Source organism: Hyla sarda, chromosome 8, assembly GCF_029499605.1.
Source record: "Hyla sarda isolate aHylSar1 chromosome 8, aHylSar1.hap1, whole genome shotgun sequence".
Classification (NCBI taxonomy): Eukaryota; Metazoa; Chordata; class Amphibia; order Anura; family Hylidae; genus Hyla; species Hyla sarda.
In genome coordinates this window covers 205,492,383-205,564,471 of record NC_079196.1, presented here as the reverse complement: position 1 = coordinate 205,564,471, position 72,089 = coordinate 205,492,383, and the positions used below count along the sequence as shown (strand labels likewise).

The window sequence follows — 72,089 nt, the reverse complement described above, 5'->3', positions numbered from 1 at the left end:
ATGGCATACCATTTTGGAAAGTAGACCCCTCGGGGAACATAACAAGGGGTGAAGTGAACCTTAATACCCCACAGGTGATTCACGACTTTTGTATATGTAAAAATAAATAAACATTTTTTACCTAAAATGCTTGGTTTCCCAAAAATGTTACATTTTTAAAAAGGGTAATAGCAGAAAATACCCCCCAAAATTTGAAGCCCAACTTATCCCGATTCAGAAAACACCCCATATGGGGGTGAAAAGTGCTCTGCTGGCGCACTACAGGTCTCAGAAGTGAAGGAGTCACATTTGGCTTTTTGAAAGCAAATTTTGCTCTGGGGGCATGCCGCATTTAGGAAGCCCCTATGGTGCCAGAACAGCAACAAAAAAAAAACACATGGCATACCATTTTGGAAACTAGACCCCTCGGGGAACGTAACAAGAGGTAATGTGAACCTTAATACCCCACAGGTGATTCACAACTTTTGCATATGTAAAAAAAATAAAAAAAATTTTACCTAAAATGCTTGGTTTCCCAAAATTTTTAAATTTTTAAAAAGGGTAATAGCAGAAAATACCCCCCAAAATTTGTAACACAATTTCTCCCGAGTACGGCGATACCCCATATGTGACCCTAAAATAAATTTATTTTATTTATTTAGACTTTATTTAGACAGGTTGCAGGGGGAAAACAAAACATAACTCATGAACAAACCAAAGTCGTAGACCGTCTGGTCACTGACTACACATATCAGCATGCCCTGACTACTAACTGGTGAGCTACCCTCAGCCAGCATAAAACATGTGCCCCTGCAACCTGTTACTCACAGTTCACACCACTTCTTCACTTCTTGGACCGCTCACAGTTCGCTGTGTGTTTCCTTAACAGGGTCCGTGTGTCTCCCCATACAGCGATGTGCTGTTACCCAGGGAGAGCCCCAACTATTCTCTTTCTTTTCCTTTTAAACACACTTTCCCTTCCTGATACCTCATTAATCAGGCCACAGGTGGAGCATTTTCTAGAGTTAGCAAGGGAAATACACCCTTTCCTTGCCACACTGCCATAATACACACACACACACACATCATACATACTATATGCATACATACAAACATCATACATATATAATACATGCATACATCATACATATATAGTACATGCATACATATATAGTGCATGCATACATCATACATATATAATACATACATCATACAAACATATGAACATCATACATTATACATACACAAAGCCATAATATATACATTTACACATCATACATAAATACATCATACATCCATAATACATACATAATACACACACCATACATACATAATACACACCATACATATTACACACATCATACATACATACATCCCACCCCCCCTCCCGTCCACGGTCGCCTTACCCCAGTCATTTCTCACCAGCTTTGCACCATCGCCCACTTCTTCCTCGCGCCGAGGAATGGACACCCGTGTCGCCAGGAGTTGCGGCCAGGATCATCCCAGGAGGTGGAAGCAGACGTGCGCAGCTGCGGGGCAGCCCCTGCGCCTTCCGTTAGCGCAGCAGTGTGCGCGGCTGGGGAAGGGGGGAGGAGTGGCCCGGAGGAAGGTATAAAGAGCGGCTAGAGGGGATAGAGGGGCCGGAGGACTGGGGGGATAGAGCGGCCATAGGAGAGGGGGATAGAGTGGACGGAGGACGGTGGGATAGAGCGGCCGTAGCTGCAAGTTAAAAATAAATACATTTTTAGACATTGCGCAAAGACAGACGGCCGGCCAACCGGTGTGCCCTGAAAGGCATCCATGGCGACCTATGCCCGCGTGCCCACAGAGGGGGCTCGGCGTGCCACCTGTGGCACGCGTGCCATAGGTTCGCCATCACTGTCTTAGATCATTTATGTTTAATACTTGTATCTGTACTTTTAAGTTAATGCTTCTACTCAGTTACTTAACTGTGTATCTCCCTGATTCAACTTCTGTTAAGTCATGCTCTTCTCCCTAGTGTCTGATTGTTCCTCTATTAGAGTTAGTTTTCAGTTCATGGTTATTAGTGTTGGGTGCGAATATTCGCATTTCAAATTTTTATCGTGAATATTGAAAATATATTTGCTAAATATTTGAAATTACGAATATTAACTTTTTTCCGCATATGCACATATTCGCATGTGCACATATTTGCATATTCCTTCTTTTCACTTGTGGGCCAATTAGAATGATGCAAATACACTTGTCAGAGATTATTAACAACATTCCTAGCAACCAATAGTAAAGTTGTCCACCCCCTCACAGTCTTCCTCGAATGTACGAATATGCGAATATAACAAATGCATGAAATTTGCGAATATAGGACAAATTTTAGTCTATATATTCGCAAAATATTGCGTATTCGAATATGGCCAATGCCGCTCATCACTAATGGTTATCATAGGAATATGTATAGTTGCAGTGACACTTAGTGCTATCTAGCATAAGTGTACAGGGAAAGATTTATTGACAGAAGGATAAATAGCTAGGAGTTTTATAGTTCATTCTGTTTGGATTTTAAGCTTCAATTCCTGATCCATTATCATTATTCATTTGTTCCATCATCCATTCAACATCATCTGGTCATCTTGTCTATTGGTGTTCTGCTATTCTTGTTTTCTGTACTTCCCAGTATTGATTCTGTATGGGTTTTATAAAAATTTTTCAATTGTCTGCATGTCATACAGTTTAGTTGTCACGATTAGGCTGGCTGGAGGTGGATCCTCTGTGCCAGAGAGGGATTGGCGTGGACCGTGTCGGTGGACCGGTTCTAAGTTGCTACTGGTATTCACCAGAGCCCGCCGCAAAGCGGGATGGTCTTGCAGCGGCGGTAGCAACCAGGTCGTATCCACCGGCAACGGCTCAACCTCTCTGACTGCTGAGATAAGCGCGGTACAAGGGAGTAGACAAGAGCAAGGTCGGACATAGCAGAAGGTCAGGGCAGGCAGCAAGGATCGTAGTCAGGGGCAACGGCAGGAGGTCTGGAACACAGGCTAAGAACACACAAGGAAACGCTTTCACTGGCACAATGGCAACAAGATCCGGCGAGGGAGTGCAGGGGAAGTGAGGTATAAGTAGGGAGTGCACAGGTGATGACACTGATTAGGCCTGCTGCGCCAATCAGTGGCGCAGTGGCCCTTTAAATTGCAGAGACCCGGCGCGCGCGCCCTAAGGAGCGGGGCCGCGCGCGCCGGGACAACACAGACGGGGAACGGGTCAGGTACAGGAGCCGGGACGTGCATCGCGAGTGGGCGCATCCCGCGTCGCAAATCGCATCCCGGCTGGGAGTAATATCGCAGCGCACCCGGTCAGCAGGTCTGACCGGGGCGCTGCGAATGAGGGAACGCTGCGAGCGCTCCGGGGATGAGCGGGGACCCGGATCGCTCGGCATAACAGTACCCCCCCTCTTGGGTCTCCCCCTCTTTTTGGAGCCTGAAAACCTGAGGATAAGACTTTTGTCTAGGATGTTGTCCTCAGGTTCCCAAGATCTCTCCTCTGGGCCACAATTCTCCCAGTCAACCAAGAAGAATCTTTTACCTCTGACTGTCTTGGATGCTAGAATCTCCTTCACCGAGAAGACGTCAGACGAACCGGAAACAGGAGTGGGAGAAACAACTTTGGGAGAGAAGCGGTTAAGGATGAGTGGTTTTAGGAGAGAGACATGGAAGGCATTGGGAATACGGAGAGAAGGAGGAAGAAGGAGTTTGTAAGAGACAGGGTTGATCTGGCACAAGATTTTGAAAGGACCAAGATAGCGTGGTCCCAGTTTATAACTGGGGACACGAAAGCGGACATACTTAGCGGAGAGCCATACCTTGTCTCCGGGAGCAAAAATTTTTTCATCCGGGATGAAGCCTGTAAAAGAGAATTTTGGGTTTCTTTCCATATGGTGGAAAGATCTCGAGTCACTTCATCAACAGCGGGCAAACCAGAGGGCATGGGAGTGGGGAGGGGAGGAAGGGGGTGACGGCTGTACACCACGAAAAATGGGGATTTAGCAGAAGATTCGGAGACTCTGAAGTTGTATGAGAATTCGGCCCATGGTAGAAGATCTGCCCAGTCATCCTGGCGGGAGGAAACAAAATGTTGTAAATAGTCACCCAGGACCTGATTAATTCTTTCTACTTGCCCATTGGATTGGGGATGATAAGAAGAAGAGAAGTTTAATTTGATCTTGAGCTGCTTACAGAGGGCCCTCCAGAATTTAGACACAAATTGGACTCCTCTATCCGAGACGATATGCGTGGGCAAACCATGAAGGCGAAAAATGTGTATAAAAATTTGCTTTGCCAACTGAGGCGCTGAAGGAAGGCCAGGAAGAGGGATAAAATGTGCTATCTTGGAAAATCGATCAACGACCACCCAAACAACTGTGTTGCCACGGGATAAGGGCAGGTCCGTAATAAAGTCCATACCAATCTGTGACCAAGGTTGTTCAGGAACAGGCAGAGGATGAAGGAGACCAGCAGGCTTCTGGTGAGGAGTCTTATCCCGTGCACAGACAGTACAAGCCCGCACGAAATCTACAACATCAGTCTCCAGAGTAGGCCACCAATAAAATCGAGAGATGAGTTGAAAGGATCTTTTGATGCCCGCATGGCCTGCGAGGTGGGAGGAGTGTTCCCACTTGAGAATCCCGAGGCGCTGGCGTGGAGAAACGAAGGTCTTCGCTGGAGGAGTTTGTCTGATGGAAGCTGGAGAAGTGGAGATCAGACAGTCCGGAGGAATGATGTGTTGCGGAGAGGCTTCCGCTTCAGAGGCATCTGAAGAACGAGAGAGGGCATCGGCCCTAATGTTCTTGTCAGCAGGGCGAAAATGGATTTCAAAGTTAAAACGGGCAAAGAACAACGACCACCTAGCCTGGCGAGGGTTCAGTCGTTGGGCAGACTGGAGATAAGAGAGATTCTTGTGATCAGTGTATATAATAACTGGATATTTGGATCCCTCCAGCAGGTGCCTCCATTCCTCAAGCGCCAATTTTATGGCCAGTAGTTCTCGATCACCAATGGAGTAGTTTTTCTCCTCCGGAGAGAAGGTCCTAGAAAAAAACCCACAAGTAACAGCATGCCCGGAAGAATTTTTTTGTAGAAGAACCGCTCCAGCTCCCACTCAGGAGGCGTCTACCTCCAATAAGAAGGGTTTAGATGGGTCAGGTCTGGAGAGTACGGGAGCAGAAGAAAAGGCAGACTTGAGATGTTTAAATGCGTCTTCCGCTTGAGGAGACCAGGACTTAGGATTGGCATTTTTCTTGGTTAGAGCCACGATAGGAGCCACAATAGTGGAAAAGTGTGGAATAAATTGTCTGTAATAATTGCCGAACCCCAAAAAATGTTGGATAGCACGGAGTCCGGAGGGGCGTGGCCAATCTAATACGGCAGATAGTTTATCTGGGTCCATTTGTAGTCCCTGGCCAGAGACTAAGTATCCTAGGAAAGGAAGAGACTGACATTCAAAGAGACATTTTTCCATTTTGGCATAAAGTTGATTGTCCCGAAGTCTCTGAAGAACCATGCGGACATGCTGGCGGTGTTCTTCTAAGTTGGCAGAAAAAATCTGAATATCGTCCAGGTAAACCACAACACAGGTATATAGAAGATCACGAAAAATTTCATTAACAAAGTCTTGGAAGACGGCAGGGGCGTAGCACAGGCCAAAGGGCATGACCAGATACTCAAAGTGTCCATCTCTGGTGTTAAATGCAGTCTTCCATTCGTCCCCCTCCCTGATGCGGATGAGATTATAAGCACCTCTTAAGTCCAGCTTGGTAAAGATGTGGGCGCCTCGTAGGCGGTCAAAGAGTTCCGAGATAAGAGGTAAGGGGTAGCGGTTTTTTACCGTGATTTTATTAAGTCCGCGGTAATCAATGCAAGGGCGTAGGGAGCCATCTTTTCTGGAGACAAAAAAAATCCAGCTCCGGCAGGAGAGGAGGACTTGCGGATAAACCCCTTTTTTAAATTCTCCTGGATGTACTCCGACATGGCTTGGGTTTCCGGAGCAGACAGAGGATAGATTCTGCCCCGGGGTGGAGTAGTGCCCGGGAGGAGGTCAATAGGACAGTCATAAGGCCTGTGAGGAGGCAAAGTCTCAGCTTGTTTTTTGCAAAAAACATCAGCATAGTCCAGATAGGCCTTAGGAAGACCAGATACCGGGGGAACAACAGGGTCACGACTGTGAGTACTGGGAGCCGGTTTAAGACAGTCCTTGTGGCAAGAAGTACCCCAGTTCTTGATTTCCCCTGTGGTCCAATCAAGGGTTGGGGAATGGCATTGAAGCCACGGTAATCCAAGAAGAATTTCTGAAGTGCAGTTAGAGAGGACCAAAAATTCAATTTTTTCGTGATGGGTCCGATGCACATTAGGAGAGGTTCCGTGCGGTAACGCACGGTACAGTCCAATCTTTCATTGTTAACAGAGTTGATGTAGAGGGGTCTGGCGAGACTGGTCACCGGGATGTTGAACCTGTTGATGAGAGAGGCCAAAATAAAATTTCCTGCAGATCCGGAATCCAAGAAGGCCATAGCAGAGAAGGAGAAGGTAGAAGAAGACATCCGCACAGGCACAGTAAGGCGTGGAGAAGCAGAGTTCACATCAAGAGCTGTCTCACCTTTGTGCGGAGTCAGCGTGCATCCTCCCTGGCGAGGAGGACGGATAGGACAATCCTTCAAGAAATGTTCGGTACCGGCACAGTACAGGCAAAGGTTCTCCATGCGGCGTCGTGTCCTCTCTTGAGGTTTCAAGCTAGACCGGTCAACTTGCATAGCCTCCACGGCGGGAGGCATAGGAACGGATTGCAGAGGACCAGAGGAGAGAGGAGCTGGGGCGAGAAACCGCCTCGTGCGAACAAAGTCCATATCCTGGCGGAGCTCCTGACGCCTTTCGGAAAAACGCATGTCAATGCGGGTGGCAAGATGAATAAGTTCCTGCAGGTTAGCAGGAATTTCTCGTGCGGCCAGCACATCTTTAAGGTTACTGGATAGGCCTTTTTTAAAGGTCGCGCAGAGGGCCTCGTTATTCCAGGATAATTCGGAGGCAAGAGTACGGAATTGGATGGCGTACTCGCCAACAGAAGAATTACCCTGGATCAGGTTCAGCAGGGCAGTCTCGGGAGAAGAGGCTTGGGCAGGTTCCTCAAAGACACTTCGAATCTCCGTGAAGAAGGAGTGTACAGAGGCAGTGACAGGGTCATTGCGGTCCCAGAGCGGTGTGGCCCATGAAAGGGCTTTCCCAGACAGAAGGCTGACTACGAAAGCCACCTTAGACCTTTCAGTTGGAAACTGGTCCGACATCATCTCCAAATGCAGGGAACATTGCGAAAGAAAAACACGGCAAAACTTAGAGTCCCCATCAAATTTATCCGGCAAGGATAATCGGAGGCTGGAAGCGGCCACTCGCTGCGGAGGAGGTGCAGGAGCTGGCGGAGGAGATGATTGCTGAAGCTGTGGTAGTAGCTGCTGTAGCATCACGGTCAGTTGAGACAGCTGGTGGCCTTGTTGCGCTATCTGTTGCGACTGCTGGGCGACCACCGTGGTGAGGTCGGTGACAACTGGCAGCGGGACCTCAGCGGGATCCATGGCCGGATCTACTGTCACGATTCAGCTGGCTGGAGGTGGATCCTCTGTGCCAGAGAGGGATTGGCGTGGACCGTGTCAGTGGACCGGTTCTAAGTTGCTACTGGTATTCACCAGAGCCCGCCGCAAAGCGGGATGGTCTTGCAGCGGCGGTAGCAACCAGGTCGTATCCACCGGCAACGGCTCAACCTCTCTGACTGCTGAGATAAGCGCGGTACAAGGGAGTAGACAAGAGCAAGGTCGGACGTAGCAGAAGGTCAGGGCAGGCAGCAAGGATCGTAGTCAGGGGCAACGGCAGGAGGTCTGGAACACAGGCTAGGAACACACAAGGAAACGCTTTCACTGGCACAATGGCAACAAGATCCGGCGAGGGAGTGCAGGGGAAGTGAGGTATAAGTAGGGAGTGCACAGGTGATGACACTGATTAGGCCTGCTGCGCCAATCAGTGGCGCAGTGGCCCTTTAAATTGCAGAGACCCGGCGCGCGCGCGCCCTAAGGAGCGGGGCCGCGCGCGCCGGGACAACACAGACGGGGAACGGGTCAGGTACGGGAGCCGGGACGTGCATCGCGAGCGGGCGCATCCCGCGTCACGAATCGCATCCCGGCTGGGAGTAATATCGCAGCGCACCCGGTCAGCAGGTCTGACCGGGGCGCTGCGAATGAGGGAATGCTGCGAGCGCTCCGGGGAGGAGCGGGGACCCGGAGCGCTCGGCGTAACATTAGTCCTGTTTTAAGTCCTGGGGGTATCTGAGTCCTGGAAGTAACAGATTTGATTTCTCTCTGTTATCTCTCTTCCTGACCCCTTACAATTCAGTTACATCTAGTTAATTTGTCATATCGCTCTGCCCCATTGTAAACCCTGGAGATATATGAAAAAAGTGTACTTCTGATTCCTGTTTGCTGTTTCTCTTCTCGAACCCTTACAATCTGGGTTTCAGACTTTACATTCTACAAAAACTGATCTTGATGGGTAAACCTCATGGTAGCTATTCGGGATTGACATTTTAAAACAGGATGTTTTAACAGGATGCAAAAACATGATGTAAACCTAGCTTAGTCAAGTCACCAAGGCATTTGGGCCCATAATACGTTGCAGATTTCAGCTTTGAGCAATAGAGTAAAAGCAAGAATACATAGACAATTTTTACTTAAGACATTTAACAACCATTATCTTTATTATCAACATAGAAGTTACAAATGTAACTGACATATAACAACCAGAGAGAACATAGAGACCACAGGAACTTCACATAAACAATCGTATTTATCATAGAACCATCTGCTGTCCTTTTAACATAGTTCTTTATTTAAGAATAAGCTGCAACTGGATATTACATATACCTTTCAGCAGTATTGCATGGTAATAGGGTTCTCTGAAAGCTCACTTTATAACAATATGGACCAATTAAAAGGGTATTCCAGAAATAAAAAAACAAAGCTAAGGTCTTCAAAAAATAGCATTACACTTGTCTTCAGGTTGTGTGTGCTTTTACAACTTGTTTCTATTCACTTCAATGGAACTGAGCTGCAATACCACACACAACCTGGGGACACTGTTTTTAAAAAAAACATTTTTTTTTATTATCCCGGATATTCACTTAAAACTACAGTGGGGCAAAAAAGTATTCAGTCAGCCACCAATTGTGCAAGTTCTCCCACTTAAAAAGATGAGAGGCCTGTAATTTTAATCATAGGTTATAACCTCAACTATGAGAGACATAATGAGAAAGAAGAAATCCATAAAATCACATTGTCTGATTTCTAAAGAATTTATTTGCAAATTATGGTGGAAAATAAGTATTTGGTCACCTACAAAAAAGCAAGATTTCTGTCTCTCACAGACCTGTAACTTCTTCTATAAGAGTCTCCTCTGTCCTCCACTCGTTACCTGTATTAATGGCTCCTGTTTGTTATCAGTATAAAAGACACCTGTCCACAACCTCAAACAGTCACACTCCAAACTCCACTATGGCCAAGACCAAAGAGACCTGCACCAGGCAGAGAAACAAAATTGTAGACCTTCACCAGGCAGGGAAGACTAAATCTGCAATCTGCAAGCAGTTTGGTGTGAAGAAATCAACCGTGGGAGCAATTATTAGAAAAGGAAACAAGACCACTGATAATCTCCCTCAATCTGGGGATCCACACAAGATCTCACCCTGTGGTGTCAAAATGATCACAAGATCGGTGAGCAAAAATCCCAGAACCACACACAGGGACCTAGTGAATGACCTGCAGAGAGCTGGGACCAAAGTAACAAAGGCTACCATCAGTAACACACTACGCCGCCAGGGACTCAAATCATGCAGTGGGAGACTTGTCCCCCTGCTAAGCAGTACGTGTATGGGCATGTCTGAAGTTTGCTAGAGAGCATTTGGATTATCCAGAAGAGTATTGGAAAAATGTCATATGGTCTGATGAAACCAAAGTAGAACTTTTTGGTAAAAAGTAAAACCCGTCGTGTTTGGAGGAGAAAGAATGCTGAGTTGCATCTAAAGAACACCATAACTACTGTGAAGCAAGGGAGTGGAAACATCATGCTTTGGGGCTGTTTTTCTGCTAAGGGACCAGGATGACTGATCCGTGTAAAGGAAAGAATGAATGGGGCCATGTATCATGATATTTTGAGTCAAAACCTCCTGCCATCAGCAAAGGTATTGAAGATTAAACGTGGCTGGGTCTTTCAGCATGACAATGATCCCAAACACACTGCCCGGGCAACGAAGAAGTGGCTTTATAAGAAGAATTTCAAGGTCCTGGAGTGGCCTAGCCTAGTCAAAATGTTTGACCTCTGTCATTTCCAACAAAGGGTATATAACAAGGTATTGAGATGAACTTTTTTTTAATTGACCAAATACTTATTTTCCACCATAATTTGGAAATTAATTCTTTGAAAATCCGACAATGTGATTTTATGGATATTTTCGCATGTCTCTCATAGTTGAGGTATACCTATGATGGAAATTACAGACCTCTCTTATCTTTTTAAGTGGGAGAACTTTCACAATTGATGGCTGACTAAATACTTTTTTGTCCCGCTGTATGTTAAAGGGGTACGCCGGTGCTTACACATCTTATCCCCTATCCAAAGGATAGGGGATAAGATGCCTGATCGCGGGAATCCCAGAGCTGGGGACGCCCGTGATCATGCACGCGGCATGATAGCTATCACGCCCCCTCCTGTAGGCTTGCATTGAGGGACGGGACGTGACGTCACACGCCGCCGGCCCTGCGGTCGACCGTAATCAGACCCAGAGCGAACACGCTTTGGGGACTGATTACAAACGGGGTGCCGCGTGCATGATCACGGGCGTCCCCAGCTCCGGGACTCCCGCGATCAGGCATCTTATCCCCTATCCTTTGGATAGGGGATAAGATGTGTAAGCACCGGAGTACCCCTTTAAGGAAACATCTGAAAATAATCTGAGCTTACCATTCAATATGGTCACCCAGTCACCCAGATTCATGTATACGGATGTTCTACACATCTACATGATTTTTGCCCCTTGTAGATTGTACATTTTGGGAACAAATGCTGGTAGTTTTTATGGAAAATGATTCCTAAGCAACAATTTCTAAGGATACGGTTGATGCTTCAGTATATAGTTAGTTATGGTGAATTATAACAAAAAACAAACTGAAAATAGTTGTCTTTGTCCTTCCAATAAACTCTAATTCCCAAAAAAAGATCATATTTTACAAGCCACACACATATATTCTGGAGGATTTCAATGGTCACAGGATGTGTAGTGTCTTTATGGAAATCATTGTACTAGTTACTTGTGACTGACCTCAGAGAGGGGACAGAGGAGGGCAGAGATCACTACAATAAAAAGATGGGATAGCAATGAAGGGTTTTGGTTGCCCACTATCATTCTTACATCAAACTCACAATTGTGTGTAGGACACTTTTGGACAATACAAATGAAAAACTTTACAGGTGTCAGATTAGGGTTCCTTTTGCCTATCAGAGGAATTTATGCAAGGACCAACCCTTGAACTCAAAGAACCCTTCTCTACAACAGTTTTGACACTTATGATCCCTGGCAGCCAATCTCATTGGTCTTTACTATTTTAGTGAATATGTCTATTGTATTTTTACAGGTATCTCATTTATCCCATATTTGAATAACTAAAAGGCAAGCATTTTACCATGACCTAACTCTGCCACTAATATGGAGAGATAGACCAATGCACAACAACTCCCCCCCCCCCCCCCAATCCCTATTAATTTCAAGAATAAATTGGCCCTGGCACTGGCTTAACTTCAGAGGTCACTATTAATACATGGCCACCTCTCCAATGATAAATAGACAAAAATCGTACCTATTGTTAAATCATTTTTTTTAAATCCTGCATGGTTTTGTTAGATTAACCCTTAAGGTGACTTTAGGGCTTTTATTGTTGTTATTGAGCTCCTTAGAACACCATCCATGGTACACAGCTATTTCCCATTTCTTCATTTCAGGTGATGGGACCAGAGCTTGGTTGTTTGCCAACAGTACTCACACCTTGACATCCTTTTCCTTACTTGTCTGACCAATCACAGGACAGCACTTTTTGCTGCTATACTGTGATGGGGGGAGGGGTGATTTACAGTACACTACTACAGATGGCATGTGGATGGAGAAGGGGGTTATTGATTCATATACTTTGCAAGATGCTATAAAGAAGGAAACAGCAGCATAGCAAGGAAGGACTTACACTAAGCAGTAAACTTCTGCAACTCATGATGATAACACGACAAAGCAAGGTGGGGAGGAGATTACACTTAGGAGGCAGCTGAGTGTACATACAATAGTAAGAACACAAAAACTGCCCAGCATTGATTTACCTTTCATTTACACTGTGGGTTCTTTGGAAACTGAAGACAGGCCCACAGATTGCTAATATGCCGCCTAGTCTCTCTCTTTCCTTCCCAGATTACTTGTTCCATTTTGGCGTCTCTGTTACTAGAGATTGACAGAACCTTATAATTATGAATGGACAACATATTTCAGGGAAGTGAGACACTTAGTGATAAATACTTTACAGCTTTTTTCTGGAGTCATATTTAGTAAATAAAAAATCCCCCCCCCCCCCCCAAAAAAAAAAAAAATTAAAAAAAAGAAGAATTACGTAGAAGATCTTGTGAATGGGAGTTGTTTGAATCCACAGAGACCATTTAAGAAATCATGGCTACTTTGTCCCCTGAAGTAGCCCCGCACTTATCTAATGGCCGTGTTTGATGTTATAGCTGGGTGAGGAAACAGACCTTTATTTATAATCCCTTCAGAAAAACAATAGGATTATGTAGGTTTTTTCTTTTTTAATTTATATCTATGTTTTTTTTTAAATTAATTTATATCAATAGTTAAGTGCCCAAGCATATGTAGTAATCTCCCATATTTTGCCACTGTAGAATCCTCACCACAGTGACTGTGATGACAGATTGTAGTTGTTTTCTCATACAACCCCTTAAAGTCTTTATAAAAGTTGTAAACTTCTCTTGCTTTTGGGAGCTAGTGTATTCAGTATTATAACTTCTCCATCTACTCTTGTCGTGCTCAAGGAATATGCATCTTCCAAGGTATAAAGCTTTACATAATAGGTTGCAGATAAAATAAAAAAACAAAAAACAAACAGCAACACAGGCATAATATAAAACAGTTGATTTGGTTACATATGGTTGGTGGTCATTTAATGGGAGCATATTAGACCCACATGATGTAGTCATGTCTATACATGTGTAGCTACTGCATTTCTAATGGTATGTATGCAATCAGAAAGTCCTGTTCGCATCTTCCCACCGCTCAACACATATATGATAGGGTTCAGGCAGCTGTTTGCATAAGCAATATTGATAATAAGCGGCATGAATGTTAGGACGTTAAACAAGACTATGAATTTCATATTGTAAACAGCGATAAACATCACAATCTCAGCTATGACTGCTGGAGTCGATGTAATGAAATACACCATAATGATGATAGTTACAATTCGATAGAGCCTGCGGGGATTAACAGTCTTGGATTTTCTAACATGCACAGCTATAGTTATATTGCAAACTATTACAATCCCTAGGGGAATAAAATATCCAAAGATAACCAGAGGTATCAAAAACCACTTTAAAGACAACATAAAATGTCTCCAAAAATCAAGAGTCTCCTCACCACCACAACATGTGTCAGAGGAGCATTGTTGGATGTAGGGGCTCAACTTGGTGTAGATGTCAGAGAATAAGATATCTTTTGTAGCATTCTCACTACTCACATTATACCTTTTGTTGACTACTACAGTATCAGAGGTCGTGCTACCTAAGTAGCTGCATAATGTGACTTCTCCAGTTTTTACTTCACCAGCATAGTAGAACACAGGAAGGCTAAAGAGAACTGTGATCAACCAGATCATGATACAAATCCAAAAAGAAACACGTTGGGAAATGAATTTGAGGTGAAACATTGGTTTTGCTACAGACAATACTCTGGCAATATTTAATGCAATTAGAATGTAAATACTGGCGTACATATTGACACTTGAAGAAAAGAGAAAGAGTTTACACATATGCGGTCCGAATGTCCAGGTGCCTTTATGAGCTGAGATAATATATGGAGGTAAGGTCAGAAGAGACAAGAAATCAGCAATGGCCAAATTTAGAAACCAGTATTTAGACTTGTGTTTCTTCATCATAAATCCAAGAAAACAGATGACAACTGCATTTTCCACCAATCCCACCAGGCAGGTCACAATGGACATCACAAAACTGGAGTACCAAATGACAGATGAGTAAGACTCATGGTATTTGAGAAGAAGACGTATATCCACAATGGAATAACAGAGATCATGGGACAAAGCCATTTTTCCAGTGTTAGATCCTGAAAATGAGCACAGACACTCAGTAAGAGTCTGTCACTGATTACGTTAACATTTATGAGATATGTATGTATTGACCCTTTTACTTAGAAATGCATAAATATTCTCACAGTTTTATGCTACAAACAAAGCTTTTAGAAAGTTGTTTGGATTTTAGAAAGCCTAAATTGAAAGAAGTAAGGGAATATTTTATACATTTTTTTTTTTAAAAAGGCAGGCAAGCCCAGCAGACACTAAAATTAAAGCAAACTAGACTTTATGTAAAACATTTTAGCAAAAGTAAAAGGAAGAAAAAAACAGATATGGCTTACAAGATTGGTAAGTGCCATGAAGTGCTATAGTAAAAGCATAAGTATTTATTTATTAAAAAAGCATAGGGTTCCCCCTAGTTATATAACCAGACAGATACAACACCAAGCAGTAGCAGCCTGGCACTACCAGGATGGAAAGGGCCATTTATTTTGGCCCTCTCCAGCATAGTAATACCAGCTTGCTAGCACTCTAGTCCCAGACCACTATTTCTGACAGTCTAGATCTGCCCAAACCTGGCTCTTCCCAGTATCCTTGGTGCTGATGGGTACTAAGGAAATAAATGAGAGTAAGCTTTAGCCATTTTACAAGCTAACAGTAATTCCTGGCTTAGTAATGGATGCTGTTTATCAGATGATAACCACTAGTTAGCCACACAGAAATTATTATTTTTTATTGAAATAAAAAAAAACCTTGAGGGCCCCTGTTAACTCTTCTATTAAGTTACAAAAATCTCTTTCTTCCAATGAAAATAAAAATATTACATAAAAATAAAAATGGGACAAAGTAAAAACAATACTTACCTCTCCTCTTCAGCGTTGTATATGTTACTGCAATGACAGAAGCAGAAGATGTGCCCCAATTTAGCACGCTGTAAGCCAAAAACTTTCTGCTTCTGCTGGGGAAACCCCATGGCAGTAAGTATTAGTAGCAATACTAGTGTAGAAACAAAAACAAAAAAAGTTCCAGCTTGCTGAATATATTAAAATCATAGATCCTTTACAGGGCCGCCATTAGGGGGGTACAACCCATACACTTGTAAGGGGCCCGGGGCCTCAGGAAGGCCCAGCCGGCCCTGGACCTATTTTTTATTTTTTGAGCTTGTCAGTGAGTGAATGTCACCCACTGACAGCTGGGGGCCCGCACACACATGCTGTCACTTTCCGGAAGCCTGCAGGGCGCCGCTGCTGCACATACCGGCGATTTTCCTGTCATTCATTCATTCATCCAGGGAACCGCTGATGGAGAGGAGCGGAGCAGAGGGGGATGTGCCGCTTCCTGTGTTGGTGTGTACAGCCTGCAGGCAGAGTCCTGACTTATCTTCTTATCAGTATGATTTTCTATATTATCTTCTCCTCTTCCAACAGAATTTATCTCTCCTATCCCATCATCATTCCTCATAGAAGTGAGGGGGGAGGATTATATACATGTGAGGGGGGGGGGGTTAGGGGGTTATATACATGTGAGGGGGGGGGGTTATATACATGTGAGGGGGGGGGTTAGGGGGTTATATACATGTGAGGGGGGATTATATACATGTGAGGGGGGATTATATACACGTGAGGGGGGATTATATACACGTTAGGGGGGATTATATACACGTGAGGGGGGATTATATACACGTGAGGGGGGATTATTTACATGTGATGGGGGGATTATATACATGTATGGGGGAATTATATACATGTGAGGGGGATTATATACATGTGAGGGGGGATTATATACATGTGAGGGGGGATTATTTACATGTGAGGGGGGATTATATACATGTGATGGGGGATTATTTACATGTGAGGGGGGATTATTTACATGTGAGGGGGGTTATATACACGTGAGGGGGTATTATATACATGTGAGGGGGGATTATATACACGTGAGGGGGGGGATTATATACACGTGAGGGGGGGATTATATACACGTGAGGGGGTATTATATACACGTGAGGGGGGATTATATACACATGAGGGGGGATTATATACATGTGAGGGGGGATTATATACACGTGAGGGGGGATTATATACATGTGAGGGGGGATTATATACACGTGAGGGGGGGATTATATACATGTGAGGGGGGATTATACACATGTGAGGAGGAGATTATATACATATGAGGGGGATTACGTACATGTGAGGGGGGATTATATACATGTGAGGGGGGATTATATACATGTGATGGGGGATTATATACATGTGAGAGGGTATTATATACATGTGAGGGGGGATTATATACATGTGAGGGGGGGATTATATACATGTGAGAGGGGATTATATACATGTGAGGGGGGATTATATACATGTGAGTGGGGATTATATACATGTGAGGGGATTATATACATGTGAGGGGGGATTATATACATGTGAGGGGGGATTATATACACGTGAGGGGGGGTTATATACACGTGAGGGGGGGGGGATTATATACACGTGAGGGGGGATTACCGTATATACACGTGAGGGGGGATTATATACATGTGAGGGGGATTATATACATGTGAGGGGGGTATTATATACATGTGAGGGGGGATTACCGTATATACATGTGAGGGGGGGATTATACACATGTGAGGAGGAGATTATATACATGTGAGGGGGGATTACATACATGTGAAGGGGGATTACATACATGTGAGAGGGGGATTATATACATGTGAGGGGGGATTATATACATGTGAGGGGGGTATTATATACATGTGAGGGGGGATTACCGCATATACATGTGAGGGGGGGATTATACACATGTGAGGAGGAGATTATATACATGTGAGGGGGGATTACATACATGTGAGGGGGGATTATATACATGTGAGAGGGTATTATATACATGTGAGGGGGGATTATATACATGTGATGGGGGGATTATATACATGTGAGAGGGGATTATATACATATGAGGGGGGATTATATACATGTGAGGGGGGATTATATACATGTGAGTGGGGATTATATACATGTGAGGGAGGATTATATACATGTGAGGGGGGATTATATACACGTGAGGGGGGATTATATACACGTGAGGGGGGATTATATACACGTGAGGGGGGATTATATACACGTGAGGGGGGATTATATACATGTAAGGGGGGATTATATACACGTGAGGGGGGATTATATACGCGTGAGGGGGGATTATATACACGTGAGGGGGGGGGATTATATACATGTGAGGGGGGATTACCGTATATACATGTGAGGGGGGGATTATACACATGTGAGGAGGAGATTATATACATGTGAAGGGGGATTACATACATGTGAGGGGGGATTATATACATGTGAGGAGGAGATTATATACATGTGAGGGGGATTATATACACGTGAGGGTGGATTATATACACGTGAGGGGGGATTATATACATGTGAGGGGGGATTACCGTATATAAATGTGAGGGGGGATTATACACATGTGAGGAGGAGATTATATACATGTGAGGGGGGATTACATACATGTGAGGGGGGATTATATACATGTGAGGGGGGATTGTACATGTGATGTTCCTTTTCTCACTTCACTGAGAGGGATTTCTCCATCCTAAAACCCCCCTCAATCCTGCAAACCTTCGAACTTCCCGAAGCATAGCAGCGAGCTGGCCATTAAGGTAATTATCCAACATGCCACCTTCAGTGTTCAGACCACTGTTCTTCTGGTCCAGGGGCCTACTGTAGGAGCAGTGGTCGGAGCACCGAAGCATGGCAGTACACATACATACTGTGTATATAGCTGGAGGCAGTATATCTGTGGGGACACAGAGGGGCTTACAACTATATATGGGGGCACATGGGGACCTACAATATATATGGGGGTGCATAGGGACCTACAACTAAATATGGGGGTGCATAGGGACCTACAACTATATATGGGGGTGCATAGGGACCTACAAGTATATATGGGGGTGCATAGGGACCTACAACTATATATGGGGGTGCATAGGGGCCTACAGCTATATATCGGGGCACAGGGGGCCTACAGCTATATATAGGGGCACAGGGGGCCTACAGCTATATATGGGGGCACAGGGGGCCTACAGCTATATATGGGGGCACAGGGGGCCTACAGCTATATATGGGGGCACAGGGGGCCTACAGCTATATATCGGGGCACAGGGGGCCTACAGCTATATATGGGGGCACAGGGGGCCTACAGCTATGTATGGGGGCACAGGGGGCCTACAGCTATATATGGGGGCACAGGGGGCCTACAGCTATATATAGGGGCACAGGGGGCCTACAGCTATATATGGGGGAACAGGGGGCCTACAGCTATATATGGGGGCACAGGGGGCCTACAGCTATATATGGGGGCACAGGGGGCCTACAGCTATATATGGGGGCACAGGGGACCTACAGCTATATATGGGGGAACAGGGGGCCTACAGCTATATATGGGGGCACAGGGGGCCTACAGCTATATATGGGGGAACAGGGGACCTACAGCTATATATGGGGGAACAGGGGGCCTACAGCTATATATGGGGGCACAGGGGACCTACAGCTATATATGGGGGAACAGGGGGCCTACAGCTATATATGGGGGAACAGGGGACCTACAGCTATATATGGGGGAACAGGGGACCTACAGCTATATATGGGGACACAGGGGGCCTACAGCTATACAGATTTATGTGGGCCTAAAATGATATATGGGGGCATAAAACGGGTACTATGTATTGGGCCAATACACATGGGGAGTTTGTAATAAGAGAGGGCATTGTGCTGGAAAATGGAGCCTAAAATGTTTGTCTGGCTGCTCTGGCAGGTTCTGTGGAGAAGAGTCTTGGCCAGGAGAAGTCTTCATGGTGCCCCAGGCCAGATAGTGAAAAAGAGGAAAGGGGAATGACTCCAATCAGAGAAGACGTCCTCTGTCAGTCATTAAATGTAACTATGATCACTTATACTGTCTGCAGAGTGCTCACTGGTATCTACCTCAATATGGTCAATATGTAGGGATATTGGCAAATTGTTAGGGCGGTTTCACAGTAACCAGAATAGAGTATATTAGATTACAGCAGAGTGCAGCACAGTATAATACTTTGCAGCACAGTGTTATAGAGCACCACACTCTGCTCTAATCTAATTAGAAATGTATAATTAGAAAGTAAAATAAAACTGAGGGCAAGTCAGGGGGGTGACAGGCCTTGAGCTGTGTAATGGGCCCCGAAATTTCTGATGGCAGCCCTGATCCTTTATTGCAAAATTATTAAAAGTGATATCCATATGGAGGAAGACAGAGGGATTAAAATCTGACACATCATCAGTTGTATTTATAGGAAATCTGCAGCAAAGACAATTTATCCCCTATCCACAGGATAGGAGATAAGTGTCTGATCCCGATCTCCTGCACAGGACCACAGCTCTCCCGTGCAGGAGGCGTGTCAGCAGATACACCTCCTCCATGTAGTTCTATGGGAGAGGCGGGGAGGCCGCGTTCATGCCTCCTCGCCTCTCCCATAGAGCTGTATGGGGAGGGGGAGTACCATCGACCTCATTTGCCGGCGCATAGCGGGGCAATGCCGGGGCCCCATTCGGGAGATCATGGGGGTCCCAGCAGTTGGACCCCCCACGATCAGACACTTATCCCCTATCGTGTAGTAATATAAGTACTCATAAATCACCAACACATGGTTGTTCAAACTTGAAATATATGGCAAACTTGAAACATATAGCATATATATATATATATATATATATATAAATATATATATATATATATTTATATATATATATATATATATATATATATATCTCATTGGCCCTGATTTACTAAGAGTGGAGTGTTTATTCTGGAGTGATTTCAATATCACTCAGCTTTTTTTTCAGGCTTATCTACTATTCTGTCGCACATTTCGTTTTTTTTTTTTGCACGTTTTTTTGTGTCGCACTAGTCAATTGTGTCGCACAAACTCCGACCTAAAGAAATTAGTTGTGTGAGTCAAAATGGTTTAGACTTGTTTCAAATGTTTTCATGAATCAAAAGTTTTCATGTGTTATAATTTTTCAAACATTACAACAATTCTCCTTATTTATCAGCTTTGGTGTTAATTGATTTAAACCTAATATTGCAAATGTGTTAAAAATAAAATAAAAAATTCACATTAACTATCACAAAAGCATTCAATATTTTATTCATTAAAGTGTTAAACAGTACGAAATGTTTTCAGGTTAGGAAATAAGTTACTTTAACACACCACAATGGTAAACAGTCCCTTGTTAGAAATCACTCCATTTTTTGATTTTGGAGTGTCGGTTATTCTGTGAACCAAACGCACACTTTTTCTGGAGTGATTTTGGAAGTACCGTATTTTTGGTCCTATAGGACGCACCGGCGTATAAGACGCACCCAATTTATAGGTGAAAAATCTAAAAAAATAAAGATTTTGAACCCAATAGTGGTCTTCAACCTGCGTGCTACAACTACAACCTGGGTGCTACAACTACAACTCCCAGCATGCCCGGACAGCCGTTGGCTGTCCGGGCATGCTGGGAGTTGTAGTTTTGCAACATCTGGAGGTCCGCAGATTGAAGACCACTGCATAGGAGGTAATACTCACGTGTCCCCGCCGCTCCGGACCCATCACCGCTGCCCTGGATGTCGCTCCATCGCTGTCGCCGTGTCCCCGTCGCTCCGGAACGTCTCTGCTGCCGGCCGGGTATCCTCGCTCTCCGTCGCCGCCATCACGTCGTTACGCACGCCGACGCACGTACGCGACGACGTGATGACAAGGAAGGAGAGCGCCGGCCATACAGGGGATCCCTGAACGGAGAAGACACCGAGGAGGCAGGTAAGGTCCCCCCCGGTGTCCTGTAAGCACTAACCCGGCTATTCAGTCCGGCTGTTCGGGACCGCCGCGGGGAAATCGCGGCGGTCCCGAACAGCCCGACTGAACAGCCGGGTTAGTGTCACTTTCCCTTCAGACGCGGCGGTCAGCTTTGATTGCGGCATCTGAAGGGTTAATAAAGGGCATCACCTCGATCGGTGATGTCCTGTATTAGCCGCGGGTCCCGGCCGTTGATGGCCGCAGGGACCGCCACGATAGGGGTCCATTTCAGAGTAAAAAAAAACACTCCGAGTGTTTTCAAAAGTGTAGGTTGTGCGGCGTAAAAATTTGGGCACAGAAATAGTTGCACAAAAATTTAGGTGCATAAACCGAGAAAAAAAGCAGGTTGGACTTTAGTAAATCAGGGCCAGTGTGTGTGTATGTTCCAGCATCACTTCCTAACGGCTGAAGATATTACCATGAAACTTGGCCACATGTTACTTATATGTCAACTACAAATATAGGATAGGTAATTTAACCCTTACCCACCCTAATTTGCGAGGGTCAGGGTTTTTGTTTAAAGTCCAATGCAATCTATTGGAATATGTATGTATGTTCCAGGATAACTTCCGTACAGCTGGAGATATTTTGATAATACTTGGTCGCATGTTACTTATATGTCAAATAAAAATATATGATAGTTAAATTAACCCCTTATCTACCCCCATATGTAAAGGATGGTTTTTTTGTTTCAAGTCCCATACAAGTATGTGGAACTTCCGGTACCTAACTCCACAAGCTCCGCGTCGCCTGGTGAATGCGTCAGTCAGGCTGGCAAGCCACATCTTCCACACATTCCATGCCCCATCGGGATATGAGGACGGGATATGAGGTCAGCAAATGAGGTCGGGATATGGGGACTGCATATGGGGATGGGATATAGGGACGAAATATGAGGTCGGGATATGGGGTTGGTATATGGTTATGGGATATGAGGATGGGATATGGGGAGGCATATGGGGATGGGATATGGGGACAGGATATGAGGTCGGGATATGAGGTTGAGATATGTGGAAGGGATATGGGGAAGGGATATGAGGTCTGGATATGAGGTCGGATATGGGATGGGATATGGGGACAGGACATGAGGACGTGATATGAGGTCAGGATATGGGAACAGGATATGGGTATGGGATATGAGGACAGGATATGGGGACGGCATATGGGGATGGGATATAGGGACGGAATATGAGTTTGGGATATGGGGACAGGATATGGGGATGGGATATGGTTACAGGATATGGGGAAGGGATATGAGGACAAGATATAGGACGGGATATGAGGTCAGGATATGAGGTCGGGATATGAGGTTTTGATATGGGGACAGGATATTGTTACGGGATATGAGGTCTGCATATAAGGTCGGATACGGGTACGTGATATGAGGACATCATATGAGGTCAGGATATGGGAACAGGATATGAGGATGGGACATAAGGACAGGATATGGGGACGCATATGGGGACGGGATATAAGGACAGAACATGAGGTCGAGATATGAGGACAGGATATGAGGAGGGAATTTGGGGATGGGATATGGGGTCAGGATTTGAGGACGGGATATGAGGACAAAAGCTTCCTCATTTGTTGCGTTTGGATGTGTAATATATAGAATAATACATAAATTTAGGTGCAGTACTGTGGTAGATGTAAACAGTAACATAAAACTAATCCTCAAAATGATGTTAAAATTGAGACATTAGCCAGTATATCCTTATATGAAGGACATACCTGAGCCGCACACCAACGCCAAGGTTTCTCAAGTGGCACGGGACCTAACACTAAACCTACCTGTGCCGTATAGGCAATACCAGGGGCCAGTGGGCAAATACAGCAGCATGAGGTCCGACTCACAGCCTGCTCCCAGTTAACTCCAGTGTGGCTAAGCACACATACAATGGGAGGAGGGAGGCAGACTATAAGCCCCACCGAAGTTGGCTGATATGTTGCCGGCCTCACAGGTGCACCAAAATGCTGCTTATAATAGTGATTAAGGCACATTAGATTTGGAGTTTATACACCTCCAAGTACAAGATATGAACAACAAGCAAAAAAAGTGGATTCAAATGGCAGGAAATGCTCAACCCCAAATGCAGTTGTGCATATATATTGGGGAGCAGATCCTGCACTTGTGGTCCTTTGCTAAGGGCAATCCCCAGTTTAAAATGCATACAATGGGGGATGCCTGCAGCAGACTACAAGTGCCACAATGGCATCCTACACTCCATGAAAAGTGTGTATGTGTAACATATAGATTAATACATAAATGTAGGTGCACTACTGTGGTAGATGTAGACAGTAGCATATGACTAACCCTCAAAATGATGTTAAAGGAGAACTCGAGACCATAAAAATTGTCCCCCATAGTGCCGGCATTAAAAAAATAAAGATGTACATACCTTCCTCCGCTCCCCCGGGGCCTCCGGTAATCAGCTCCAGTCTCCGCCACAATCCACTTCCTGGTTGCCGGTGGTCGGATTTATCAGCCAATCACCAGCCGCAGCGCAGTCTGACTCGGACGGCGATAGGCTGAGCGGCAGTGTGACGTTTTCGGCCCCGGCCGCAGGTGCCGGTGTAGTGAAGAATTTGGTGTCCTGAAGCGTTTTCACACTGCCGCTCAGCCTATCGCCGGCCGGGTCGGACTGCACTGCGGCTGGTGATTGGCTGATTCATCCGACCACTGGCAACCAGGAAGTGGATTGCGGCGGAGACCAGAGCCGGTTACCGGAGGCCCCGGGGGAGCGGAGGAAGGTATGTACATCTTTATTTTTTTTTACTGCCGGCACTGGGGGGGACAATTTTTATTGTCTGGAGTTCTCCTTTAAAATTGAGACATTAGCCAGTATATCCTTTTATGAAGGACATACACATACACAAGGGCAGGATCTGCTTCCCCAACATAAATGCACAACTGCATTTGGGGTTGAGCATTTCCTCCCTTTCTTGTTGTTCATATCTTGTACTTGGAGGTGTATAAACTCCAAATCTAAAGCACCTTTTTCACTATTATAGGCAGCATTTTGGTGCACCTGTGAGGCCGGCAACATATCAGCCAACTTGGGTGGGGCTCATAGCCTTCCTCCCTTCTCCCACTGTATGTGTGCTCAGCCACACTGGAGTGAACTGGGAGCAGGCTGTGAGTCGGACCTAATGTCGCTGTAATTGCCTACTGGCCCCTGGTATTGCCCATATGGCACAGGTAGGTTTAGTGTTAGGTCCCGTGCCACTTGAGAAACCTTGGCATTGGTGTGCGGGCTGCGGTATTTCCTTCATATAAGGATATACTGGCTAATGTCTAAATTTTAACATCATTTTGAGGGTTAGTCATATGTTACTGTCTACATCTTCCACAGTAGTGCACCTACATTTATGTATTATTCTATACTTGATATCTGAAGGCCTGTGATGTCCCCAAGATTGTGTTTACCAAAATGTCGACTTAAGTTGGACACCTTAACTACATTGTTTTTTGCGTCCACTGAGTGGCGCCAAAATTTTATTCTTAAGGGAGTTCTTTATGTGTCCAACATATTGCACATTACAAAGAGTGCAAGTGGCAAGGTAGATGATTTTATGCATATTACAATTAATATGAGTTGATGAAATATTCTTTGTTCATAACAGAGGACGTAAACTTGGGACTATCGGTCATGTACTGACAAATACTTAATATTTTCTGGCCACACTTAAAGGGGTACTCCGGTGCTTAGACATCTTATCCCCTATCCAAAGGATAAGGGATAAGATGCCTGACCACGGGAGTCCCGCCGCTGGGGACCCCCGTGATCTTGCACGCGGCACCTCGTTTATAATCAGTCCCCGGAGAGTGTTTGCTATCACGCCCCCTCCCATAGGCTTGCATTGAGGGGCGGAGGCGTGACGTCACACGCCGTTGGCCCTGTGGTCGCCGGTAATCAGACCCGGAGCGAACACGCTCCGGGGACTGATTATAAACGGGGTGCCGCGTGCAAGATCATGGGGGTCCCCAGCGGCGGGATAGGGGATAAGATGTCTAAGCACCAGAGTACCCCTTTTTTATATATCAACTGGCTGCAGAAAGTTAAACAGATTTGTAAATTACTTCTATTAAAAAATCTTAATCCTTCTAATAATTATCAGCTGCTGAAATTGAGTTCTTCTTTTTTGTCTGGCCATAGTGCTCTCTGCTGACATCTCTGCTTGTCTCGGGAACTGCACAGAGTAGAAGAGGTTTGCTATGGGGATTTGCTTCTACTCTGGACAGTTCCCGAGACACGTGTCATCAGAGAGTCCCAGACAGAAAAGAACAACTCAACTTTAGCAGCTAAAAAGTACTGAAAGGATTAAGATTTTTTTTATAGAAGTAATTTGCAAATCTGTTTAACTTTTTGGAACCAGTTGATATATAAAAAAAAATATTTTTCCTGGATAACCCCTTTAAAGCTCCCTTTGTATTGAAACCATCTTGGAACATTTTTGGCCAGATCTAATCCCTTGCTGCACTCAAATGCATTATCCAAAACAGATGAAGGGTATTGTTGTGTTTTTAAATGGGCATGAAATTTCTCTGATTCAGCCAAAAAGGTACTGTCCTGAGTACAATTGCAGCGTAAGCGGTACCATTTTCTGTATGGTAGATTTCTTACAACATGCGGAGGGTGGCAGGAAGTTGCCAGAAGGATAGTGTTCCCTATAGCTGATTATCAGAATGAATAATTATGTCAAGAAACTGTATAGAATTCCCTCCAAATGATAATAATTGATGCCTTAAATAGTGTAGGTCAGAGACAGCCATGGAATCTATGGCACCTTACACAGCTCTACATAAACTAATAAGAACTGTGTAATGTGTCCACCTTGTGGTGTTGGCGCTCTGGGACACTGGGATGTCCCTCTATCAGCATGATCATGTTGGTGCTGGCTACATCTGTATCTGCTTCTACAGATGATGTGGAACGCTTTCAGGATTTCTCCCTTTATCAAGTCCAAAGCAAATCTAAGCTCACAAGCAGAAGACACAGGTTACATCTCACAAATATGCAGGGGTTAAGACAATAGATGTGGAGAATTCACACTAAGATGGGCCATAAATTGTCCTGCTATAGGAACATAGACTAAATAGATAAGGATGAGAAAAAGGGAGAGGGAGGGAGAAGGAGAAAGACTGTAATTAAAGGGGTACTCTGCCCCTAAGACATCTTATCCCCTATCCAAAGGATAGGGGAAAAGATGTCTAACCGTGAGGTCCCACCACTGGGGACCTCTGCAATCTTGCATTCGGCACCCACCTCTTTGAGCTGCATGCCGCGCTGCCAGCTCACAAACTGCCAGGTGCCAACCACGGGGCTGGAGTATCGTGACGTTGCGGCGAGACCCCCGCGGTCAGACATCTTATCCCCTATCCTTTGGATAGGGGATAAGATGTCTTAGGGGCAGAATACCCCTTTAAGCAGGACACAGTGAGATGTAAAAGAGAATATAGTACAGCACAAGTTATAAGTAATTTTGATAATGAGATAAAAAGCTAAAATGCCCATTGAGTCCCCTGTTTTTGGAATAAAATTTTAGCTTCAAATGTCTTTCTCTCTTGTGTGTTTTTGAAATTCCCTCTCAGTATCTTGATTGTAAGGTCATGTATGGAGTGGCCTGTTTGGGTAAAAGGGTGCCCAACTGGGGTGCAGTAGTCATTTTCTTTATGGCGGTTGATGGAATGTCTGTGTAGGTTCATCTTTTCGTTAAGTTTCCGGCTGGTTTCACCAATGTAGCATCCTATATCACACTTGGTGCATTGTATTATGTAGACCACATTTGGGGATGTGCAGGAGTATAGTCCTCTAATGTTATATGTCTTGTTGTTGTGGGTGGCTTCCATCTTGGTGCACACATGTTGACAGAGTCTCTACAAAATTCTGTTAGTCCAGTAAAAAAGGTATAACAAGATACTGCGAGAGAGAGAGAGAGAGAGAGAGAGAGAGAGAGAGAGAGAGAAAGAGAGAGAGAGAGAAAGAGATATTTATCAAAATCTATCCAGAGGAAAAATTGCTGAGTTGCCCATAGCAACCAATCAGATTGCTTCTTTAATTTTTCAGAGGCCTTTTCAGAAATGAAATGGCCAACTCAGCAACTTTTCCTCTAGATAGGTTTTTAATAAATCTCCCCCATAATGTCTACATTTACAATAGTTACCACAGCAACCATTCCTGTGCATGCAGCTGTCGTACAGCTATTACACCAATAAACAGTAAGCCTGTAACATGCAACCTTCAGGAGCTGTGGGTAGCTCAGAGAGTTAGCTATGACCCAGGGTATATTAATAAATAAAATAGGACAGCCAGCTCATTTTCAAGTTGAGATTTCTACTCAGTACATTAAAATAAGAAATAAAGATGGCACTCACCATTGTATAAAGAATCCTTGTTCCTTCATTCCAAAGTGTAAACATACAAACAAGCAGCGTAGAGTAAACACAGGAGGAGCAGGGCACCAGAGTACCACTGCTAAAAGAGATTCCGGCGGGTTGCTGGTGATTGAATGGTCTCCCATCCCCACACTAAGTGTCAACTGAGCCCTATCAAGTAGTCCCAGATCGACTCTATCTATTTGAGTTTTTATTAAGTTAACTAGTTGCTTAGTTTCTAGTGATATTTGGTTTTAGTTTTATTATTCAGGGATAGATCTAGGGATAAATTAGGGATAACTCCCTAGGAAAATATTTTTGTATTTGTTTCTGTTTATCATTTTTTGCTTTAGTTCCTGATTTCTATTATCATTGTTCATTTGTTCCATCATTCATTCATCGTCATCTGGTACCTCTAGTCTATTGGTGAGCTGGTATTCATGTTTTATATACTTTCTGGCTTGATACTGTATAGGCTTTATACATTTTTTTTAACTCTCTGCTTGTCATACTGTCATACACTTTAGCCCTGTTGTAAGTCCTGGGGGGTATTTGAGTAGAGGCAGTAACAGTTAGGACCAGGAAAGGCATCATTATACTTCTGCCTAATTTAATTTCTCTCTATTAACTCTCTTCCTGACCACTTACCATCGACGTTGTAGACTTTACAAGGAAATTGATCTTGCTGTAGTGTCAAAAGATCTCGTGATGGCTAAATCTTACAGCAGCTATTAGATATTGACATTCATTTGCTCTCATATCATGTTGCAGATTTCAGTAGTGATTAAAAGCATAAACTCAATAATACACAGACAACTGTTAATTGAGATATGTAATAACTATTATGTATAATCAACATAGAGCATAGAAAATAAAAGATAGCCTTAACATATAACAACCAGAGTGAACATAGAGAGCAGATGAACTACACATTAACAATAATAGTTATCATAGCACCCTCTGCGGTCCTATTAACATTGTAATTCTAGCATAAGCTGCAGCTGCAGCTATACTCACACAAACATTAAATACACCTAGAGACAGGTACTGAACGGTAATATATTTTTATGAAAGCTCACTGTATAATATTAGAGGAGTACTCCGCTGAAAAATATCTTATCCCCAGCCAAAGTATAGGGGAAAAGATGTCTGATTGCGGGGGTCCTGCCACTGGGGACCCCCACGATCTCCAGGCTGGCAGCGGCAGAGTACGGAACATGGAAGCTTGGCGCTACCGTGTTTGTGACCTCACGCTACGCCCCTCCATTCATGTCTGTGGGAGGGGGCATGACAGCTAGTACATAGCTTTCACGCCTCCTCCCATAGACATGAATGGAGGGGGCATGGTGGCTGTAGCCGCCAGTCAATGTGGAGTTTGCTCCATGCACGGATTACTGGGGTGCTACGCCGGAGATCATGGGGGTCTCCAGCTGAGGGACCCCCTGCAATCAGACATCTTTGGATAGGATAGGAGATAAGATTTTTTTCGGTGGAATACCCCTTTAAGGACCATTTCAGCACTAGAGAATTTTTAAGGGGACTTTAATTTATATTCAATTTCCAGGAATAAAATCACCCAGCTTCAGTGAATTAAATAAATGATAGACTGGAAATAGTTGTCTGTGTCCTTCCAATAATACACATGTATTCTGGAGGAGTTTATTGGGTGCAGGATGTGGAGTAGTGTATGTGTCTTTATGGAAATCGCTGCATCAGTCACTAGTGAATGACCTTATAAATGGGTCAGAAAAGGATGGGACCAGGCCTATAATAAAAATGGTATAACAATTAAGCATCAAACTCAATGGTCCTTATTTACTATGGTAAACCTGTTGTGTGATGTGTCACAATATTATTGTGAATGAATAGTGTATTTATTTTGTCTCTAGTTGCAAAAATCATTCACAAGGGCCTTGTGCTTTAACTGGTTGCATATGTACCTATTTTTATCTATTATTTCATATTATTTTACCAACACAAATAAAATCAATTTTTTACCTAATTTGGATGTTGTAAATTATAAGACCTAGAGCACCATTGCCTAGGGTATAGGCATATTTTTGGGCAGACTCGGTCTTTATACATGTAGAAACCCAAGTGAGCCTTCTAACCCATATTTGTGAGCTTATGCATTAAAGGGTTACTCAGCCCATAGACATCTTATCCCCTATCCAAAGGATAGGGGATAAGATATGTGACTGTGGGGGTCCGGACGCTGGGACCCCGTGATCGAAGATAGCAGGGGTCCCAGCAGTCGGACCCCACAATCAGATATCTTATCCTTTTTATTTAGGACAAATCAGAGTTAATGCTCGTGAATGATAGACCTCTAGATTTGACCTATGCAGATGCTCCTTTTAAATGCAAGTCATTGCTTAACCATTTGGGCATCCAAGAATTCATGACATTTTTTGATTTTCAGAAACTTAATTTGGATACCCTTATTAAGCCTTTCAAAATTAACAGGCCTGGAAGCACACAAATTTAAAATAAATTTGCCAAACTATTTCTGTCACGTAATTTGTTGTGTAGGGTCTGATGAAGGTCTAGAGATGTTTTTTGGGATTGAAACTGAAACTCAATTATCATTTTATGAGCTATGGTCTGGTTACCTGAATTACTACACCTTATATGTACTCCTGTACCGCCATTGAAGAGATTATCCAGCAAATTGTTTTTTAAAGAAAATCCCCCACACCCTCTTTTATTGCAACACCCGGTCCACTTCAAGAGCTGCAGACAATATGTCACATTGCTACCTACCGGTTGAGGTGGGACACCGCTGTGGCCATTGATTGGCAGAGCAGCAATGTGACGTATTGTCTGTGGTGAAGACTGGGTGCCATGATACTGGAGGCTGCAGAGGGAGTGAGAGAGGTAAGCAGAGGCTTTCTTAAATTTAGCAGACAGCCCGCACACATTTCTTAACTTTGACACGTCATGACACGTCACGTCCGAAGAATTTGCACCAGCTGCCAATCACTTGGCTCAGGTATGGAGTTAACCTTGTTTATTCCCATACATAGTCAAAGGTACAGTATGAGCTTCACATATTAGATTGTCTATTCCGAAGCAAAGCAATGGTGTATGAAACACAGGCAAAATACAGAACAGTTGATATGGTCACATATAGGTGATGGTCATTTTATGGTAGCATAGTGAATCCAGATGACACAATGTCCGTTTAGTAGCATCTTCTGATGCTACTTATGAAATTAAGAATTCCTGTTCGCATCTGCCCACCGCTCAAGACATAAACAATGGGGTTCAAGCAGCTGTTTGTATAGGTTATGTTGATCAATAGTGGAAGAAATTTAAAGATGTTGAACGTGGTTATGAGATTCATATTGTGAACCGAAATTAATAACACAATCTCTGCTATGACAAGTGGAGTCCATGTTATAAAATACACCATAATGATGATGAGAATGATCCGATAGAGCCTCTGGGGATTAACAGTCTTGGATTTTCTCACATGTACAGCTATAGTGATATTGCAAATCATTACAACACCAAAGGGAATAAAATATCCAATTGTAAATAGAGGTATCACAAACCACTTTAACATAAGTTTGAAATGGGTCCACAAAATGAGAGTCTCCTCACCACCACAACATGTGTCAGATGAGCATTGTTCAATGTAGGGGCTCAACTTGGTGTACATGTCTCTTGTAGCATTCTCACTACTCACATTATACCCAGTGTTGACTACAGTACCTAAGATGTTATCCTCCACAAAGTTGCAAAGTATCACTTCCCCAATTTTTACTTCACCAGCATAGTAGAACACTGGGAGAGTAAACAGTATTGTAATAAACCAGATTAAGGAACAAATCAATACAGAAACACGTTGGGAGATAAATCTGAGGTGGAACATTGGTTTTGCTACAGACAATACTCTGGTGATATTTAAGGCGATAAGAATGTAAATACTGGCATACATATTAGCAAATAAAGAGAAGATATAAAGTTTACACATGTGCGGCCCGAATGTCCAGGTGCCCTTAAGAGTTGAGATGGCGTGAAGGGGTAAGATGAGGAGAGACAAGAAGTCAGCAATGGCCAAATTCAGAAACCAGTATTTAGATTTGTGTTTCTTGATAATAAATCCAATAAAACAGATGACAACTGCATTTCCCACCAATCCCACCAGGCAGGTCACAATGGACATCACAAAATTGAAGTACTGAAGTGCAGATGAGTCATGGTATTCAAGGAGAAGATGTATATCCACAATGGAATAACAGAGATCATGGGACAAAGCCATATTTCCAGTGTTAGATCCTAAAAAATGAGCACAGACATTTAGTAAGAGTCCATCAAATTCGGTGATTGTTTTTGTAAATATCTGTTTGAAATTTTATTCACACCTTTTATTGTTCCTCAGGAACCTTTAACTCACTTGCTTTGGATTTCTCAAGTCAACTAGCATGTAAGTGTGGTTGATTGATTTATCAAATACATTAGTATATATGTATTTGAAATTACATGCTACATTAAGTACCATAAGTTTTGTTGACATGGCAGGAAGTTCCTGGGCAAAATCTTTGTTTGGGTTCCCTTCCCTAGTAATAGTGTCATCTAATTTATGGCTAACTTTGGCACACTTTTCTGCTGCACAGGTTTTGATAAATCTCTTTAAGTTTTTATTAAAGAATAAAATAGGAGGTGATGATAATACATACCGTGAGCCTGGTATAGTGGTCCCTCAACTTAGAATGACCTAAAAATTTTTTAACATACGCTAGTCTTTTCTGGACCATTGTAACTTGTAGCCAGACTCACCAAACTATGTCCAGATCTGTAAAAAGTGTAGATGGCTGGAAGAACAGACCAATCAGAATGGACATTTCATTGGTAAAACACCTGAATGCACTGACTGGCTGTCTGGTGGCGCCGTCTACAGTCTAGGGAGGTACTTCATGTTCTTTACTACTCTTTCCTTGTGCCAGGGTTAGCTGCTCTTTTGGACACCAGGTGAGGGCGGCTCCATTACTATTTTGGGACACTGTGCACTGTACAGGACCCTCAAGAAGCTCCTGTCCTCTACATAGACAGTGATCTACAGATCCCAGCAGCTATTTCTTAATTTTATATGTAAGGACTTGCTTTATTGGTATTAGTTATCTACTTTATTTCTTTAATTCTCCCTTTTTCCTCAATGCCCCAGGGCTACCATGCCTCTCTCTGCCCCAGTCATTGCTTTGCCTCTGTGTGATTGACAAACAGGTCCACTGTGCATGTGCCATCACTCAGATTACAGCGCACGAGTTGTATTTTTGGTGTGGTTGACCTGTGTGTCAGTCACATAGCGGTAAAGCAATAAATGACATAAGCGTGGCAGCCCTAGGGCATTGCGGACCCCTGGCCACGCCTCTACGACTGTTCCTGACTGCCTGATAAGGTAATTTTAATAAACATAGAGAAACAGAATAAACAGCCAAAGGTATGGTTGCATTACACATTTAGACTACTTTCACACACTGTGCACAATTATGTAGGGTTATGTGATGTGACAGTTGTGCTTTAAGACACCTAGTTGGAGCAAAACATTGACTTCATGGGGAAGCTACCTAGAAAAGGTGTGTGAGAGCTGCTTTGCATATTCTTTCTTCATAATGCTAGATTGATACACTGAGTTTTTAAAGTCCTGTGTGAGCAGAAATGAAAATAAACAGCAGCACCGCAAGGAAGGATTTACACTAAGCACTCAATTGCTGCTACCGATGATGACAACAAAGATAAAGAAAAGTGGGAGAGGGGAGTATACTTTTAGGGACAGCACTGTATGCATACAGTAGTTAAACACAAGGAACAACTGCCCAAAATATTGTGGGTGGTGAGAGATAAAAAGAAAGCCTTGATGATTTACCTTACATTCACATTGTGAATCCTCTGTAGAAGCCAGGCAGGCTCAAAGATTGTAAACACAGGTCCCATGCTCTCACTCTCTCTCTCCTGCATATAGCACAAGCTAAGCCATGCCCACACTTTTCATGTTGTGTATTGATGTCTCTGTTACCAGGGACATCTAGTGATCAAGACTTTACAGTGTTTACCCCTAGGGTAAAGAGTCATGTTGGTGAATGAAATGATTTACAAATATGTTAGGAATCACTATAATGGAGGGAAGTTGTTTACCACGTTTGTCTATGAGCCTTGTTTAATATTGTAGCTCAGCCCTATTAATTTGAATGAGGTGCTATACCAGACTCAGCTCATGAACAAGTTTGCAAGTGGGACAAAACACCCTTGTAAGTGAGAATTTCCCTTCCTTTTTGCCATTAATTTGTTCAGTGTTATGACTGCTCCATCTACTCTTTTCCAAAGAATACGCATCTCCCAAAGCAAAAGCATTACACATTAGGTAGTCAGAAAAACAACAACAAAAAAGCCAATGGCACAACACGAGCATACTACAGAACAGCTGATGTTGATTCAAATACAGTAAATATAGTTTGTGTTCATTCTATGAGACCATAGTGAATTAACATGATGTAATGTTGCCTATTCCTGTGTAGCTACTGAACTTCTAATGCTACTTATGAAATGAGAAAGTCTTGTTCGCATCTGCCCACCACTCAAGACATACAGAATAGGGTTCAGGCAGCTGTTTAGATAAGCAATGTTGATCAAGAGCGGCATAAATGTGAGGACATTGAACATGGTTATGAGATTCATGTTGTGAGCAGCAATAAATAACACAATCTCAGCTATGACTACTGGAGTCCATGTTATAAAATACACCACAATGATTATGAGAACTATTCGATAGAGCCTGTGGGGGTTAACAGTCTTGGATGTTCTCACATGCACAGCTATAGTGATATTGCTAATTATTACAATGCCAAGGGGAATAAAATATCCAAAAATAAAGAAAGGTAACACAAACCGCTTTGAAGTAAACATCAAATGTTTCCAAAAATTGAGAGTCTCCTCACCACCACAACATGTGCCAGATGAGCATTGTTGGATGTAGGGGCTCAACTTGGTGTAGATGCTGGAGAGTAAGATGTTTTTTGTACCATTCTCACTACTCACATTATACCCATTGTTGACTATTGCAGTATCAAAGGTCTTACTACCTAAGTAGCTACATAATGTGAATTCTCCAATTTTCATTTCACCAGCATGGAAGAACATTGGGAGGCAAAACAGCTGTGATAAACCAGATTAAAATACAAATCCAAAAAGAAACACGTTGGGTGATGAATTTGAGATGATATATAGGTTTTGCTACAGATAACACTCTGGCAATATTTAAAGCAATAAGAATGTAAATACTAGCGTACATATTAGCACTTAAAGAGAAGATAAAAAGTTTACACATATGCGGTCCGAATGTCCAGGTGCCTTTAAGATCTGAGATGATATGTAGCGGTAAGAACATATAAGCCAAGAAATCAGCAATGGCCAAATTCAGAAACCAGTATCTAGACTTGTGTTTCTTCATGATAAATCCAAGAAAACAGATAACAACTGCATTTCCTACCAATCCCACCAGGCAGATCACAATGGACATCACAAAACTGAAGTACCAAAGGGCAGATGAGTAAGAGTCATGGTTTTCGAGAAGAAGATGTAAATCCACAATGGAATAACAGAGATCATGGGTCAAAGCCATACTTCCAGTGTTAGATCCTGAAAATGAGCACAGACATTCAATAAGAGTCTGCAACTTTGTCATTGGACATGTTAGCATTTATTATTTCTTTTTGGTTTTCTCTGATGTCATGACCACATTGCTCTCTGCTGACCTCTGCTGTCCATTTTAGGAACTGTCCAGAGCAGCATATGTTTGCTATGGGGATTTTCTCCTGCTCTGGACAGTTCCAAAAAAGGACAGCAGAGGACACGAGAGAGCACTGTGGTTGAGACATCAGAGAAATCCAAAAAGAAAAGCATTTCTCCTGTAGTATATAGCCTCTAAAAAGTACTGGAAGGATTAAGATTTTTTTAATAGAAGTAATTTACAAATCTGTTTAACTTTCTGGCACCAGTTGATTAAAAAAAAAAAAGAAAAAAGTTTTCCACGGGAGTACCCCTTTAAGAATCTATAATTCTTCTAGTATTCTTATAATAAAAGCAAAGTTTTGGAACTTTTAGAAAGACTTATTTTAAGGCAATGATGGTGAAAAACAATTTCGTTTTGACTATTGTATCAGCAGTATTAAAGGGGTACTCCGGTGAAAACCTTTTTTCTTTTAAATCAACTGGTGCCAGAAAGTTAAACATATTTGTAAATTACTTCTATTAAAAAATCTTAATCCTTCCAGTACTTATTAGCTGCTGAATGCTGCAGAGGAAATTCCTTTCTTTTTGGAACACTGATGACATCACGACTACAGTGCTCTCTGCTGACATCTCTGTCCATTTTAGCAACCGTGCATAGCAGATGTATGCTAAGGGCAGCATGGTGGCTCAGTGGTTAGCACTGCTGCCATGCAGGGCTGGGGCCTTGGGTTCAAATCCCACTAAGGACAACAATAAATAAAGAGTTATTATTATTATAATGATGTCAGCAAAGAGCACTGTGCTCATGATGTCATCAGAGAAAATTCAAAAAAGAAAATTATTTCCTCTGTAGAATTCAGCAGCTAATAAGTACAGGAAGGATTAAGATTTTTTAATAGAAGTAATTTTCAAATATGTTTAACTTTCTGGCACCAGTTGATTTAAAAGAAAAAATGTTTTCACCAGAGTACCCCTTTAACCCCTTCATGACCCAGCCCATTTTCACCTTCAGGACCTTGGCATTTTTTGAAAATCTGACCACTGTTACTTTAAACATTAATAACTCTGGGATGCTTTTACTTATCATTCTGATTCTGAGATTGTTTTTTCGTGACATATTCTACTTTATGTTATTGGTAACATTTCACTAATATTTGCATCCTTTCTAGGTAAAAAATCTAAAAATTTCATGAAAATTTAGAAAATTTTGCATTTTTCTAACTTTGAAAGTCTCTGCTTGTAAGGAAAATGGATATTCCAAATAAATTACATATTGATTCAAATACAATATGTCTACTTTATGTTTGCATCAAAAAATTGACAAGTTTTTACTTTTGGAAGACACCAGAGGGCTTCAAAGTTCCGCAGCAATTTTCCAATTTTTCTCAAGATTTTCAAAATCGTACTTTTTCAGGGACCAGTTCAGGTTGGAAGTGGATTTTAAGGGTCTTCATATTAAAAATACCATATAAATTACCCCATTATAAAAACTGCACCCCCCAAAGTATTCAAAATGACATTCAGTAAGTGTTTTAACCCTTTCGGTGTTTCACAGGAATAGCAGCAAAGTGAAGGAGAAAATTCTAAATCTTCATCTCGCATGTTCTTGTAGACCCAATTTTTGAATTTTTACAAGGGGTAAAAGGAGAGAAATCACCCTAAAATTTGTAACCCAATTTCTCTCGAGTATGGAAATACCTCATATGTGTATGTCAAGTGTTCGGCGGGTGCACTAGAGGGCTCAGAAGGGAAGGAGCGACAATGGGATTTTGGAGAGTGAGTTTTTCTGAAAGGGTTTTTGGGGGGCATGTCCCATTTAGGAAGCCCCTGTGGTGCCAGAATAGTGGACCCCCCCCACATGTGACCCCATTTTGGAAACTACACTCCTCATGGAATTTAATAAGAGGTGCAGTGAGCATTTACACCCCACTGGCGTTTGACAGATATTTGAAAAAGTGGACTGTGCAAATGAAAAATTGTATTTTCCATTTTCACAGACCACTGTTCCAAAAATCTATCATACACCAGTGGGGTGTAAATGCTCACTGCACCCCTTATTACATTCCGTGAGGGTGTAGTTTCCAAAATGGGGTCACATATGGATATTTATTGTTTTGCGTTTATGTCAGAACTGCTGTAACAATCAGCCACCTCTGTGCAAATCACCTCAAATGTACATGGTGCACTCTCCCTTCTGAGCCTTGTTGTGCACCCCCAGAGCACTTTGCGCCCACATATGGGGTATCTCCGTAGTCGAGAGAAATTGCATTAGAATTTTTGAGGGTCTTTTTTCCCTTTTACCTCTTGTGAAAATGAAAAGTATAGGGCAACACCAGCATGTCAGTGTAAAATTTTTTATTTTTATACACTAACATGCTGGTGTAGACCCCAACTTCACCTTTTCATAAGTGGTTAAAGAAGAAAAAGCCCCCCAAAATTTGTAAGGCAATTTCTCCCGAGTACGGAGATACCCCATATGTGTCCCAAAACTGTTGCCCTGAAATACGACAGGGCTCCAAAGTGAGAGAGCGCCATGCGCATTTGAGGGATTTGGGATTTGCATAGGGGTATTCTATGCCAATGATTCCCAAACAGGGTGCCTCCAGCTGTTGCAAAACTCCCAGCATGCCTGGACAGTCAATGGCTGTCCGTCAATACTGGGAGTTGTTGTTTTTCAACAGCTGGAGGCTCCGTTTTTAGAAACAGTAGCGTACCAGACGTTTTTCTTTTTTTGGGGGGAGGGGGGCTGTGTAGGGGTATGTGTATATGTAGTGTTTTTTACTTTTTATTTTAGGTTAGTGTAAGTGTAGTGTAGTGTTTTTAGGGTACAGTCACATGGGCAGAGGTTCACAGCAAGTTTGCCGCTGGGAGTTTGATCTGCAGCGCAAAATTTACTCCATCTCAAACTTGCAGCACTCACTGTAAACCTCCGCCCATGTGAGTGTACCCTGTACATTCACATTGGGGGGAGGGGGCAAACATCCAGCTGTTGCAAAACTACAACTCCCAGCATGCCCTTTGGCTGTCCGTACATGCTGGGAGTTGTAGTTTTGCAACAGCTGGAGGCACACTGGTTTGGAAACACTAAATTAAGTAATAAACTTTCAAGTGTTTTGCAACCAAACTTAGTGTTTCCAAACCAGTGTGCCTCCAGCTGTTGCAAAACTACAACTCCCAGCATGCATGGTCTGTCAGTGCATGGTGGGAGTTATAGTTTTGCAACAATTGCAACAGCTGGAGACACTGAGGTAGGAAAGGGACAATGTTTCCCAACTAGGGTGCCTCCACTTGTTGCAAAACTACAACTCCCAGCATGCCCAGACTGCCCAGGCATGCTGGAAGTTGTAATTTGGCAATATCTGAAGGATCAGATGTTGCCGAACTACAACTTCCAGCATGCTTGGGCAGTCTGGTATGCTGGGAGTTGTAGTTTTGCAACATCTGGAGGTCCACAGTTTGGAGACCACTGTATAATGGTCTCCAATCTGTGCTCTTTCAGATGTTACAGAACTACAACTCCCAGCATGCCTGGACAGACTGAGCATGCTGAGATTTGTAGTTTTGCAACATCTGGAAGAGCACATATTGGAGACCATTATTCAGTGGTCTCCAAACTGTGGACCTCCAGATGTTGCAAAACTGCAACTCCCAGCATGCACAGATAGCCAAAGGCTGTCTGGGCATGCTGGGATTTGCAGTTTTGAAACTCTCAGAGGCAGCGGTGAGATCGCTTTACGGCGATCTCACTGCTGCCAATGAAGATGCCGCACTGCTGCCGGAAACTCACCGCCGGGACACACCACCGCCGGGACCGCCTGGAGGACGCCACTCGCGCCGGGACCGCTCGGGACACCGCATGGCCGGGTAAGTGATGTCGGGGGATGGGTAAGGGACACTTAGCAGAGCGGTGTGTGTCCCGATCCCCGTGATCCGGACTCACACACCGCGCTGCTAAGTATTCTGATAGCGAAACGCTGCTATCAGCTAGTCAGATTTGACTGGGGGGGGGGGGGGGGGATGAAACCCCCCATGGTCACATGGTAAGATGGCTGGCTATCAATGATAGCCACCATCTTACCGGGCGCTGCGGGATGCCACGAGTAGCGGCAAAAATGTTCATGACGTACCTGTATGTCATGGGTCGGGAACACCTTCCCACTCATGATGTACAGGTATGTCATAGGTCGGGAAGGGGTTAAGTGAGTGCAGCTAGGCAGCAGAGAAAGCAAAACAAATGCTTGGCTGCATAGCTAGAGGTCATGCCACTGTATAGAGCTTGTCAGGATCCGGATAGGTAAGCATTGAAGATACTGGTGGTGGATCCTCTGTGTCAGTGGGGTGATGACGTGGGCCGTACCAGGGGAACGGAGTCTAAGAAGTTACTGGTTTTCACCAGAGCCCACCGCAAAGCGGGATGGACTTGCAGCGGCAGGTAACCCCCAGATCGTTCCACCCGATAGCGACTCAACCCCAGCTGACGGCTGAGACAGGCGCGGTACAAGGGACAAGGCAAGAGCAAGGTCGGACGTAGCAGAAGGTCAGGGCAGGCAGCAAGGATCGTAGTCAGGGGCAACAGCAGAGGGTCTGGAACACTGGCTTGGAACATACACAAGAACGCTTTCACTGGCACTGAGGCAACAAGACCCGGCGATACCAGGAAGGGGAAGGGGGTTTATATAATGAGGACACAGGTGAATGTACTGATTGGGCCAGACGCCAATCAATGGCGCACTGGCCCTTTAAATCTCAGAGAGCCGGCGCGCGCTCGCCCTGGGGAGCGGGGCCGCGCGCGCCGGGACTGAGCAGACGGAGGACGGGACAGGTGAGGGGATTGGGATGCGAGCCGCGTGCTACGCTACGCGGGTCGCATCCCCGCCGGTGACACTAATGCAGAGCTCCCGGTCAGCGGGTCTGACCGGGGCGCTGCATGGAGGTGAACGCTGCGAGCGCTCTGGGGAGGAGCAGGGACCCGGAGCGCTCGGCGTAACAGTACCCCCCCCCTTTGGGTCAGTCTTCATTAATGAGATATTCCGGGACTTGTTATATACCTGTGTTGTGGTTTACCTAGACGACATCTTGATTTTCTCCTCTAGTCTAGAGGAACACCGTCGTCATGTCCGCCTAGTACTCCAGAGACTCCGTGAAAATCACCTGTATGCCAAAATGGAAAAATGTCTCTTTGAATGCAAATCTCTTCCTTTCCTAGGTTACCTAGTCTCTGGCCAAGGGCTTCAAATGGACCCAGACAACTGTCTGCGGTTTTAGATTGGCCACGCCCTTCTGGACTATCCAACGCTTTCTGGGATTTGCCAACTACTACCGACAGTTTATTCCCCATTTTTCCACCATTGTGGCCCCTATTGTGGTCCTGACCAGGAAGAATGCCAACCCTAAATCAATCGCCTCAAAACTGCCTTCGCTTCTGCTCCAGTGCTGTCCAGACCTGATCCATTGAAACCTTTCTTGCTGGAAGTGAACGCCTCCTCAGTCGGAGCTGGAGCCGTACTTCTCCCAAAAAAACCTCTACCGGATGTAATATTACTTGTGGTTTCTTTTCTAAAACTTTCTCTCCGGCAGAAAAAAATTACTCCATTGGGGATCGTGAACTTCTAGCCATCAAGTTAGCACTCGAAGAATGGAGGCATCTATTGGAGGGTTCCAAACACCCCATTGTCATTTACACTGACCACAAGAATCTCTCGTACCTCCAGTCTGCCCAGCGTCTGAATCCTCGCAAGGCTAGATGGTCGTTGTCTTTTGCCCGCTTTAACTTCGAGATTCACTTTTGTCCTGCAGACAAAAACGTCAGGGCTGACGCCCTCTCACATTCCTCTGATGCCACCGAATCTGAAGTCCCTCTGCAGCATACCGTACCTCCTGAGTGCCTGGACTCCTCTGCTCCAGCTTCTATTGGACAAACTCCTCCTGGAAAGACCTTTGTCCCTCCACGCCAGCACATCAAGATCCTCAAATGGGGAAATTCCTCTCACCTTGCTGGCCATGCTGGCATCAAGAAGTCCATCCAGCTTATTTCTCGTTTGCATTGGCGGCCTACGCTGGAGGGTGACGTCACTGATTTCATTCGGGCCTGTACAGTTTGCGCCCGGGATAAAACCCCTCGCCAGAAGCCTGCTGGACTCCTCCTTCCTTTACCCGTTCCCGAGCAGCCATGGTCCCAAATTGCCATGGATTTTATTACGGATCTGCCTGTATCCCATGGCAACACCGTCATCTGGATGGTCGTTGATCGTTTCTCTAAAATGGCACACTTCATTCCGCTTCCAGGTCATCCTTCTGCGCCACAATTGGCAAAGCAATTTTTTCTGCATATTTTTCGCCTCCACGGGCTTCCCACGCATATCGTCTCGGATAGAGGCGTTCAAACTGTGTCGAAATTTTGGAGAGCTCTCTGTAACCAATTAAAAATCAAATTAAATTTCTCGTCCTCCTATCACCCCCAATCCAATGGACAAGTAGAGAGAGTAAACCAGATTCTTGGTGACTATTTGCGACATTTTGTCTCCTCCCGCCAAGAAAATTGGGTCGACCTTCTACTCTGGGCTGAATTCTCGTACAATTTCAAAAATTCGGAATCCTCTGCCAAATCCCCGTTCTTTGTGGTGTACGGCCATCACCCTCTGCCCCCCTTCCCCATTCCCACTTCTTCTGGATTGCCTGCTGTAGATGAAGTTACCCGGGACTTCTCTGTTATCTGGAAGGAGACTCAAAAGTCGCTCCTACTGGCCTCGTCTCGTATGAAGAGACATGCCGATAAGAAGAGAAGAACTCCTCCTGTCTTCGCTCCTGGGGACAAAGTGTGGCTCTCTGCCAAGTATATCCGCTTCCGCGTTCCCAGCTACAAGCTGGGCCCACGTTACCTTGGACCATTTAAAATCAAGAGTCAAATCAATCCTGTCTCCTACAAACTTCTTCTTCCCCCTTCTCTCCGTATTCCTAACTCCTTTCATGTTTCACTTCTCAAACCTCTCGTTCTTAACCGCTTTTCCCCCAAGGTTACTACTCCAGCTCCTGTCTCTGGCTCCTCTGATGTCTTCACTGTAAAGGAAATCCTCGCCTCCAAAGTGGTCAGAGGTGAAAAAAAATCTTCTCGTAGATCGGGCGAATTGTGGCCTCTAAGAGAGGTCTTGGGAACCCGAGGATAATATCCTCGACGAGGAGCTCATTCACAGGTTCCTGGGCTCCAAAAAGAGGGGGAGACCCAAGGGAGGGGGGTTCTGTTACACCGAGCGCTCCGGGTCCCTGCTCCTCCCCGGAGCGCTCATGTCGTTCACCTCCATGCAGCACCCTGGTCAGACCCGCTAACCGGGAGCGCTGCATTAGTGTCACCGGTGGGGATGCGACCCGCGGCTCGCATCTCAATCCCCTCACCTGTCCCATCCTCCGTCTGCTCAGTCCCGGCGCGTGCGGCCCCGCTCCCTAGGGTGCGCGCGCACCGTCTCTCTGAGATTTAAAGGGCCAGTGCGCCATTGATTGGCGCCTGGCCCAATCAGTACATTCACCTGTGTCCTCATTATATAAACCCCTTCCCCCCTGGTATCGCTGGATCTTGTTGCCTCAGTGCCAGTGAAAGCGTTCTTGTGTATGTTCCAAGCCAGTGTTCCAGACCCTCTGCTGTTGCCCCTAACTACGATCCTTGCTGCCTGCCCTGACCTTCTGCTACGTCCGACCTTGCTCTTGCCTTGTCCCTTGTACCGCGCCTGTCTAAGCCGTCAGCTGGGGTTGAGTCGCTATCGGGTGGAACGACCTGGGGGTTACCTGCCGCTGCAAGTCCATCCTGCTTTGCGGCGGGCTCTGGTGAAAACCAGTAACCTCTTAGACCCCGTTCCCCTGGTATGGCCCACGTCATCACCCCACTGACACAGAGGATCCACCACCAGTATCCTCACTGCTTACCTATCCGGATCCTGACAGAGCTCAATTGAGGCCACATCTTAAACACTGTGTTCAATTATGGAGACCTCACCTACAAAAAAGTGATACAATAGATTGTGTCTAAAAATAGTGGAAGGTCCATCCAGGAAAAATAGTTCTTACTCTTCTTTTCAATTTACGTTCCTCACCCCCCCACCCCCAACCTTTATTCACTCTAAAAACTGCTCAAATAGATATTGGGTTTACAAAATGAACTAATAGCTCACTGAGGGATAAGATAACATGCTGCCCACATATAAGTCTATGACGAGCTGAGGGGCGAAGAGGGAAGTAGGAGGTTAAGCGATTGGAGAGAGCTAAAAGAAAACAGAAACTGTAAAGAGACTACACAATCTGACTGTGGGTATTACATCTCACCCCAGGGCTTAGCTCATAGCACAGACTGCCCAGTACTGCTATATAATGTCCTCTATTTATCTGCCGCTCTTTATGTGAAGGAAGAGATGGATAAATAATACTATAAAGACACAGAAAACATAATCTCCTCTTCTTTTTCAATATTTTTTTTAATAAAGAATTATAGCAGGAAAAAATTTAACATACAATGTTGCAGGGACAAGTCTGCATTATTTTCGAGAGTGCAAAAAGCTCTGGTTAAAGCAATCAAACATCATAAAAGAAAGGAAACAATTATACAAATAGGTGGGATATGCATTATATGAGATATGCATATATTATATATGAGAAGACAATAAAATTGTTGAATTGTACAATAAACATCAGGTGAATTCAATAATAACATGTAAAGAACATGCATTACCCATGTCCTATGACAGTGGAGCATAAAAGTTATGTAACGATTCAGCGAAGTCCTGAGTCTAAGGCTATGGTTTTTTCCTATAGGCACATAGGCCAACATTTATCATTGTCTTTAGCCTGTTTTTTTTTTGTGTCTAGAAAAGGTGCAAAAAAGCCTTTTGGTTTACACATTTCTGCTGATTTTGAGTTTCAATCCACTGATTTTGGCAATACACATGATATGGAAGGGTTTTAGGAACTGCACCTTTTTGTGAAAAGGTGCAAAAAAGGTGCAATGCCACTGATAAGTCTCTAAAACTACACCAGACCTAGCTTAGCTTTTTGGTGTATGTGAAAAGAGAAGTTTGTGAAAAAAATGTTTACCTGCACAAAATTTATCAAATGCTCTGTGACTATTTAACAAATGTGGTGCTCCTACACAATACCAGCACACAAAAAGGTGTAGAAAAATGCTTCACTTCCACCTACAATGATAAATGCTTCATTTACACCTACAATGATAAATGCCGGCCATATGGGGTTAATCTCATTGATTACCGTATCTATACAGGTAGGTTTAAATGGGCACTGTCAGATACAAAAACTTTTTATTTCTTGTACATCTTGGCAAAACATTGAAGGATAGGGGATAAGATGCCTGATCACGGGAGTCCTGCCGCTGGGGACCCCCGGGATCTTCCACGCGGCACCCCGTTTGTAATCAGTCCCCGGAGCGTGTTCGCGTGTGACATCACGCCTCCACCCCTGTGTAACGTCACGCTCCGCCCCTCAATGCAAGCCTACGGGAGGGGGCGTGATAGCTGTCACGGAGTGCCGCGTGCAAGATGCCGGGGGTCCCCAGCGGCGGGACTCCCGCGATCAGGCATCTTATCCCCTATCCTTTGGATAGGGGATAAGATGTGTAGGCACCGGAGAACCCCTTTAATGGGGTATTCCAGTGGAAATTTTTTTTTTCAAAATGTACTGGTGCCAGTAAGTTATTCAAAACTAGATTTGTAAATTACTTCTATTTTACAATCTTAATTCTTCCTTTCTTATCAGCTGCTGTATGCTCCACAGGAAGTTGTGTAGACCTTTTCAGTCTGACCACAGAGCTCTCTACTGCCCCCTCTGTCTGTGTCAGGAACTGTCCAAATCCTCAAAGCAAACCTCTACTGCTCTGGACAGTTCCTGACACAGACAGAGGTGGCAGCAGAGAGCACTGTGGTCAGACTGGAAAGAACAACACAGCTTCCTGTGGAGCATATAACAGCTGCTAAGTACTGGAAGGCTTCTGATTTTTAAATAGAAGTAATTTACATATCTGTATTCCTTTCTGGCACCAGTTGATTTGAAAAAAAAAAAAATTTTTCCACTGGAGTACCCCTTTAAAAAAATGTGCTTTTTCTTTTATAGAAATCATGGCTTGTAAAATCATGACTTTGTTCAAGCTGAAGCACAGGCAAGTGAGGTAAGTGAGGGTGGGCTAGCACTGCTCTGTGCTCTCTCCTGTTTGATAGGACAGGAGAGAGCACATAGGAGTCCTATCAGACTGGAGAGAGCACAGAGGAGTACTATCAGACAGGAGAGAGCACAGAGGAGTCCTGTCAGACAGGAGAGAGCACAGAGGAGTCCTATCAGATAGGAGAGAGCACATAGGAGTCCTATCAGACAGGAGAGACCACAAAGGAGTACTATCAGATAGGAGAGAGCACATAGGAGTCCTATCAGACAGGAGAGAGAACAGATGAGTACTATCATACAGGAGAGAGCAGAGAGGAGTCCTATCAGACAGGAAAGAGCACAGAAGGTCCTATCAGACAGGAGAGAGTACAGAGGAGTGCTATCAGACAGGAGAGAGCATAGAGGAGTACTATCAGACAGGAGAGAGCACAGAGGAGTGCTATCAGACAGGGGAGAGCACAGAGGAGTACTATCAGACAGGAAAGAGCACAGAGGAGTCCTATCAGACAGGAGAGAGCACAGAGGAGTGCTATCGGACAGGAGAGAGCACAGAGGAGTCCTATCAGACAGGAGAGAGCACAGAGGAGTACTATCAGACAGCAGAGAGCACAGAGGAGTGCTATCAGACAGGGGAGAGCACAGAGGAGTACTATCAGACAGGAAAGAGCACAGAGGAGTCCTATCAGACAGGAGAGAGCACAGAGGAGTACTATCAGACAGGAGAGAGCACAGGGGAGTCCTGTCAGACAGGAGAGAGCACAGAGAAGTGCTATCAGACAGGAAAGAGCACAGAGGAGTGCTATCAGACAGGAGAGAGCACAGAGGTGTTTAATCAGACAGGAGATAGCACATAGGAGTGCTATCAGACAGGAGAGAGCACAGAGGAGTCCTATCAGACAGGAGAGAGCACAGAGGTGTCTTATCAGACAGGAGAGAGCACAGAGGAGTCCTATCAGACAGGAGAGAGCACAGAGGAGTCCTATCATACAGGAGAGAGCACAGAGGTGTCCTATCAGACAGGAGAGAGCACAGAGGTGTCCTATCAGACAGGAGAGAGCACAGAGGAGTCCTATCAGACAGTAGAGAGCACAGAGGTGTCCTATCAGACAGGAGAGAGCACAGAGGAGTCCTATCATACAGGAGAGAGCACTGAGGAGTACTATTAGACAGGAGAGAGCACAGAGGAGTACTAGCCCACCCTTACTTACTGGTCTTTGTCTACGCCTGTGATTCAGCTTGGACAAAGCGATGATTTTTTTAAGCCTTGATTTCTATAAAAATAAAATTTTCTTATAAGTATATTAGAAAGGTTAATGTGTTGCCAAGATGTACAACATATAAAAAGTCCCCATTTAGGGGCAGATTCGATATGAGTGAAAAAACATACGTAAAGAAATTCGCTTAACCTAAAGAAAAACATTGGGGAGTGGGGATACAATAAAAAATATTTTAATATGTTAAACAATGTACAGGAGGAAGTTATTTTTTATATTTTTTATTTTTTATAAAAGAAAAATCTGAAATTAGTAAAGGGGAAAATTTTAAAGCTTTGTGAAAAAGTATTGTTTTACTGAAAGAGTAATAGACACTTGGAATATGCTTGGAATCTACAGTAAGCAAACATAAATATGCCTAGCATTATTATGTATCTTATACTAATAGAGGATCATTTCTTATGTCTCTATTATTTAGTTACTTTACATTTTTTTACCCAGTGATAAACAGAAAGAATTCTGTATGATGAAATAGACATGGACTCTTAAAGGAGATCTGCAGTGTTAGACACTTATCCCCTATCTGCAGGATAGGGGATAAGTGTCCGAACACTGGGACCCCTCGATCTCCTGTATAGGGCACCTCCGTGGCTCTTCTGTGCAGGAGGCATGTTAGCCGTAGCATGATGACATGTCCGACATGCCCCTCCATGTATCTCTATGGGAGAGGTGGATGGGGGGCTGCACGGGTCCCCATACAGGAAAACACAGGGGATAAGTGTCAAACACTGCAGTACTCCTTTAATTCCCATTGGGAGATACAGAACTTCCCCACCCGATATGCCGGTGTTAAAAAAAATGCTTGTCGATGGAAGTGGTTGCTTTACTACTATTTGTTATATGTCATTGGGCGTGACAGGCTACAAAAAATGCCAAGTATAAATTTTGCTATAGTAAGGTTGGAGAAGGTTGGCAAAAGTTTTGGTGGGCTCCTGGTCACAGTGTAAACTAAAGTATAGGTAAATATAAGTTACTTTTCTTGTTTATTTTCTTTAGACAACTAGAAACAAAATATGAAACATAAAAAGATCCTGTCTGCTTCTACAGATGAAGTGAAATGCAGGCTGGGTATCTGATCAATAGTCATGATAGACATAATGTTTACATTTGTAGTATTTGCTATGTCTACATCATTCCTGTGTATCTAGCTATTACACTAATAACCAATAAACCTGTTACATGCAGGACTTCAGGAGCTGGAAGCAGCTCATAGGATGAGATATTAGTCAGGTTACACTAAGGATAAAATTGAAGATTATAATATTATATAGTACACAACTTGAGGGAGATAATGCAGGGTGAAAGTCTTCTATACAGGCTCACTGTAACACAATAGGGACTAATTCTGCATTAATCAAACTAAAGGGGGATTCCGAAAATAGTCAATATTTAACACATAATCCCCACTTTTTTTTTTTATACAATTACATGTATTGTTGAACATGTCACACATGAACTTTCTACACAAGATTTTCTACACAAGATTTTTTTATAGACAAGGTCAATAAATTTCAATCAATATTTACATTTAGCAGAAAACTGATAATAGTATTGATCCCCTTACCTTTCAATATTTGATGCAGCAAGAGAAAAAAAAAACTATCCTTCTCACCCTTCCATACTAGTGATTATTCAACTATTCAATAACACCTTGATTCTACCATTTTCCCCCTTTTAAAACCACTATAAATCTGTAACAGAAAAAAAAAATCTGTTCAGTGAACTACCTACATGTCTTTAATCTCCCTTTTATGTTTGATCTACTGTAATGTATGGTCTACTTTCCGTTACAAATAACTATTCTGTCTTCTCCTGTTTATTATTTTGTTTGGGAAGGTTGCTATTCCACAATTTCAAAGATGATCTGTTACTATGGATTAGCAGCTCAGTACTGCTATCTTAATGCTAGTTTAGAGTAGATTTCCTGATTGCTTAGCCACATTGAAGATCTCTGGTTTTGCGGTATGGTGCGGATTAGAGATGAACGAAGTTACAGTAATTCGATTCGTCACGAACCTCGCTGCTCAGCGGTTGCTGACTTTAGCCTGCATAAATTAGTTCAGCCTTCAGGCACTCCGATGGGCTGGAAAAGGTGGATACAGTCCTAGGAGAGAGTCTCCAGCCCACCGGAGCACCTGAAAGCTGAACTGGTTCGTGACGAATAAAATTACTGTAACTTCGCTCATCTCATGTGCGGATTATAGCATATGCTATGTTCTTTTGTTTTCAGGATTTGTTGTCATTTTGTCTTATCTAGTGCCTTGTAGTAGTTTAGCATGTTTCCAGTTAGTACTTGTATTTGTTGATTTGTTCCTTAAATCAGTTCATTTCATATTCTGTTCTTTCATGCCCTTACCTCTGGTCCCAAGAACCTACTTTTTTCTCTGCCAAGGTTAAACTTCAGTTCATGATTATCATAATATCACTTTACCCTCTTTTGAGACCTTTGGGTCTTGGAGACATCAAAAGCGCCAAATGCAGCAGTCTCCTCCTATGCTTACTGCACTTTAGACATTCAGAGATTAGCTAGTAACTGGTTTACCCTCCTTTATGTAACAACCCCCCTCCACTCTACTATTTATAAATCCTGGCTCTTGTACCAATGAATCCCTTTATATCAATAAATTGTATTAATAAATCACTTTCTGTCTTTTGCCTAAACCCCATTCCTTATAGTCTCCAAGCTCTCACCAGCAGGGCCCTCACTTGTTTGATACTGTATTTGTACCCCGAAAATTGTAAAGTGCTATGGAATCTGTTGGCACTATTTAAATACATTTCAGTATTATTTTTGTTATATGTTGTAGGGACAGTAAAACTTAGTGGTTACTGGTGTTAAAGTTAGTATCCAGGGATCCAGGGATAGATCTAGGGAAAGATTAGGGATAACAAGCTCGGATCTGTTTATCATTTTCTGCTTCAATTTCTGACCACCATCATCATTATTCATTTATTCCATCATCATCAGATTTGGCATTCCATTATACACTCTTTTGGGTGACATCACTATTACACATTAGTATGACAAAGACCCAGTGATTGTCTGTCTGCTGTCATTTCCTCTTGATATCTAAACAGGACATTTAATAAACTGAACTTCTTATATTTCTTATGTGTCTTAAGGACATGTTAGACTCATGTCTCTCCTTTAACCGGTTGCCGTCTAAGGACGAGCTGGCTCGTCCTGAGACGGCAACCGTTGTATGGCTCTCCCGACTCGAGCCCGCACCATACTGACTGTCCCCAAGCTGATTCCTGCCTGCCATGACATTTAAAGGGACATTTAAACCATCCCTGGTGTCCACTGCAGAGATAGCAGGAGGGCTTACCTAATGTCCTGTGGCTGCTGCAGCTCTGACAATGATAAAGGCTGGCAGGACCAGGCTTTATCAATCGAGTGCAGAGCACACAGATCAATGTGGTTCTATGAAACCACATTGATCTGTATGAGGAATCTAATGATTCCTCCTAAAAGTCCCCTAAGGGGACTAAAAGTGTAAAAAAAATAAAAAAAATTTAATAAAAAGTAAGAAAAAACACCCACTTCCTTATTAAAAGTTAAAATCACCCCCTTTTCACAAATTCCATGTAAAAAATATTTAACCATATTAAAATAAACATATGTGGTATTGCCGTGTGCGTAAATATCCAAACTATAAAAATGTATAGTTAATTAAACTGCACGGTAAATGGTGTACGCGAAAAAAAAATTAAAAGTCCAAAATAACGTATTTTTGGTCACATTTTATATCATGAAACAATAAATTTCAAAGTCCAAAATAGCGTATTTTTGGTCACTTTTTATATCATGAAAAAATGAATAAAAAGCAATCAAAAAATTCGATCAATGCAAAAATGGTACTTCTAAAAACTTCAGATCACGGCGCAAAAAATGAGCCCACATACCGCCCTGTATGCGGAAAAAAAAAATTATAGGGGTCAGAAGATGACAATTTTAAACGTATTAATTTTCGTGCATGTAGTCATGATTTTTTCCAGAACTACGACAAAATCAAACCTATATAAGTAGAGTATCATTTTAATTGTATGGACCTACAGAATAAAGAGAACGTGTCATTTTTACAAAAAAATTTACCGCGTAGAAGCGGAAGCCCCCAAAAGTCGTGTTTTTTCTTCAATTTTGTCACACAATTATTATTTTTTTTCGGGGCTTTCGCTGTAGATTTTTGGGTAAAATGATTGATGTTATTACAAAGTAGAATTGGTGGCACAAAAAATAAGGGTTATGATTTTTAAAAGGCAAGGAGGAAAAAACTAAAGTGTAAAAATGGAAAAATGCTTGGTCCTTAAGGGGTTAATCTTTATATTTGAATCACTCATTGCTTGCTCATGTCAACTACACATCTCCGGAATCCTCCCCTTTCTTACTTTAGAAACAGCCTAAACTCTTATTGTTGCTCTGATTTATTCTCTTCTTACTTTTATGAAACTGTTTACTGATTGTTCTCCAATCTTTCTTGAATGAAGCAACCATGCTTATCATTTGTCTAAGTATTACACTGATGCCTCTACTCCATACCAATCACTGTTACCCATTCACAGAATACTATTTATTATTATCATTCTTACTTAAAAAAAGCTCTCCAAAGTACTGCACCTCCCTAATCTTTGTTCTGTTCATGCTCTGAGATTAAGAACCTCCATAATCTGAACTTTAGCTTCAATTATTAGAATAATTTGAATAAATATATTTGAAGCAATATTTCTACTGAATTCTAACAAATGATGAAAAGGAAAAAAATCTGTCAAATTGTTGAAGGTGGATATTAGTTTGTCTATTCAAAGGCAAGCAACGAAGGACACAACACAGGCATAATACAGAACCATTGACTCCCATTTGGTCAAATACTATCTATTCATTTATAGATATTTATGATGCTACTGACAAAATCAGAAAGTCCTGTTCGCATTCTACCACCAGATAACACATACACAACAGGGTTTAGACAGCTGTGTGTATAAGCAATGTTCCTCAAGAGCGGCATGAATGTAAGGACACTAAACATGGTCATGAGGTTCATATTGAGAACAGCGTTAAATAATATCATCTCTGCTATGACTAATGGAGTCCATGTTATAAAATACACCATGATGATGATGAGTACAATTCGATAGAGCCTGTGGGGGTTAACAGTCTTAGATTTTCTCACATGCACAGCTATAGTTATATTACAGATTATTACAATGCCAAGGGGAATAAAATATACAATGATAGCAAAAGGTATTGCATTGTACTTTGAAGTAATCATCATATGGTTCCAAAAATTAAGAGTCTCTTCACCACCACAACATATGTCAGATGAGCATTGTTCAATGTAGGGGTTTAACTTGGTGTAGATGTCAGAGATTAAGATGCCTCTTGTAGTGTTCTCACTACTTACATTATAGCTATTGTTGACTACTACAGAACTAAATGACTTAGTACTTAGGAATCCACATAATGTGGCTTCTCCGATTTTCACTTCACCACTATAGTAGACAACTGGGATGGTAAACACTATTGTAATAAACCAGATGAAAGAACAAATCCAAAGAGAAAAACGTTTGGAATTGAATTTGAGGTGGAACATTGGTTTTGCTACAGACAAGACTCTGGCAATATTTAAGGAGATAAGAATGAAAATACTAGCGTAAATATTAGCACATATAGAGAAGAGATAGAGTTTACACATGTGCGGCCCGAATGTCCAGGTGCCTTTAAGAGTTGAGATGGTATAAAAGGGTAAGGTCAGGAGAGCCAAGAAATCAGCAATGGCCAAATTCAGAAACCAGTATTTAGACTTGTGTTTCTTCATGACAAATCCGATAAAACAGATGACAACTGCATTTCCCACCAATCCCACCAGGAAGGTCACAATGGACATCACAAAACTGAAGTACCAAAGGACAGATGAGTAAAAGTCATGGTATTCAAGGAGAAGACGTATATCCACAATGGAATAACAGAGATCATGGGTCAAAGCCATTTTCCAGCCTTAGATCCTGAAAATGAGCACAGACATTCAGTAAGAGTCGTTGGTTATGTAAACAGTTACAACAAAAAGAATTTAAACCCATTAATATTTGCTCATCCATCCTTATTCACTTTGGACTTGTTACACAGCGATCAATACAAAGTATTTTGTGAGGTCAAATAGAAATGCACTCTGAGATCCCAAAAGAAAAGCTAAAGAATAACCCCACTTAAAAATTGCATGTCAAAAGGGAAATGTTTTTTTTTTATGTATATAAGTGTAACTATCATATGACAAGTTGCCCAAACCTGTCAAAAGTTTACATTGTAGTGCGTTCAACTTTTCCGACATTAAGTTGCAGCCGGGTGAAGTGCACAGCTTATTCTTGGCGGTCACTTAAACTCAACCTGCATAAATTTCATAGAGTGAAAAGGTCGGACCGAATGGCTGGCTGGGGATTGAAGATTGCTAGCAACGCACTTTACAGGGTTATAAATTGTGATAGCAGGTGCAATGTAAATTTTGACATGTCTGGACAATATTTCAAAAGTTTATTCAAATGACAGTGATGTTTTAAGTTATATTTTTAGTTACATTACCAATAGTTTTACATGTGGATATGCTACTGAAGAGTGCCTACAAAAGTGACAGGAATAAGTTTTGCAGTAAATGTCATGCCTAGAGAAAATTTGATGGTGGTATCTGGACAAAATCTTTACTAATGCATAGCTAACTTTAAGTGCTCCACCATAAGGAATAAGATAAATATAAAATATATATGTGGTCTTAGTTTCCCTATGGTTCTTCTTCTGATCTACAGGGTGGGCCATTTACATGGATACACCTTAATAAAATGGGAATGGTTGGTGATATTAACTTCCTGTTTGTGGCACATTAGTATATGTGAGGGGGGAAACTTTTCAAGATGGGTGGTGACCATGGCGGCCATTTTGAAGTCGGCCATTTTGAATCCAATGTTTGTTTTTTCAATAGGAAGATAGTCATGTGACACATCAAACCTATTGGGAATTTCACAAGAAAAACAATGATGTGCTTGGTTTTAACATAACTTTATTCTTTCATGAGTTATTTACAAGTTTCTGACCACTTATAAAATGTGTTCAATGTGCTGCCCATTGTGTTGGATTGTCAATGCAACCCTGTACTCCCACTCTACACACACTGATAGCAACACTGCAGGAGAAATGCTAGCACAGGCTTCCAGTATCCGTAGTTTCAGGTGCTGCACATCTCGTATCTTCACAGCATAGACAATTGCCTTCAGATGACCCCAAAGATAAAAGTCTAAGGGGGTCAGATCGGGAGACCTTGGGGGCCATTTAACTGGCCCACGACGACCAATCCACTTTCCAGGAAACTGTTCATCTAGGAATGCTCGGACCTGACACCCATAATGTGGTGGTGCACCATCTTGCTGGAAAAACTCAGGGAACGTGCCAGCTTCAGTGCATAAAGAGGGAAACACATCATCATGTAGCTATTTCGCATATCCAGTGGCCTTGAGGTTTCCATTGATGAAGAATGGCCACACTATCTTTGTACCCCATATACCACACCATACCATCAATTTTTGTGTTCCAACAGTCTTGGAGGGATCTATCCAATGTGGGTTAGTGTCAGACCAATAGCGGTGGTTTTGTTTGTTAACTTCACATGACCCTCTTCCTATTGAAAAACAAAAGTTGGATTCAAAATGGCCGCCATGGTCACCACCCATCTTGAAAAGTTTCCCCCCTCACATATACTAATGTGCCACAAACAGGAAGTTAATATCACCAACCATTCCCATTTTATTAAGGTGTATCCATATAAATGGCCCACCCTGCATATTATTGTACACTCTGCTTAGGTTAATCTACCTTCATCTTGGTTATCATAGGGATATTTAGAGAGGCAGTGAAACTTGGTGTCTGGTGTTAGAGATGGTGTCCAGGAACAGATCTAGGAAAACATTAGGAATAACTAGCCCCGATTAGTTTTTGTATTTGTTCACCTCATTATCTAAAACGTAACCTTTCAAATATGGATTTCCTCGGTTTCCACCATCTACTTTGCTACTTAAAGTGCAATTCTAATGACAAAGCAATAACCAACAGAAAAGATGAAGACGGCACTCACCACTTGATGAAGAAAAAAGATAAATTTCATGCGTGCAGGTACAAACAGTGGCTGCATGGAGCTGAGCACAGGTGCAGGAGCATGTCTTGGCTAGAGGAAGTGCCGTGTGCATGAAACTTTCCAGTCTCAAGTAACGCTCCTGCACCTGTTTTCAGCTTCCTGCTCCCAATGTTTGTACCTGCACACATGAAATAAATCATTATTTCTTCATCAAGTGGTGAGTGCCATCTTCATTTTTTCTAGAGCTGTAGTAAGGGATAGTAGTGCCAGAAGATCCCTATGTGTTTCATGCAACTCCAATGATGGCTTGGATGACAAGATATAGGCTTACATTTTTATGCCGCCACTTCGAGCTCAAGCTGGAGAATTGCACGAGACTACGGGAGATGAATGTTCGGATTTTGCGGAAGTCGCATGCAAGTCTACAAGGTTTCTACCAAATCCACACATTGAACGTCTGTAGTCATGCAAAAGTCTCAAGTTCAGGTGGCTGCATGAAAATTTACAGTAAATACATATCCTGACAGCATCACTGGATGTATGCTATAAATCCAACACCCCCCCCCTTTCTTGAGGACATGTTAGACTCATGTCTCTTCTTTAACTGGTTGCCATATAAGAACGAGCCGGCTCGTCCTGAGACGGAAACCGTTGTATGGTGCTGGCGTCCCGACTTGAGCCAGCGCCATACCAGCCAGCCCCCAGCAGATTCCTTTAGCTGGAGGCTGGTGTTAAAAGCCGACATGCGGAGATCGCCGCTGTCATCTAAAGAAACATTTAAACCATCCCTGGTTGTCCAGTGGGATGGATCGCCCCCCCCCGCAGCACAATCGAGGAGGGGGGGGGGGGATCCACTGCTGAGGTAGCCTCATGTCCTGTGCTGGCCGCTGCACTGCGAATGATAAAGCCTGGCAATCGAGCGCAGTGTGCAGAGATCAATGTGGTTGTATGAAACCACATTGATCTGTATGAGGAATCTAATGATTCCTCCTAAAAGTCCCCTAAAAAGTTGAATAAAAAGTAAAAAAAAAAAAACACCCATTAAAGGGGTAGTCCAGTGCTGAAAAACGTATCCCCTATCCTAAGGATAGAGGATAAGTTTCAGATCGCGGGGGATCCGACCACTGGGGCCCCCTGCAATCTCCTGTATGAGGCCCTGGCTCGCTGGCAAGATAGCGGGTGTCGATCACCACATGAAGTGGCGGCCGACACGCCCCCTCAATGCATCACTATGGCAGAGCCGGAGATTGCTGAAGGCAGTGCTCCGGCTCTGCAATAGAGTTGTATTGAGGGGGAGTGTCAGCCGACGCTTTGTGCGGTGGTCAACATGCCCCAATCCCGCAGGCTGCCGGGGCCCCAGATTGTGGGGGCCCCAGCAGTCGGACCCCCCCCCCATGATCTAAAACGTATCCCCTATCCTTAGAATAGGGGATACATTTTTCAGTACTGGATATCTCCTTTAACCCCTTCCCTATTAAAAGTTTAAATCACCCCCTTTTCCCAAATTCCATATAAAAAATATGTAACCATAATAAAAATAAACATATGTGGTATCGCCGCATGCGTAAATGTCCGAACTACAAAAATATATAATTAATCAAACCGCACGGTCAATGGCGTACGCGCAGAAAAATTCCAAAGTCCAAAATAGCGTATTTTTGGTCACTTTTTATATCATGAAAAAATGAATAAAAAGCAATCAAAAAGTCAGATGAATATAAAATGGTACCGCTAAAAGCTTCAGATCCGTACACAGAAAAATAAAAAAGTTATATGGGTCAGAAGATTTTTACCCCTTAAGGACCGGGGGTTTTTCCGTTTTTGCACTTTCATTTTTTCCTCCTTACCTTTAAAAAATCATAACTCAATTTGGCACCTAAAAATCTATATGATGGCTTATTTTTTGCGCCACCAATTCTAATTTGTAATTACATCAGTATTTTAACCCAAAAATCTATGGCGAAACGGAAAAAATTGAAAAAAACCCACCATTTTGTAACTTTTGGGGGCTTCTGTTTCTACGCAGTACACATTCCCTTTATTATGTAGGTCCATACGATTAAAATGAGACCCTACTTTTATAGGTTTGATTTTTTCGTACTTCTGAAAAAAATCATAACTACATGCAGGAAAATTTATACGTTTAAAATAGTCATCTTCCCCTATAACCTTTTTATTTTTCTGTATATGGGGCGGTATGAGGGCTCATTTTTTGCGCCGTGATCTGAAATTTTTAGCGTTACCATTTTTGTATTGATCGGACTTGTTGATCGCTTTTTATTCATTTTTTCTTGATATAAAAAGTGACCAAAAATACAGAATTTTGGAATTTTTTTGCGAGTATGCCATTGACTGTGCGGTTTAATTAATGATATATTTTTATAATTCGGACATTTCTGCACGCGGCGATACCACATATGTTTATTTTTATTTACACAGTTTTTTTTTAAATGGGAAAAGGGGGGTGATTCAAACTTTTATTAGGGGAGGTGTTAAATGATCTTTATTCACTTTTTTTCCCACTTTTTTTTTTTGCAATGTTATAGTTCCCATAGGGGGCTATAACACTGCACACACTGATCTTTTACATTGATCACTGGTTTCTCTTAGGAAACCAGTGATCAATGATTCTGCCGCTTGACTGCTCATGCCTGGATCTCAGGCACTGAGCAGTCATTCGGCGATCGAACACCAGGGGACAAGGTACGAGATCCTCCTCGGGTCCTACAGCTGTTCGGGATGCCGCAATTTTGCCACGGCAATCCCGAACAGCCCCCTGAGCTAACCGGCAGTGATTTACTTTCACTTTAGAGTTAGGGTTAATAGAGTGCGGCACCGCGATCAGTGCTGTGTGCTATTAGCCACGGGTCCCGGTCGTTGTTAGAGGCCGGGCCCGACCCGCTATGACGCGGGGCCACGTCGTGGCTCCGTGTTATAGAAAGCAAAAGGACTCAGGACGTACCGGTACGTCCTTGATCCTTAAGAGGTTGAACGTATTGTCAGGATCCGGATACTGTGAGGATACTGGTGGTGGATCCTCTGTGTCAGTGGGGTGATGACGTGGGCCATACCAGGGGAACGGAGTCTAAGGGGTTACTGGTTTTCACCAGAGCCCGCCGAAAAGCGGGATGGACTTGCAGCGGCAGGTAACTCCCAGGTTGTTCCACCCGATAGCAACTCAACTCCAACTGACGGCTGAGATAGGCGCTGTACAAGGGATTAGGCAAGAGCAAGGTCGGACGTAGCAGAAGGTCAGGGCAGGCAGCAAGGATCGTAGTCAGGGGCAACGGCAGAGGGTCTGGAACACTGGTTTGGGACATACAAGGAACGCTTTCACTGGCACAAGGGCAACAAGATCCGGCAATGCTGGGAAGGGGAAGTGAGTTTATATAGAGAGGGCACAGGTGTATTCACTAATTGGACCAGGCGCCAATCAGAGGCGCACTGGCCCTTTAAATCGCAGAGAGCCGGTGCGCGCGCGTCCTAGGGAGCGGGGCCGCACGCGCCGGGACTGAACCGACGGAGGACAGGAAGGGTATGGAGACTGGGATGCGAACTGCGAGCGGGCGCGTCCCGCTACGCGGGTCGCATCCCCGCCGGTGACATTAATGCAGCGCTCCCGGTCAGCGGGTCTGACCGGGGCGCTGTGACAAGGTGAACGCCGCGAGCGCTCCGGGGAGGAGCGGGGACCCGGAGCGCTCGGGTAACACGTATACATTTTTATGCATGTAGTTATGATTTTTTCCAAAAGTAAGACTAAATCAAACCTATATAAGTAGGGCATCATTTTAATTATATGGACCTATAGAATAAAGAGAAGGTGTCATTTTTACCAAAAAATTTATTCAGTAGAAACGCAAGCCCCCAGAAATTACAAAATTGTGTTTTTTCTTAAATTTTGTCGCACAATGATTTTTTTTTGGTTTCACCAGAGATGTTTGGGTAAAATTACAGATGTCATTACAAAGTAGAATTGGTAGCGTAAAAAATAAGCCATCATATGGATTTTTAGGTGCAAAATTGAAAGGGTTATGATTTTTACAAGGTAAGGAGGAAAAAGGGAAAGTGCACTAACGAAAAAACGCTCAGTCCTTAAGGGGTTAATCATTCAATTTTAATCACTCATTGCTTGCTCATGTCACCTACATTTTGAACATATCTCTGAAAACTTCCCTTTTCTTACCATGGAAACAGCAAAAACATCACATTGTTGCTCTGATTCATTATCTTCCTGATTTGATTAAACTGCTTACTGATTGTTCCCCAAACTTTCTTAAATACAACAGCCAGGCTCATCTTTTGTGCATTTCTCTGATTCCTCTAACCCATGCCAATCACTGCACTTGTGCCCATTCACTAGAGAATACAAAAACTCTCCAGAGTGATGCACCTTCCTACATCTCCTCTTTCATCTCTGTCTCAGCCTACTTATTCTCTTGTTACTTGTTCTGCTAATAATCTAAGACTAACATCCTCCATATTCTGAATCTCTTCTCTAATTATTGTATGGAATTATTTATATGGATCAAATATTCTGGAAAATGTTATTGTATTGAGAATGTGAAGGTTATGTGTTTTTATAGATATCACTGTATTAGCCACTACTGGTGAAAGACCTCACAGGATGGACACAGAAGAACTGAATTCACGATAACGAAAAGATGGAATAATATTAATGAGTTTAGATTCCTAGCTTTGCATCCTAAACTTATTGAAAAGCCCAATGTCTAGATTAGTTAGAAGTAGGACAGTCATGGACATTTCAAAGAAAAAACTAGAAAATTAGGATGTCTATTAAGAAGGAAAGCAATTATTCATACAAAGCATGCAAGATATTATCCTGTGGGAGCATAGTGGATCTAAACGATGGCATGTAATCCTGTCCATTCATTTGTAGATATTTATGATGCTACTGATGAAATCAGAAAGTCCTGTGCGCATTCTCCCACCAGATAACACATACACAATAGGGTTTAAGCAGCTTTGTGTATATGCAATGTTTATCAAAAGTGGCATGAATGTTAGGATATTGAACAAGGTTATAAGGTTCATATTTTGAACAGCAATAAATAATATAATCTCTGCTATGATTAGTGGAGTCCATGTTATAAAATACACCATGATGATGATGAGAGCTTGTGAGAGCTTATGGGGGTTAACAGTCTTGGATTTTCTCACATGCACAGCTATAGTTACATTGCAAACTATTACAATACCAAGGGGAATAAAATATGCAAGGATAAGAAAAGGTATTGAAATCCGCTTTGATGTAAACATCATATGGTTCCATAAGTCAATTGTCAACTCACCACCACAACAGGTATCCGATGATCGTTCAATATAAGGGTTTAACTTGGTGTAGATGTCAGAGACAGAGATGCCTTTTGTAGTGTTCTCACTGCTGACATTATACTTATTGTTGACTACTGGAGAACTAAATGACATAGTACTTAGAAAACCACATAATGTTGCTTCTCCGATTTTCACTTCACCACTATAATAGACCACTGGAATGGTAAACAATAATGTAATTATCCAGATTAAAGAGCAGATCCTAACAGAGAAACGTCTAGAGATGAATCTGAGGTGGAACATTGGTTTTGCTACAGACAATACTCTGGCGATATTTAAGGCGATAAGAATGTAAATACTGGCATACATATTAGCAAATGAAGAGACGAGATAAAGTTTACATATGTGCGGCCCGAATGTCCAGGTGCCTTTAAGTGTTGAGATGGTATGGAAGGGTAAGGTCAGAAGAGCCAAGAAATCAGCAATGGCCAAATTCAGAAACCAGTATCTAAACTTGTGTTTCTTCATGATAAATCCAATAAAACAGATGACAACTGCATTTCCTACCAATCCCACCAGGAAGGTCACAATGGACATCACAAAACTAAAGTACCAAAGGACAGATGAGTAAAAGTCATGGTATTCAAGGAGAAGCCGTATATCCACACTGGAATAACAGAGATCATGGAACAAAGCCATATTTCCAGTGTTAGATCCTGAAAATGAGCACAGACGTTCAGTAAGAGTCTGCCACTTTCTGTCATTGGTTATTAAAACATGTATGACAAATTGTATTAACTCATTTTAAAGGACAACTGCCAACAGAGTCACCTGCACTAACCTAAATATACAGGCGAGTAATGCTGATTCAACTTTTCTTAGGCTCGGTTCACACCACGTTTTTGCAATATAGTCCCCATTTCAAGTTTTTGATGAAAAATTGATTCCTCAATACCGGACTAAACTGTATCAAAATGAGTGTACAAATTGAACAGTATACGGCTTGAAAAATTATGTCCGGTAGCATCAGTTGACTTTTGACTCCATTATGAATAAAGTTTCACTTGTTTGATTGAAATTCCAAGAAAAAAACTTTTGGTGTGCACTGCGCATGTGCAAAGTAAAAAACTGTATGGTGCAAACCGGATGGAACCGTATGAACATACGGTTCCCATTGACTCCCATGTTTAAAAAAAAGTATACGGTTTCAATATGTTATTTCACCCAGATCAAAAACCGTGGTTGGCTACGGTTTTGGCTACGGGAAAAAAACCTGACAAAACCGTACAAGATGTAAAACGGACACAACCTGATGTATTGTTTGGCATACGGTTTTCAATACGGTTCCATACAGTTTTCAAAGTGAAAAGGTATACGGGAACTGTATTACAAAAACGAGATGTGAAGCCAGCCTTAGTGGGGAAAATAGTTGCAGCTGATAACCCCGCCCATAGGCACATAATTTTGCTCCATGCTCTTCCTCAGCATGTCTGTAATGGGGACAGTGTTTTCTGCAAAAGGGGGGCATGGTTAATGGGAGGGAGAAAGCATTACGCATACAGCAGCAGCCGCCTTCCAGTGCAGCTAAGTAAAAACCATATTAGCAACAAGATGAAAATTGACTTAATGGCTGCACTGATTTTCGGTAAGAAGAGTTTGAATCACCATCCTTCACAATATCTACCTGTATATTCAGGTTAGTGTGGATGACCCTGCTGTTTTTCCTTTAATGTTCACTTGTTCCTCAAGAATCTTTAATGTTTATAATTTATGTAAAATATTGGATTTTAGAATGACTAATTTCAAGGAAATGGGGGTGTATGTGATATAAAAAATTATTTCGTTTTTTCAGATAAATGGTCAAGACAATAGAAACTGCAGTTCAATGTTCCAGTTAAAAAATAATGCAGTTGTAGAGAAGGAATCCTCTGAGTATTATCAGCAATTCTGTCTTTGTGAAGACTTAAAGGGGTTATCCAGGAAAAAACTTTTTTTCATATATCAACTGGCTCCAGAAAGTTAAACAGATTTGTAAATTACTTCTATTAAAAAATCATAATCCTTTGAGTATGAGCTGCTGAAGTTAAGGTTGTTATTTTCTGTCTAAGTGCTCTCTGATGACACCTGTCTCAAGAACTGTACAGTTTAGAAGAGGTTTGCTATGGGGATTTGCTTCTAAACTGGGCGTTTCCCAAGACACGTGTCATCAGAGAGCACTTAGACAGAAAAGAACAACCTTAACTTTAGAAGCTCATAAGTACTGAAAGGATTAAGATTTTTTAATAGAAGTCATTTACTAATTTCTTCACAAGTAAAAAAAACAGACGTGCATTGGAGCACTCACCTCGGACACCAGGCAATTTCTTTTGAAGGTGCTTTTATTTCATGCTTGTATGATGGCAGAAAAACAGGGAGGTGGATAAAGATGGCAAACAAGCGGGTGGGTGATAGCTAAGCTTGTGTAGCACCACACACACCAAGGATCATTAATGCTGGCTGTACATATAGCTGTTTGCATTGACGGGAGTCTCCTCTGCATCGAAGTTATAAACTTGTAACAGTGCCAGGTCTATCCCTCCTTTCTTACCGCATTAATTTACTAATTTGTTTAACTTTCTGGAGCCAGTTGAGATATAAAAAAAAGTATTTTCCTGGATAACCCCTTTAAGAAGAGAATGATTAACCCCTTAAGGACACATGACGTACTGGAACGTCATGTGTCCACTCCCGATCTATAACGCGGGGCCACGGCGTGGCCCCGCGTCATAGCGGTTCGGGCCCGGCCTCTAACAACGGCCGGGACCCGTGGCTAATAGCGCGCGGCATTGATCGCTGTGCCGCGCGCTATTAACCCTTTAGACGCGGCGTTCAAAGTTGAACGCCGCGTCTAAAGTGAAACCGAAACCATGCCGGCTAGCTTAGTGGGCTGTTCGGGATAGCCGCGGTGAAATCGCGGCATCCCGAACAGCTGACAGGACAGCGGGAGGGCCCCTACCTGCCTCCTCGCTGTCCGATCGCCGAATGACTGCTCAGTGCCTGAGATCCAGGCATGAGCAGTCATGCGGCAGAATCATCGATCACTGGTTTCTTATGAGAAACCAGTGATCAATGTAAAAGATCAGTGTGTGCAGTGTTATAGGTCCCTATGGGACCTATAACACTGCAAAAAAAAAGTGCAAAAAAAAAGTGAATAAACATCATTTAACCCCTTCCCTATTAAAAGTTTGAATCACCCCCCTTTTCCCATAAAAGAAAAAACACAGTGTAAATAAAAATAAAAATAAACATAAATGGTATCGCCGCGTGCGGAAATGTCCGAATTATAAAAATATATCGTTAATTAAACCGCACGGTCAATGGCGTGCGCGCAAAAAAATTCCAAAGTCCAAAATAGTGCATTTTTGGTCACTTTCTATATCATGAAAAAATGAATAAAAAGCGATCAATAAGTCCTATCAATGCAAAAATGATACCGTTAAAAACTTCAGATCACGGCGCAAAAAATGAGCCCTCATACCGCCACATACACGGAAAAATAAAAAAGTTATAGGGGTCAGAAGATGACAATTTTAAACGTATAAATTTTTCTGCATGAAGTTATGATTTTTTCCAGAAGTGCGACAAATTCAAACCTGTATAAGTAGGGTATCATTTTAATCATATGGACCTACAGAATAAAGGTAAGGTGTCATTTTTACCGAAAAATGTACTACGTAGAAACGGAAGCCCCCAAAAGTTACAAAATGGCGTTTTTTTTTTCAATTTTGTCTCACAATGATTTTTTTTCCCGTTTCACCGTAGATTTTTGGGCACAATGACTGACGTCATTACAAAGTAGAATTGGTGGTGCAAAAAATAAGCCATCATATGGATTTTTAGGTGCAAAATTTAAAGAGTTATGATTTTTTAAAGGCAAGGAGCAAAAAACGAAAATGCAAAAACGGAAAAACCCCCGGTCCTTAAGGGGTTAAGGGGGAGTGATTTCTGACATCCTCAAAATGAGTGAAAAGTTTAGCAAGACCGCGGGGAAAGCAAGCCGAATGCTTCTCTGTATATCTAAAGGTATAACCAGTGGGAAGGGGGGAGATTGTGATGCCGCTGTATTAAGCTCAAGTGAGACCAAATCTGAAACATTGTCTGAATACTGTTTAATCATGGCAACCTCACCTACAAAATGATATCCACAAAATGGATTGGGTCCAAACGCAGGCTACATAAATTGCTAAAAGGCCCAGATTATAATGCATAATCCAGTCTAAGAAAAATGTATCTTCTTATTGTGTTTACAAAATGGACTGAGGGATCAGATTATGCTTTTGCTTATGTCTATGGACATTGGAAAGGGCCAGAAATAAACAGAAACTTCACAGAGACTACACATGCTGACTGTGGTTATTGATCTTGCCACAGTGCTTCATTCATATCTTAGACTGCTCAGTACTGTTCTGTAATGTCCTCCATATTTCTAAGGTGAAGGTGGATGAATAGTTGTATAAATACAGAGAAAAGCCGGATATCCTCTTGTTCCTGTTCTGCTTCATTTCCTGACTACCATCATCATTCATCATCATTACATAATACACATCTTCCGGTGACATCACTCCTGCACTATTACACAGAACCAGTGATTGTCTGTCCATTATCTCTAACATCATGTCCTCTTGCTGTCTGAAACTGAACCACTGAACTTCCTGTGTTTCTGCCATCTAAAAAACCTACCTAAACCTAATATCCTCACTGTCCTGAGGTCATGTTAGACTCCTACTCCATGTTAGACATGTTAAATCTCCTACATTCTTTATATTGTAATCACTTGTTGCTTGCTCATGTCACCATTTTGAACCCCCCCCCCCAATCTTCCCTTTTCTTACGAGGCATATCTTTTATGTATTACACTGATGTCTCTGTATAATACCTACTGTATAATATAGAATACAAAAGCTCTCCATGGTGCTGCACCTCCCTACATCTCTTACCTCATTTCCTCCCTCTACTCACATGCTACGTGCTGCTAATGATCTAAGACTAACATCCTCCATATTCACTCTTCTCCAATTATTATATGGAATAATTTATGTAAATCTAGTTGATTCAATGGTTACAATGAATTCTAACAAAGGATGGATAGGAAATAGTTCTGTCTGTGTCTTGATAATATACATTTTTTTTTTAATTAAACGTTTAAAGTGAGTCAAATGCGGATTCTGCAGAGTTTTATGTTTTTATAGATATCACTGTATAAGTCACTAGTGGTGGATGACCTCACTAGTAAGTCAAAGAAAGACATAGCTCATGGTAACAAAAAGATGGAATGTTCATGAGTTTAGATTCATAGCTTTGGCCCCTAAAAGCTTTTCAGCAAGTCCAATATCTAGTTAAGGGTGGGTACACACTACGTTTGTAGTGTACAGGTGTTGGTTCCGGTTGGGAGGAGCGAAAACCATCCGCTCTCATATCCCAGCCGGATCTGGTCCGAACCCCATTCATTTCAATTAGCCGACCGGAGTCAAACGCTGACTCCGGTCGGCTCATTTTTGCCCCGTATACGGTTTTCTGACCGGACTAAAAACCATGGTATACCACAGTTTAAGGTTCGGTTAGAGAACCTATGTAAGGCAAAAATGAGCCGACCGGAGTCAGCGTTTGAACCCACCCATACCACGGTTTTATGAGCGCACCCAGATTCCACAGTGCTGTACACTATTCACTCAAATTGTTCACTGCCTGCCCCAAAATCAATGGATTAGAATCATCCATGTACTGTATGTAGGCACAGTCTCTAATCAATTCATTGTTGAAGGAGGCTGATTATATAAACTTTACAATAAATCGAAAACTATATATTTCCTATAAGGTTTTGTTTGGCTTACATTTTGCACTGCATTGGGTTCAGTTGGTGCTACGACATCTGGTACATTTTGCTTAGTAAATCTCTGACAAATGAGAGTACAGCTCTGCCGTTTGTGAGATTCTAGAGCTTTGAGACTCTGTTTGCAGAGTTTATGCTCTATAGAAAGATGGAGAGTTTATGCTCTATATAAAGCAGAATGTATGCTCCATAGAAAGATGACCTAGGCCAAAAAATTGTCAATGCCCTGAAACTGAGCTTCAGCATCGTGGGTAAGATTAGTGCACGTGCTCAGCATCATATCCTGAGGTTGTCTTTGAGAATTAAGGGGTGGGAGTCAGCCTGTCAGTGCTCAGACTATACACCGCACACTGCATCAAATTGGTCTGCATGGCTGTTGTCCCAGAAGGAAGCTTCTAAAGATCACGTACAAAAAAAAAAAAAACACAAGCAGTTTGCTGAAGACAAGCAGACATTTACTGGATTACTGAAACCATGTCCTGTGGTTGGATGAGCCCATGATAAAATATAATTCAAACAGTGTCAAATGTGTGTGTAGGAAACCAGGTCAAAAGTACAAAGACAAATGTGTACTATTATTAGAGGTGCAGGGTCTGTCTCATAGAGGTGTGCCATCTACCTTACAGGCTGTAGTCCCATTTTTAGAGGTGTGCGGTCTGTCTCATAGAGGTGTGCCATCTACCTTACAGGCCGCAGTCCTATTATTAGAGGTGCAGGGTCTGTCTCATAGAGGTGTGCCATCTACCTTACAGGCTGCAGTCCTATTATTAGAGGTGTGCGGTCTGTCTCATAGAGGTGTGCCATCTACCTTACAGGCTGTAGTGCCATTATTAGAGGTGCAGGGTCTGTCTCATAGAGGTGTGCCATCTACCTTACAGGCTGTAGTCCCATTATTAGAGGTGCAGGGTCTGTCTCATAGAGGTGTGCCATCTACCTCACAGGCTGTAGTCCCATTATTAGAGATTGAGGGTCTATCTCATAGAGGTGTGCCATCGACCTTACAGGCTGCAGTCCTATTATTAGAGGTGCAGGGTCTGTCTCATAGAGGTGTGCCATCTACCTTACAGGCTGTAGTATTATTATTAGAGGTGCAGGGTCTGTCTCATAGAGGTGTGCCATCTACCTTACAGGCTGTAGTGCCATTATTAGAGGTGCAGGGTCTGTCTCATAGAGGTGTGCCATCTACCTTACAGGCTGTAGTCCCATTATTAGAGGTTCAGGGTCTGTCTCATAGAGGTGTGCCGTCTACCTTACAGGCTGTAGTCCTATTATTAGAGGTGCAGGGTCTGTCTCATAGAGGTGTGCCATCTACCCCAGAGGCTGCAGTCCCATTATTAGAGGTGCAGGGTCTGTCTCATAGAGGTGTGCCGTCTACCTTACAGGCTGTAGTCCTATTATTAGAGGTGTGCGGTCTGTCTCATAGAGGTGTGCCATCTACCTTACAGGCTGTAGTCCTATTATTAGAGGTGGAGGGTCTGTTTCATAGAGGTGTGCCGTCTACCTTACAGGCTGTAGTCCCATTATTAGAGGTGCAGGGTCTGTCTCATAGAGGTGTGCCATCTACCTCACAGGCTGTAGTCCCATTATTAGAGGTGTAGGGTCTGTCTCATAGAGGTGTGCCATCTACCTCACAGGCTGTAGTCCCATTATTAGAGATTGAGGGTCTGTCTCATATAGGTGTGCCATCGACCTTACAGGCTGCAGTCCTATTATTAGAGGTGCAGGGTCTGTCTCATAGAGGTGTGTGGTCTACCTTACAGGCTGTAGTCCCATTATTAGAGGTGCAGGGTCTGTCTCATAGAGGTGTGCTGTCTACCTCACAGGTTGCAGTCCTATTATTAGAGGTGAAGAGTCTGTCTCATAGAGGTGTGCCGTCTACCCCAGAGGCTGCAGTCCCATTATTAGAGGTGCAGGGTCTGTCTCATAGAGGTGTGCCATCTACCTTACAGGCTGTAGTCCCATTATTAGAGGTGCAGGGTCTGTCTCATAGAGGTGTGCCATCTACCTCACAGGCTGTAGTCCCATTATTAGAGGTGTAGGGTCTGTCTCATAGAGGTGTGCCATCTACCTCACAGGCTGTAGTCCCATTATTAGAGATTGAGGGTCTGTCTCATAGAGGTGTGCCATCGACCTTACAGGCTGCAGTCCTATTATTAGAGGTGCAGGGTCTGTCTCATAGAGGTGTGCCATCTACCTTACAGGCTGCAGTCCCATTATTAGTGGTGCAGGGTCTGTCTCATAGAGGTGTGCCGTCTACCTTACAGGCTATAGTCCTATTATTAGAGGTGCAGGGTCTGTCTCATAGAGAAGTGCTGTCTACCTTATAGGCTGTAGTCCCATTATTAGAGGTGCAGAGTCTGTCTCATAAAGGTGTGCCATCTACCTCACAGGCTGTAGTCCCATTATTAGAGGTTGAGAGTATGTCTCATAGAGGTGTGTGGTCTACCTCACAGGCTGTAGTCCCATTATTAGAGGTGTAGTGTCTGTCTCATAGAGGTGTGCTGTCTACCTCACAGGCTGCAGTCCTATTATTAGAGGTGCAGAGTCTGTCTCATAGAGGTGTGCCATCTACCCCAGAGGCTGCAGTCCTATTATTAGTGGTGCAGGGTCTGTCTCATAGAGGTGTGCTGTCTACCTTACAGGCTGTAGTCCCATTATTAGAGGGGCAAGGTCTGTCTCATAGAGGTGTGCCGTCTACCTTACAGGCTATAGTCCTATTATTAGAGGTGCAGGGTCTGTCTCATAGAGGAGTGCTGTCTACCTTATAGGCTGTAGTCCCATTATTAGAGGTGCAGGGTCTGTCTCATAGAGGTGTGCCATCTACCTCACAGGCTGCAGTCCCATTATTAGAGGTACAGGGTCTGTCTCATAGAGGTGTGGTGTCTACCTCACAGGCTGTAGTCCTATTATTAGAGGTGCAGGGTCTGTCTCATAGAGGTGTGCCATCTACCTTACAGGCTGTAGTCCCATTATTAGAGGTGCAGGGTCTGTCTCATAGAGGTGTGTCATCTACCTCACAGGCTGTAGTCCTATTATTAGAGGTTGAGAGTATGTCTCATAGAGGTGTGCCATCTACCTCACAGGCTGTAGTCCTATTATTAGAGGCGCAGGGTTTGTCTCATGGAGGTGCGCTGTCTACCTTACAGGCTGTAGTCTTACTATTAGAGGTGCAGGGTCTGTCTCCTAGAGGCGTGTCGTCTACTTTACAGGCTGTAGTCCCATTATTAGAGGTGCAGGGTCTGTCTCGTAGAGGTGTGCCATCTACCTCCCAGGCTGTAGTCCTATTAGTAGAGGTGGAGGGTCTGTCTCATAGAGGTGTGCCGTCTACCTTACAGGCTGTAGTCCCATTATTAGAGGTGCAGAGTCTGTCTCATAGAGGTGTGCTGTCTACCTCACAGGCTGCAGTCCTATTATTAGAGGTGCAGGGTCTGTCTCATAGAGGAGTGCTGTCTACCTTACAGGCTGTAGTCCCATTATTAGAGGTGCAGGGTCTGTCTCATAGAGGTGTGCCATCTACCTCACAGGCTGTAGTCCCATTATTAGAGGGGCAGGGTCTGTCTCATAGAGGTGTGGTGTCTACCTCACAGGCTGTAGTCCTATTATTAGAGGTGCAGGGTCTGTCTCATAGAGGTGTGCCATCTACCTTACAGGCTGTAGTCCCATTATTAGAGGTGCAGGGTCTGTCTCATAGAGGTGTGTCATCTACCTCACAGGCTGTAGTCCTATTATTAGAGGTTGAGAGTATGTCTCATAGAGGTGTGCCGTCTACCTTACAGGCTGTAGTCCCATTATTAGAGGTGCAGGGTGTGTCTCATAGAGGTGTGCCGTCTACCTTACAGGCTGTAGTCCCATTATTAGAGGTGCAGGGTGTGTCTCATAGAGGTGTGCCGTCTACCTTACAGGCTGTAGTCCCATTATTAGAGGTGCAGGGTGTGTGTCATAGAGGTGTGCCATCTACCTCACAGGCTGTAGTCCTATTATTAGAGGTTGAGAGTATGTCTCATAGAGGTGTGCCATCTACCTTACAGGCTGTAGTCCCATTATTAGAGGTGCAGGGTGTGTCTCATAGAGGTGTGCCATCTACCTCACAGGCTGTAGTCCTATTATTAGAGGTTGAGAGTATGTCTCATAGAGGTGTGCCGTCTACCTTACAGGCTGTAGTCCCATTATTAGAGGTGCAGGGTGTGTCTCATAGAGGTGTGCCGTCTACCTCACAGGTTGCAGTCCCATATGTTTTAGTGACAGTGGGAGAGATTTATCAAAACCTGTGCAGAGGAAAAGTCGACCAGTTGCCCATAGCAACCAATCAGATCGCTTATTTCATTTTGCAGAGGCCTTGTTAAAAATGAAAGAATTGATCTGATTGGTTGCTATGGGCAACTGGGCATCTTTTCCTCTGCACAGGTTTTGATAAATCTCCCCAGTGAGTCCTAAGCTGGTAAGCAGGCTGACCGTATGGTATGACAGGACATAAGACCCTTATGATGATGTATTTTCTGTGACAGGAGTTAAATATAGTGCGGCCATTTCCAGGTGCCTTACTTTTTGAAAAGAAAATAAAGAGTGTTTATACCTCAGAAACCTGCAGGGAAATCAGTGTTTGTGGGGATATCCTCACAGCTTCTCCTCCTCATTTCTGTGAGGGGATTATATACAGCACAGCCCTTTCCAGGTGCCCATTGTGCTGAAGGGTCTCACACATTCATTTTACCTCACAGATTGTTCATCTATATGAGGAGAAGGTGGGAATGAAGAGAAATGAGGTAACAAGTACAGTATAAAGATTTATCCTGAGGGATGGACACCGCCATGCTGGTCAGGATTTACCACAGAAGTCTGGTCTGTATATTTATCTGAAGACTCCAGTATACAGCAACAAGAACCGCCCACTACACACAGTATATAGCTAATTATACCGCTAAAGATGAATAATAACCCTTATATACAACATATTAGTCATAAGAGACATTCCTTCCTCGTAGTTACACATGAAATGTCTTTCAGCAATAATTAGACTGGTGCCGGACCCGAAATACAGTTCTCCCAGGATATTAGATAACAACTGACAGGAAATATACATCCCCACTGACTTATTAACCACTGGTAGTAATTTGGGGAAGATTTGGTGTAATTCTGAGGTAAAAAAAAAAAATTGCTGCTGTACCTGGGAGACATCTGTATATGAAGCCCCCTTAAACATTCTGAGGGGAAGCCCCGACCCAATCAGAACTTCAGCTGAAGCAGTAATTAACCCCTTAAGGACCCAGGACGTACGGGGACGTCCCCGCACCCTGGGCTTTAAGGACCCAGGACGTCCCCGTACGTCCTGGCGTTTTCCGGCCCCTCTGGCGCGCGCCGGGCAGAGATCGGAACGGCATATCTGCTGTAATCGTTCAGCAGGCATGTCGTGCAAATGCTGATTTGCCGTGCAAATCATTCAGCAGGCATGCCGTGCAAATGCTGTACGATACACCGCCAATCACCTGCCGTTGCTGGGGAGCGGTGACAATACTGTCACCGCCCCAGCAACGCTGCTATTGGCTGGCGATCGTCCGGCCAATAGCAGAGCGGCAGAGGAGGGGTTAACGGTCCCTTCCTGCTGCTGCACCCGCTCTCTTCGTTCAGTCAGTGGGTGCAGCAGTGAGAAGAAGCCGTGGATCCCCCCTCGGAGCTCCAGAGCCCCCTTCAGGAGCCTTAGAATAGAGAAAGCGGATTGCAGGGACAGGTAAGAGTTCATAAGTAAAAAAGTGAAATAAAAGTTTAAAAAAAGTTTTAAAAAAAGTACCCCCCCTCCCCCGACCCCCTAATAGGTCCCCAAGGGTCCTATTAGGGTCTGATCTTTGATGCCGGGTCCTATTAGGGGTTCAGGGAGCTGCGTGCACCATCCCCCTTTTTTTGGGGGGCCAGCTTTTTTTTTTTTTTTTTATTAAAAAAAATCCCCCCCTGACCCTCTAATCGTTCCCCCCTTTTTTTGGGGGGCCCCAGCTTTTTTTTTTTTTTCTATTACTG

General features: G+C 43.3%; 2 protein-coding genes across 2 annotated transcripts in view; both read right to left on the bottom strand.

The window, feature by feature from the left end:
• The window catches only part of LOC130285321 (chemerin-like receptor 1), a 17,671-nt gene extending 2,309 nt beyond the window's left edge, over positions 1–15,362 (bottom strand). The window contains exons 1-4 of the mRNA XM_056536677.1: positions 15,253–15,362; positions 14,965–14,999; positions 13,720–14,421; positions 13,357–13,626 (exon numbers count right to left, since the gene is read on the bottom strand). Of these exons, the coding sequence (XP_056392652.1) occupies positions 13,357–13,626; positions 13,720–14,421; positions 14,965–14,999; positions 15,253–15,362 (1,117 nt within the window). The remainder of the gene's footprint in view (positions 1–13,356; positions 13,627–13,719; positions 14,422–14,964; positions 15,000–15,252) is intronic.
• A 15,244-nt stretch (positions 15,363–30,606) lies between these two features.
• LOC130284453 (chemerin-like receptor 1) lies at positions 30,607–66,979 on the bottom strand. Its single transcript, XM_056534809.1, has 3 exons — positions 66,952–66,979; positions 47,978–48,041; positions 30,607–31,926 (listed from the first exon to the last, which is right to left on the bottom strand). The coding sequence occupies exon 3, from the start codon at positions 31,907–31,909 to the stop codon at positions 30,827–30,829; it is 1,083 nt and encodes a 360-aa protein (XP_056390784.1). The 5' UTR covers positions 31,910–31,926; positions 47,978–48,041; positions 66,952–66,979; the 3' UTR covers positions 30,607–30,826.
• Between the last annotated feature and the right edge of the window lie 5,110 nt (positions 66,980–72,089).

What these genes read in the sequence shown, in the direction of transcription:
- LOC130284453 (XM_056534809.1), bottom strand. Translation starts at nt 31,909, where the DNA reads ATGGCTTTGTCCCATGATCTCTGTTATTCCATTGTGGATATACATCTT.